The 70,416-nt window shown below is 53.8% G+C and overlaps 1 protein-coding gene across 2 annotated transcripts; it reads right to left on the bottom strand.

Annotated features, from left to right (window-relative positions):
- Nucleotides 1-35,778: 35,778 nt before the first annotated feature.
- On the bottom strand, nucleotides 35,779-67,138 carry SMAD7 (SMAD family member 7). Of its 2 annotated transcripts, none has more exons than XM_034995740.1 (4): nucleotides 64,920-67,138; nucleotides 63,522-63,575; nucleotides 57,578-57,652; nucleotides 35,779-37,814 (listed from the first exon to the last, which is right to left on the bottom strand). In XM_034995740.1, exons 1-4 carry the CDS (start codon nucleotides 65,530-65,532, stop codon nucleotides 37,276-37,278), a joined length of 1,281 nt encoding a protein of 426 aa, XP_034851631.1. In that variant the 5' UTR covers nucleotides 65,533-67,138; the 3' UTR covers nucleotides 35,779-37,275. The 2 variants fall into 2 exon arrangements, with proteins under 2 accessions (XP_034851631.1, XP_034851633.1); XM_034995742.1 differs by having other exon boundaries at nucleotides 57,578-57,649.
- Nucleotides 67,139-70,416: the final 3,278 nt, after the last annotated feature.

Genomic DNA, 70,416 nt, shown 5'->3' with positions numbered 1-70,416 from the left:
ACACCCCACCCCCAAACCCCCAGATGCCCTCAGCCCCATGACTTAAACTCCCTCGTGAAGCATCCCTTCCCAATCTAGTTTGTACCTAGGCTGACCCACCCAGGAGAGCTTTTAAATTTCAGATTAGTCAGCTAAGATTCTACAGGCCTTGGGGGAACGGCTTAGTAATAATGACACCCCCCTAGATGCAGAGGGTCTTGCCTCCCCGGGGAGAGGACCCCAAATCAACAATTCTTTAGCTACTTCTGTCTTCAGCGCCCTCCACCTGGGTCCTGGGCCAGTCCTTCGGCTTCAAGGCACTCTCCCTGTCTGACACAAAGCCTCCCAGTCGGCCCAGGATGGTCCCTGTGACTGGAAACCAAAGGGGGTCCTGCCACTCTCAGGTGAGTAGGTAGAAGGCATCACCCCTTGAGAGGGACCAGGAGGGAAGGCCAAGCGATGACCAGCTGAAGACACCGGGCAGCGTGCCCCCGGCACCCCACCCGCCAGCTGGACAGCTGGGCCCGGTGGTCTGCTCGCTGGAGACCCAGCGCGCCCTGGCCGCAGGGACAGCACGGGCCGCCCGGGCTTGGCGGCTTTCCTGGGCGGCTGCCTTATTGATCATCTCGGCTCTGTTTTTGCTGGGGATATCAATTTAGCGGGTTCCCGGGATGGCTGTGTTTTAACCTCTCACCCTGGTCTAGACTCCCCCGGCTCCCGCTGTCCCTGGGCCAGGAGGAGATGGAGGGCCCCAGGTCTCTCAGGCAGGCTCTGGAGCCAGCGGATTTCCAGGAACAGATGCTGGGATCGCCCGGCGGCTCCGCGGCCCCGCCAACCTGCCTCCCTCCAAACCGGCCCGGTGAATTATTAAAGATGCAATTTCCTTTCATCTTTCCAGTAAAATCGCTCCCTGTGCCGTGAGCCACTGTCTTCCTGTCACTGGCTGGGCAGGGGCCTTGGCAGGACCCTTGGCAGGACCCTTATTCACCCCACTCCCTCCTTATGCCTGGGCCCTCCTAGGAGGCTGGAGGGGGCTGACCCCTTCCTAAGAGGGTCCAGGAAGCCCAGGAATCTTGAGAAAATGGGTACAGCAGACTCCTCTGCTTGGAATCATAGAATACTGGAGCCTGCTGTTTTATAGCTGAAGGAAAAGGAACCCAGAGAGGTGTGGCGGGCAGCCCCAGGTGGCACAGCAAGCCGTTGGCAGGGGGGGGCTTGAACCCAAGCCCCAGGCTCCCCGCTGACGGACTCCCCTGCTCCAGCCCCAGAACAGCCTCGGGAGTCCCAGCCCTCTCCCCCAGGATGAGCCCCCCAGCACCTCCCGCGACAGGGAGTCGGGTCAAGCTCCTCATTGTATCCATCAGTCTCTGAGTGTGATTTACAGTCTTTGCTTGTTATTTACCACCCAGTCCCCACCCCTGCTGCATCGGGCTAGCTGAACGAAAAACCATAATAAAACCTCTTGTCAGTATTTATTGTTTCGGTTTTTACTGTTTACTCTTGGTGATCAACCCTGAGGGGCTGGCGGGCAGGCGGCTCCCATGATCCTGGCCCAAGCATGAGCCCAGCCCCAAAGCCTCCTCCTCAAAGCCCCTCCAAAAGCTGCCTCCCGAGTCACCCCAAAGACCCAAACGCTTCTGCCCCCTCCTGTGCTCCATGCAAGCTCTGCCCTGATAGGGTGCTTGGAAAGCACAGGTTTCCAGCTGGTGTCCTGGTGTCCAAAGAGAGGGGATGCCCTGTGCCCAGCCAGGAACCAACTGCTCTGGGGTTCCAAGTGACCAATGTCTCTTAGTCCCGGGGCCAAGTTCCCTCAGCCCAGGCAGAGGGATCCCAGAGGGGCCCTCGAGGCCACCACTTCCCCCCGCTGCTTGGCCTCAGCTGCACGGAGAGCAGGCCCCAAGGCTTTTCTCCATGACAGAACAGAAAGCCTCTTCAGACAAAAGGGGCCTCCAAGGACAAAAAGCCTGCCAGAGAGGCAAACCTGCACCCACCCCCTTCTTGTGGCACGAAAGGGTTCTGAGGCCCTTGTTAAGCTCTTGCTCAGACCCTGATGGGCCCGGGTTTGGGTGACTGGCCTTTGCCCACAGCTTGCACCAGCCTGGCTCGGGCACCCCACCTTCCCCTTACCAGACTCATAGTCCTAGGGTTCTTTAGCCCCTCTCCCAAGCCCTCCCTGCTTCCCTCCAGCCTCTGACAAAGAAGACTCTGAGCCCTTCTTCACCCACCTGTCTGGAGCACCCGCTGCCCGAGTTCAACACTCCCCCTCATCCTTAGTGTTGGAACCAGCTACACGGCCAGCTCACCTCTCCTGGGCACTTCCGTGTGCCCGGCACCGTGGCGGGCCCCTTCACGGTCTACCTTTTACTCCAATTCGTGAAATGGGACCCTTACAACCACCTGTGGTGGGGCCCACCCTCTCCACTTCACTTAACATACAACGGATCGTTTTATTTTTTTTAAGATTTTATTTAGGGCGCCTGGGTGGCTCAGTTGGTTGAGCGACTGCCTTCGGCTCAGGTCATGATCCTGGAGTCCCGGGATCGAGTCCCGCATCGGGCTCCCTGCTCCGCAGGGAGTCTGCTTCTCCCTCTGACCCTCCTCCCTCTCATGCTCTCTGTCTCTCATTCTCTCTCTCTCAAATAAATAAATAAAATCTTAAAAAAAAAAATTTAAGATTTTATTTATTTATTGGACAGAGAGAGCAGCAGAGGGAGAGGGAGAAGCAGACTCCCCGCTGAGCAGGGAGCCCCATGTGGGACTCGATCCCAGGACCCCGGGATCATGACCTGAGCCGAAGGCAGCTGCTTAACCAACTGAGCCACCCAGGCGCCCCCAGCGAATCATTTTAAAGTGAACAATTCAGTGGCACTTAGTACCTTCACAGTGTTGGACAACCACCACCTCTGTCTAGTTCCAAATCCTGTTCATCATCGGAAAAGGAAGCCTGGTACCTATTAAGCACTTTCTTCCCATTCCCTCCTCCCCAAGCCCTTGGCAACCAGTAATCAGCTTTCTGTCTCTATGGATTTACCTATTCTGGCTGTTTCATATAAATGGAATCACACAGTATGTGATCTTTTGTGTCTGGCTTCATCCACTCAGTATAGCTTTTGAAGTTCATCCACATTGAAACATATATCGGGAGGACTCCATTCCTTTTTATAGCTGAATATTCCATTGTATAATATATTGCTTATCCATCCATCCGTGGGTAAGCACTCCCATCTTACAGACGGGAAAACTGAGGCTCAGAGAGGTACGTGATGGAAGGTCCCCTTCACCCTCCGGTCTGCTCCTCACAGGCAGGGGCCCCACCTGTGCTTGCCCTATACCTAGGACAGGGCGAGGCCCTCAGAAAGAGCCTGATCGCCAACAGCGGAAGTGCCCGCGAGGGCAGGTGTGGTAAGGGAGCACCGCCTCTGAAGCCGGCTCCGGGTTTGAAGTCCGGCTCCGCCCCTCATCGCCGCCTGGCTCCGCCCCTCACCGCCTGGCTCCGCCCCTCACTCGCCAGGAGCTGTGCTTCGGGCAAGTCGTGCAACTTCTCTGTGCCTTTGCTCTCGTCTCTAAAAGGGAAATGATGACAATAATACTGCAGAGGGTGTTGCAAATATTACGTGAGCTACTCCTCTATACAATTCTAGAAAATGAACACTAACATATAGTGACACAAAGCAGCTCAGTCAGTGGCTGCTTGGGGACCGGAGCAGGGGTGAGGAGAGATTCCAAAGGAAGGGTTCTGAGGAAACTCTTGAGGCAATGGGTTCGTTCATTATATGAACTGTAGTGACGGTTTCAAGGGTATGTATGTGTGTCAAATTGATCAGATTGTACACTTTACGCATCATTCCCCGTATATCAACTGCCTCAGTAATGCTGAGTTTTAAAAATCTCACCTGAGCTAATCCGCCCAAATCACTTAGCACCATTCCAGGCACGGTGAGAACTGTGTGAATATTAAGTACTGGTGTTGTTCTTCTCTCCTGGCCCTGCCACCAAGCCCCCCCACCCTTACCAGGGCTCGCCCTGCTCTTTTTATCATGAGCACTTGAGGGTGCCCAAAAGCCCCCACAGGCTCTCGGCAGCCAACCCTGTCTGGCTAACCATGTGGGTACGTGCTATCAAACTCCTGAAATTCTTCAGGAACAATTGCTCAATAGCCACCCACCCCTCTTCCTGCACCCCTCCAATTCCCACGGTCACCCCAGCCGCCCACATCTACTAACACCCATTTATAGCAATGTGAAGTTGAGAATATGAGAAAAGGGGTTGATGGAATCCAAGTATCTCCAAGGAAGAGGAACAGCCCTTATTTTTTAAAAAAGCTTTTAGTTGGGACCCTTGAAAAGCACATCAGAAATAGATCAGCCTTCACAAAATTGAAACCTAACTTCAAATAAACAATTCCAGATTGGGTTAAATGAGCTGCCTGTACTCTCACTCTTTTCCAGAAACAAGAGTCAATCCACCATGGACCATCCAGAACCTCAGATTATCTCTGTAATTTTCTATACACATGGAATAAAGTCAATAAAGTTTACCAGGCATACCAGGAGACAAGATCATATGACTGAAACCAAGAGGGGAAGAAAAAAAAACAACAGATAATATCAACAGACCACAGGAGATCCAGATACTGGCATTTAAAATAACACTGTAGGGGGGCGCCTGGGTGGCTCAGATGGTTAAGCGTCTGCCTTCGGCTCAGGTCATGATCCCAGGGTCCTGGGATCGAGTCCCGCATCGGGCTCCCTGCTCCTTGGGAGCCTGCTTCTCCCTCTGCTTCTCTCTCTCTCTCTCTCTGTCTCTCATGAATAAATAAATAAAATCTTAAAAAAAATAAAATAAAATAAAATAACACTGTAGGGGCACCTGGGTGGCTGAGTCATTGGGCATCTGCCTTCGGTTCAGGTCATGATCCCGGGGTCCTGGGATTGAGCCCTTCATCGGGCTCCCTCCTCCGTGGGAAGCCTGCTTCTCCCCTTCCCACTCCCCCTGCTTGTGTTCCCTCTCTCGCTGTGTCTCTCTCTGTCAAATAAATAAATAAATACTCTTAAAAAAAATAATAACACTGTAAAATAATTGTGATTAATATATTCAAAAAGTAGATGAGATTTAAAAAATTAAGCAGAGAACTGTTAATTTTTTTAAGTTATGAAATGGAAATTCTGGAAATGAAAAGTATAACAGTCATAATTAACAATGTAATGGATGGGTTTAATAGCAGATTGATGCAGGTAATAGAGGATTAGTGAACTGGAAAACAAAGCATTATAAAATATTGAACACTGAAGTACAGTGAGAAAATTTGATCGATTATAAAATCAGGGCATAAGAGGAAAAGCACTCTTTAAAAAAAAATCCCTAGGGGCGCCTGGGTGGCTCGTTAAGCATCTGCCTTCAGCTCAGGTCATGATCCCAGGGGCCTGGGATCGAGTCCCGCATCAGGCTCCCTGCTCAGTGGGGATCCTGTTTCCCCCCCTGCCTCTGCCACTCTCCCTGCTTGTGCTCTCTCTCTAATAAATAAATAAAATTTAAAAAAAAATTTTAAAAATAAATCTCTAAATTTGCCCCCATGAAGAGTATATGTGGCATGTATGTTCAGGATTCCACAGTGCAGTGTCTGTGTGTGTGCATGATACGTGTGCTCACGGACAAGATGTATTAAGAGCGCATCTGTAAAATTTAATTACGGCATTTAATTGCATAAAAGATAAGAAACTGGAAGTCTCGTGCATTAAATATAAACTTGATGAGACTCCATGCTGTATCAGGCTGGGGGAGAGAATGGGCTTTGGAGCCTGCTGCCTGAATCCTGCTGTCTCCTACTATTGTGTGGACCTTAGCCACATCCCATAACCTCTCTGAGGCTGCTTCATCCTCTATAAAAATGGTGTAACGGGGGCACCTGGGTGGCTCAGTCGGTAAGCGTCTGCCTCTGGCTCAGGGTGTGATCCCAGGGTCCTGGGATCGAGTCCCGCGTCGGGCTCCCTGCTCTGTGGGAGGCCTGCTTCTCCCTCTCCCACTCCCCGTTTGTGTTCCTGCTCTCGCTCTCGCTCTCTCTCTCTCTCTAATAAATAAATAAAATCTTTTTTTAAAAAATGGTGTGACGTTGTCATGAGGACTAAAGGAGGTAGTGTGTGCACATGGTACCCAGTGGGGACTTCACAGGTGATAGAGAAACCACCGGCTTCTTTGGGTCTTCAGGAGCTGACTTCTCTTGGATCTCTCTAGCACTAGAGCTCTTACTCCATGGAAATGTCTTGATTCTGGGTCCCACACCCCAGGCGAGAGAAGCATGTGATATATTCATTTACACCTGGGAAGTCCATAACGAATGTTTGCTTCCAGAGGGAGCAATGCAGGAAAGGGGCAACACTTAACTATGAGGGAAGACTCTGGAATGGTGGGCCTTCGGGCACGGGCAGGCCCTTGAGGAGAGGGGCTTTGGGTAGGGGATTCTTCCTCAGGTTCCTTGACCCACAGCACGTGGGTGATCTCCCTAGGCTCTCACCCTGCTGATCACCCTGATCAAGTCACTGGCCTTCTTTCAATTTCATAACTTACTGACCTCTTTCCTACCTCAAGGACTTTTTCCATGCTGTTCCATGAACCTGGGAGGTGCTTTTCCCTGCCCTTCTCACGTCCCACTCCTGCTCACCCTTCAGGTGTCAGCTCAAATAGCACATCTCCCAGGGACCTTCCCCGACGGTCCCAGCTGAATTGCGTCCCCTCTCATGACCCTGACTACACTAAGAATTCACTTTGTGTTCTTATTTCTTATCTATAAATTCCCTCTATTGCTGAAGACAGCTTCTCTGGGGCCCTGAATGTATCTTCACTCTGAGTCTGAGACCAGAAGTGTCAACCCCCAAGCATTCATTCGCAAAATGTCTCTGGAGCGTTGACTCTGCGGGACATGGGCAAAGGCACTGGGGGCACAGGATGAACGAAACAGACAAAGTCCCGACTCTCAGGGATCTGGAAAGAGACAGGCATAAATAAACAAAACCCGTGGGAGGTGCTGAGTGCAGTTGAGGAAAATATATCTGTAAGAGGAGACGCAGAGGGCACCCGAGAGGAGAGATGCCATCGTACATGGGGAGAGGCACCAAGACCTCCCCGGTGAGGTGATATTCAAGTAAACCCTGAAGGAAAGGATGGGGCTGGCCATGATGAGAGGGGGGTCGAAACTTCCAGAGCTTCAGAAAAGGGTTTGTTATGCTTGGCAAAATAGGAGATTGTGTTTATGTTTCTTTGGTTTCCAAAGCAAATTGTCTCTTGTGATTTAATAACATAAATCAAAAGCCTGAAAATATGCATACCCTTTGACCCACAAGTCCATTTAGGAACCCAGCCACAGGAAAAATAACGTATATTTGTGTATAAAGATACTAAGTGAATTGGAAAAATTAAAAATACGGAGATAGTATCGAATGTTCAATGTGAGGGAAGGGGTTAAGTCAATGAAGGTCATCCACACAATGGAATGCAGCGCAATTATTAAAAATACATAGAAAGGGGCGCCTGGGTGGCTCAGTCATTAAGCATCTGCCTTCGGCTCAGGTCATGGTCCCAGGGTCCTGGGATCGAGCCCCATATCGGGCTCCCTGCTCGGCAGGAAGTCTGCTTCTCTCTCTCCCGCTCCCCCCTGCTTGTGTTCCCTCTCTCGCTGTGTGTCTCTCTGTCAAATAAATAAATAAAATCTTTAAAAAACAAAAACAAAATACGTAGAAAAATATTTCATGATTTAGAGAAATGTTCACAACCAATTGTTAAGTCATAATCTAGCCAAGTACCATTTTGTGAAGAAGAAACTCTATGTGTAGAAAACTTTTAAAGGTATAAACACCAAAGTGTTGACAGCAGTTAAATTAGTGAATGGTAGAATTATGGTTGACTTCTGCTTTTTCTTTTTTTTTACTATTCTATTGTGTCAAGCTTCTTGCATTGAGTGCATTCTGTATTAATTTTGCAATGTGAAAATGTTATTAAAGTAACCTAACTATCCCTGATACATATTCGTTTATGCACTGAACAGATTTGTATTGAGCACCTACCTTGTGCCAGTAGGTAGGTAGAGTTCTGGTGATAAAGAACAAGCAGGCAATGACACAACTAAGCTGTTCACCTACTGGGCCAAGTGTCAGGAGGGGCCCCACTGGAGCGGCTGAAAGGGGCCAGCAGGCTTCCACTCTGACTGTGGAATGACAGAAAGGACAGGGAGGTTTTGAGGAAGCTGTGGAGGCAGGAAGGACGTTCTGCTTGAAGCCTGAGGCAAAGTCAACAACTGAGCGTGCGCAGGGGTGGGAGGGGTGAGGGTGTGTGAGGCCTGAAGGACAGCACAGCTCCCAAAAAGCACAGCAGACCTTCCAGGCAATGATGAGGCCCTCTTGGAAGTCTGTGATGTGCCAAATCAGCCCAGCTATTGGATTTTCTCTGGCAAAGTTTGACTGTTTGGGAAAGGTCGGGATTCTCCAAAGAGATATAAGAAAGAGAGAAGCCAAAAATGGTGGGGTTAAAGCCCAAAAATGGGGAGGTTGAAAAATTGTGGCTGTTGAGGGTCCCGCTGAGGGCCAGTGGACAGAGCTGGAGGCCCGGAGGATGGGCAGGGTGGTCAGAGAGAGTGAGGCCTGAGACCAGGTCTCTGGTGGAGAACAAGGGTCACGCTATGCCCCAGGGCTGCCTGGGGAGGATGAGTGTGCTGGAGGTGAGGCAGTCAAGGAACTGAGACTTGGACTATGGGCAACCCCATGGAAAGTCCCAAGAGGCTGAGGACAGAGTCAGCATCCCAAGGAATGATGGGGTGCGACCAGGCACCAGCAGGAGGAGGCGGAGAGAGAGTGGGTGCCCAGGGCGTGAGCGTCAAAACAAGCTGGGGTTTCAGAAGGAGGAGAGAAGAGGGGGGTTGGAAGCTACCATGTGAGCAAAAATGGGGCCCACCCGCCCACTGGTCCTGAGATGGAAGCGGAGGAGAGAAACACTCCCTTGGCTGTGAGGGCTTGTGGAAAGCAGCGTCCTCGGGGACCTCGGGACATTCACTCAAGAGGCTGAAGCTCCGGGCACGTTTGTAATGGCAGATCTGGAGTTGCAGACACCAAGGAAGGCGGGAGGCTGTGTCAGATCAGGGATGTCCAGAAGGGGTAAGAGTCCGGAGGACAATGGATAGTTCTAGAAAGCTGGACTCCTTTCAGGATGAAGAAAGAGAAGGATGTGCATTAGCCTCTGTTAGTGTCCCCAAGTCCAATCTAAGTCTGAGGTCCAGAGCCGGGAAGGGGCTCATGAGGGCTGGCTATCCGTAGGGGTGGGAAGCCTGAGTCACCATGGTTGGCTCTTCCGGGGCTCAGCCTCCAAGCACCAGTGAGGGAAGCCACGAGTCCTCAGGGTCACATAGAGCAACAAAGAGCTTGCGTCCTACAGCCAACTTAAGGAGAATCACTCCAGGCCATGCAACTCCGGGCTCATGCCGCCCACTAGGGGCTCTGGGTGCCCCACCTCCCAGGAGGAGGGGACAGGGCGCATAGGGCGCATAGGGCCTCCTCCTCTCTCTCCGGGAGGCACCACTACTCCCCACCCCCTACATACACACAACCAGCAGGCTGTCCTGACTCACTGGCCCTGGATGATCCCTCCTTCCCAAGCATTCTTCTGTGTTTTAATGCAGGGCTGGACTTGTTAAAAGAGTAAATTTAGCTTTTACGGGAGAAGCAGCCGGGCTTGGTCAGGGAGGTGTGATCAGGGGTCCCCAGGCTGCCCCCAGCCCCTCAGGAGGAGCCTGGGAAGATGCCTCCCCTGCCACCACCTTCCCTTGCCCCTGCCCATTACCCCGATGAAGGGTGGCAGGGGAGGCGAGGGAGAGAGCAAAGAGGGGGAGGGCATTCCCACAGGTGGAGGCCGACCTGGACCTCATCTCTAAAACGGGACTGGACTATCTCCAGCGAGACTGGAGAGAAAGCCAGAGGGCCAAGCCCCTGTCGCCCCCACTCTGTGAGTCAGGGTCCTCGGATCCCGAGGCAGGATTATGCCTGAAAGGAAATGGGGGAGATGACGGGAAAGTGTGGGAGAGCCCTTAGACCAGCGTGCAAATCGGACTCCAAGTGAGAGATGGGAAGAAAACGGGGGGTGAAAGAGTCCTAGACCGCTGTGGAGTCTAAGGAAGGCTCAGCCAGGCCGTCGGGAGTCCTAGAGCCAAAGTCAGACACTGACAGTTGCATGTCTCCCAGCAACGGCCCTGCCTCGGTGTCCCTGCCAGGCTGGGAGGAGCCTGGGGGCCTCACGCCATGATTCCAGTAGGCAGCCCCGAGGGCCCTGGGTCAGTTCTGCTCCCGTAGTTGGAAGAGTAGGAGGCCCAAATCCAGCCCTGGCCTCCTGCTTCCTCCTGTGGGGCCAAAGGCGCATGGGTCAGCCTCTCTGTGCCTGTTTCCTCAGCAATCAAACACCCACCCCAGGGGGAAGTAGTGAGGAGTTCATTAGGACTAACAAAGCAACTAGCCAGGCCCTAGTATATCAGCACTGGGTACCCCTCTACCCCCTGAGGCTGACACAGCGGTTCTCAACTAAGGAAAGAAAGCAGTGCCCCCAGGGGGTACCCCTGCCATCAGGGAACCAACAGACCTCTCTCTCATTTTCTCCCATTTCTTCTCCTCCTTCCTTTCTACCCCTCCTCGTCATTTCCTCTCAGAGCATCCCTGAGACTGGTGGCCACCTCCTCTGGGAAGCCTTCCTGGCTTTCAGCCACACAGCCCTCTTCCTCCTCTTTGGAATCTCATTGTCTTTTAGAGTCCCACTGGCCAGGAAGACACTTGCAGGATTTAAACATCTTATCCCTGCTTGACATGGAGCTCCCAAGAGGCCTGTCTTGCCTCCTGCCTCCCCCAGCATGGGCTGAGCACACAGAAGTCTCTGGATTGATGGACAACTCTCCAGAATGCCAAGCCAGCCCTTGGCACAGCATGCTACCGTGGGGCAGGGAGAGACCATTTATGTGTCCTGATTCTATTAATTAAGCTTATCGCCTGTCTGCTCTGCCTCCTGAGCCTGCCTAAGTGTTCCAGTCTGCTCTTTGTACGCACGTTACCGCAGGGCAGGTGAGCAGGACTGGACGGCTATCGGAGGCCCGGGCACTTCACCAGGCAGGGGGCATCAGCCTCAAGGACTCAACCTGCCCCACCCCAAGAGCACAGAGTCTGGGGGAGATGGGCCCCACCTCTCTAAAAAGGTTGCCCCTGCCTGAATGGGAGGGAGGACCTGGGACCAGAGGAGCTGAGAACGCCCAGCCCTGCCTTCCCAATCCTGTGGGAATAAGACAAGGGTCCCTGCACAGAGCTCCTGGAGCAGAAGGGACCAGGGGAGCCCTCCACCCGCCACAACAAGGAGCAGCAGGCCTGGGCTGCAGGGATAGCCCATGCCACATGGGGCCTACGACACTCCTGAGAGCAAGACAGGGGCAATACAATTGTCCTCGTAGTACTGAGGGGGAAACTGAGCCCACAGGTGTTTTGCCCAAGTTGCAACCGTTACAAAGAGATGACCACCAAAAACTGCATCGCAGGGTCTGCCCGCCCCCGCCCCCTCCCCACCTACCCCCGCCTGCTGAGAGATGATGCCCTTCACAGAGGGGCAGCCCCCCCATCCCTGCGACCTGGTGTGTGTGACTTGTCTCGTGCGTGGCCTGCCTCCTCACCCGCAAAGAGCCAGAGGCCCTTCCCAACCCCCGCCGACCGGCCCCAGCGGGGGCCTCGCTCTGTGCTAAGCCCCAGGCTGCAGGGTGGGAAGTGTAACTGGCATTCTGGCAACTCCAAGGCTAGGAAGCCAGCTGAGCACCCAGAACTGGCTTCAGAGACATGGATGTGGCCCAGGATTTGCCATGTTCTGAGGAGAATCAGGCTCATGCACCAACCCTTGGCCTGCCATTCGTTCAAGGAGGGCCTCAGCGCCACTCCCAAGGACACCGGGAATCTCTGCTCAGGTGGGCCTCCTAACCAGTGAGGCTAAGCCAGCTATGGACTGGGAGATCTCCTCCTCCAAGGCCTCTGCGGGCAGCCACAGGCTTCTCTGCGAAAACAGAAGTCTGCTTCTGAGGGTGCCTGCCCCTGGAGCAAAGCTGAGTCTCTGCTCTGCCTTGCCCTGGCTGTGTGACCTTGGGTGGGTCATTTCCCTCTCTGGGCACAGGGTCCTGTCTCAAAGGTCCCCGCCTCTGTAAACAAGGGTAGGGGCCTTTGGTTTGGGAGGCCTGCTGGAGGCTGGGGGGAGTTCCTTTCCCCTGTAAAAAAAAGGCAGGTGTGAGCCTCCTCCATTCCCGTTCCCCCTGTGCACCAGAGGCCCAGCAGCTCTGCAGGATGGATGGGGAAGGGGGATGGAAGGAAAGCTAGGGCCACACCAGCCTAGGCCTGCACTGGCCTGAGAAAGGCCTGGCTCCCCCTGGCTCCCCCTGCGCAGGCCTGCGCTCCCCAGGGAGGGCCAGCCATCTGACCCCCTGGCTCCCTTCGGCTGCCTCAGACGCCAGATGCCTCCTTGCTCCTCCAGTGAGTCGGTTCCCAGGCCAGCCTGGGGAACTGAGCACCCCTGCTCACGCTCTCTGTCTACCCAGCAGGGGTGGTGCACCCCCATCCATCTGCCCTTCCCCCCCCCCCACACCCACCCGGCTCAGCACCCTCCCTCTTACCCAACAAATGTCTGGGCTTGCGACGCCCTCGGGCCTTAGTCTGTGTCTTGCTCCCAGACCACAAGGACCGTGCCCACCCCACCCCGCCCCGAGAGATTTGAGCCTCAAACAGCCACCGTGGTTGCACTCTGGGACCCACCTTGGCTCTCCGCCTTGTAAAAAATGCCCAAAGAGTACTGTTTGCTGCAAAACATCTCCCTAGGCTGGCGGGCTCCTCCTGCCCTGCTCACAGCCATTCCTGAAGCATCAACGTAGGATCAGTTAAACCAAACCAAGGCCTGTCAGCGCAGCCCCTCCCTCCTTCTTGCCCCTCTTCCCTGAACACTGCTTACCCTTGCACGATTCCAAGTACCCTTAGCTGCCTGGCCTCCCCTCTGCACCCCGCTATCAGCTCCTGCTCCCACACAGCCTGCCTGGGGCCCTACCTTGTCTCAGTTTCCCCAGTGTCTGCCCAGTCACTGCCCGTTGAACAAATGAATGAGTCAACAAATGAACGGGCACATTTCTATCGAAACCATTGTGGCAAGCGGCCTAGGTCCCGATAGAAAGGGGCTGCATTGAGCCTTAAGTCAAAGTAATGAAACAGCAGGGAACTGGGTGGGCCAGGCCGGGCAGGTGATCGAGATGTTTGTGAGGCATGAAGTGAGGAACAGTGGCCTTCTGGGGAAAGAGGAGTCACAGTGTGGAGGTACTCTGTTTCCAGACCGAAATCCACCTTGCAGTGGGCATCTGGCTCCTGCCACAGAAGTTCTGAGTCTGCATAGAATGTGGTTTATGGAGCAATCCCGGGAGTACATCTATCCTCACTGGGTACATAGGACCCATCCCATCCTAGGGGCATTTCATTTTATCCCATCAGAACCTGTGAGGCAAGTCTTACCATCCCCATCTGGCAGATGAAGAAACTGAGGCTCAGAAAATTTACTCTAAAAAAAAAAAAGAAAAAAGAAAATTTACTCTACCCAAGAGCACTTAGTTAGAATGTGGCTGAGGCAGAATTGGAACCCAGCAACCATCTTATGCCAAATCCCGTCTTTCCTCTATACCTCTCTGCCCTTTGCCTCAAATATAGCCCTCCTACCCATTGTTCCTTCTGTGACCCTGGAGGGCAGCAAGGGGCAGATGTAGGTGGCCACAGGGTCTGTGGTCAACCTCCAGATGGATCTCAAATGGCCAAGTCCTCTGACCAGCCCATCAGAGTTATCCCTACCATGACCGGCCACAGGGCCTGGGATCCTCCCTGTCTGATGCACAGAAGCTCTCTGGGTGGAAGTTAGGAACTTTGGATTCTCATCTCAGCACGGCTGCTAGCAAGCTCTGTGACCTTCCATCTCTGCTGTCTCTGGAAATCATACCCACGAGTTTGAGGATATGTCTCTCTCTCTCTCTCTCTCTCTCTCACACACACACACACACAAAGGCCTTGCCCTCTGGGCCAATTGGGGTCATTTCTTTAGTTGCTCAGAGCAGGGCCTGCTATGTGCCGAAGAAGTGGTCTTTGGCACCAAAGGACCCCTCCCAGACCCAGCAGTACCTGCAAGTAGAGTGTTTCAGGGAGGACCAAGACCTGAGTCCGTAGGTCACCAAGATTTTGGAAAGTTCCTGTCTCTCAGGCCAGTCCTGAACAGCCAATCCTGAACTTTTGACCTTCACCTCATTCTTTTATTCGTTGACAATCTCCTGAGCAGCTACGATACTCAAGGGTGCAGACAGCCAGGCAGAGGGTCGCAAGCCGGGGCACTCACCCCCAGGCCCGCCAGAGGGGTGTGAGCTGCGTCGGAGGACTGGGGCAGGGGTCTGGCAGTCAGAACATTTGGCCTTAAACCCCACCTCTGCAGGCCCCGGGCAGACCACCTAACTCCACTGAGCTACACTTGCCTCATCTATGAAGCTAATAATATTTACTTCGTTTTGAATTTATATAGTTTCAAAAAATTAAATGAGATAATGAACGCAAAGTGTTTCCACCAGACTTGGTGTGTAGTAAGTGGTCAATAAAAGGCCATCAGTAGGTGAACATAGCGTAGGAGCGGGACTTTGCCCAGCCACGCCTCAAGGCCCACCAGGGGCAGGAACAGGGCTGGAAGGGCAGGTGCTGGGTCTGCAGCGTGCTGAGGACAAGCCCCCCATGCTGAGAAAGGCAGAGCCTAGGGATCCAGCCTGTCAGCCCGAACGCTCGGAGGCACATTCTGATGTTTGAATCCCCCTCCTGGCACCATGGGCTGGGGCCCTGCTGCTCCTGGGGTCCCCTGCAGGCCGCGCTCATCTCAGGAGCACGCTGGGACCACACACCCCACCCACCCCAGACGCACGAGCAAGAGGCACAGACACACACACACAGTGCCGGGCACCCTGGGGGGACGTGGGCCCTGAGTCTGGCAGGTGTGTGCGTGGCCCCATCCACAGGATGGGAAAACGCCAGCATGATCGTGGCGGAGGGTAAGAACCCATTTCCAGACGGCGCTGCCAGGCCTCACCATGTTCCAGCTTGTTGACACAGTGATGGCATAATTATAGTTTCAATCACAGATTAATAAGAAGTCATTTTTGCAAACAAGGAGGCAGGTCTGCACTGGAAAGGGCCCCAAAGGGCCTGTCGCCTCTGCTATCTGAGGCTGCTGGCCGCTGTTGGATGTTTTTTGCCTAGTTGAGACTTTTCTAAGGTCGATCATAACAACAACAACAGCCACCCAGGTAATAATATCCCCGCCTGCCCCATGGGCCTCCAGATGGAAGGAGATGATGGAATTTGCTTTGAAGAAGGCCTGTAAGAGATGCGCGTGTCGATCAAGATCTGGGGATGAATGCCCACAGGTGCTGGTTTGTGTGCATGGGATGTGGCTGTGTGCGAATGTGTGTGTGTGTCTGGGAGTGTGTGGGTTCCCAGGTGACATTAGCAGTGCCCAGGGGGAACCCCACCCCAGAGAGGCCAAGGCCCCTCTCCGCTCCCTCCTCCACCCCCAGGGGGCTGTGCTGGAAGACTGGGAGCTACTGAGGAGGCTCTGGACCCCCAAGGCGCCCCCGAAGAGAGCTCTGGGGTCCGGCAGGGGTCCTGGCAGGGTGCAGGCCAGCCTGGCACCCCCTGAGGCTCCCAGCTAAGGCTGAGAACCTGCTCGGATGGCTGTGCTCAGAGTGGGGTTGGCGAGAAGCTAATGATCACAACGGGAACAAATAGCAACCACTTATATGTGTTATGAGCTTTCTTCTTTTCTATTCTCTATTATCGCCGTGATCTCACTTGATCACACAACCACCCCGAATGGGAAGAGCGCAAACCTCGCAACTCCCACTGGCCCCGGTGGAAACAGGGGTTCGAGGAGGCCGGGGACGTGCTCAAGGAGACCCCGCTGCTGGGATCCGAGCCCCGGACGTTCCCACAGACTGGAATCCTGGCCCTCTGCCGGGGCCACATATGGGCCTCTGTCGGACCATCCACCCTCTCCGGGACAGGCAGCCCCGGGCCACAGGGCAGGCAGCGCTCAGAAGCCCAGTTCCCGTTTCCCAAAAGCTCTCTGGCGCCATGGGGATGACTGCGTGAATCTGGAGCCTGAGGTCCCGAGAGCTGGACAAACTTGGCCGACCTCTCGGTGCCGGGCTCGACACCCCTGTTTCACGGCACACCGACCAAGCTTGTGCAGGTGAACCTGGCCCCTCAGACGGGAGTGACTTGGCGAGCTCACTCCCCACAGCCCAGCCTGGCCCAGGTGGTTTGAACAACCCCGCGGGTGAGGCCCTGCTCAGGCCCTGTCCTCCTGGTGCCCTAGGCAAGAGCCCAGAGCCCCAGCGGAGGCGAGTGGCCAAGATGGAGGTGAGGAAGAGGTGCCCACACAGGCGTGGCTTCCCGCTGACTGGCCCTGCTCCAGGCCCATGGGGTCCCCGGCTCTTCCTTAGGGCTCCCAATTCCCGTGCAGGCCTGAAGCCGGACCTTCTGGTGTTTGTTCCACTAGCAAAGGGGCCACCGTGCTGTTCCTCTTGCTCAGCTGTCTGACCGCCACGCAGTTCAAAGCAATCGGAGGCGAGTTCAATTACCCCCAAGTGGAGGGAGGGCTGTGGGAGGTGGGTGGATTGTCCCATTTCTCAGCTGGAGAGACTGAGGGGGAGCATCGCACAGAGGCAAGGGATGAGTCAGGCCAGGGCACTGCCTGGGCAGCCCCACGGAGCCTCATGGGCAGGACGGGGAGCCCACACACAGGTCCTGCCCGAAGGGCTCACCCCGGAGCCCCTGACTGGGCAGGCCTGTGGAGCCCCGACGGAACCAAGCCCCTTGGCTTCCAGGGGCCGACCTGGGGCTTTCCAGACCTCTGCTCAAACCTCTTCGAGACTGGGGAATAGTGGGCTACCGGGTCCCTAACCTGGTACTTGGAACCCCTGGCAACAGACCCCCAACCCACCGCTCTCTCCAGCACGTCCAGGAAATTACCTTGTCAGAGCCTTTGCCTGATCAGTACCCCCCACCCCCCATCCCTGCTCAGTGCCATTCCTCCCCCTCCTCTCTATCGGAAGCTCAGGGGTCAAACCATTGCGCCCGCTCCTGCCTCCTGTTGGCACCCAGCACCACGTCCGATGCGCTCTGGGAGCGCCCCCCGGACTACCACGTGTGCGGCGGGTGGCTCTGCCCTCGGAGCCCTTGGAGAGCAATGCATATGAGCTATTCTCTAAGTAAAGTTCAGGCCCCGGAAGCCAGGCAGGGCTGAGCATCCCCCTCCCTGTGTCACCAGGGACTCCAGCACCCCCGCCATACCCTCATGGGGGGGCTCCAGATCCACGCTTTGGTTAACAGACCCAATAATGGAAGAGTTTGTCTAGCCAATAATGAATTTTTTTTTAAATATGGTTTCTGCTCTTCTTCATCCCAGAGCCTACTCCCAGTCACTAAGAATATTGGACACATTCTTCTGTTTTGACCTCGATTTTTTGCTTTTTTATATTTTTGCCTCTGTCACTTGCTTGTAATGATAAGAGCAGATCCGAATTACTGAGTGCTGCTTTGGGGCTGGGCACTGTTCTAAGTGCATTGACTGTATTAGCCCTTCTAAGTCCTTTGAAATCCTCTAAGCCAGTACTTCTCAGTCGGGGTCAATTCTGTCATCAGGGGACATTTGGCGGTATCTGGAGACATTTTTGGTGGTCACAACTTGGGGCAGGGCGTGCTCCTGGGATCTATGAGTAGAGGCCAGGATGCTGCTAAACATTCTACGGTGTATAGGACAGCCCCTCACAACGAAGAATCATCCAGCCCCAAATGCCAAAGTGTCAAGCCTGAGAAACCCTGCTCTAAGACCTAGCATCTAAGATAAGGCCTATGATCCTCATCCCATTTTACCACTGAGTAAACTGAAACCCAGAGAAGTTAAGTAACTTTCTGAAGGTCACAAAGCTGGTCAGCAGGTGGCTTTGTCCCAAGCAGCCTGAGGCCACAGTCCACACATTTGGCCTCATTTTGGGGCATCTCACTTCATCCCTATGGCCGGGATCCCCTTCCTTGTGGGCAGCTCTGTCTGCCTACCCACAACACTGAAGCCATCTCCCAGTCAGAGGGTCCCAAAGTACTCAGCCATAGTCCACTAGCCTTGAGAACCTGGGATATCTTGCCCCAAGCCCCACCAGCCCTGCAGCCCACACTGACCCCTTTTCTCTGAATGGGGTCACAACCCCATGCATGACATCTGGTCATCTCACGTGCAGGGCCTTATAATGAAAAGCAGATAGGAGATATCTTCGTCCCCACCCCACTAGGCCCAGGGCCATTTACCCACAGTTGGGCCTCAATCAGCCTTCTGTGGTTTGGCCTATGACATGAGGGAGTGGGTATGAAGGCTCTGGTGTAGACGAAGGTGGGAATGCCTGGTGGACAGAGGCTAAGAGACATCAGTCTGCCTCCAGGCACCATGGGGCCTGAACTGGAGACGAAGCAGCTTGAAATAAGGAACCTGTTGGGGCCTTCCAGACTGCAGGCAGGAGGAAGAGGTCCTGTACAGAGGGAGAGAGATGCCGGACCAGCTCTGGCTGTCTCAGGATGCAGGCCCCTGCTGGGCCAGGCCTCCAGCCACTCTCCCACTTGGGAGGCAGTGGGCTAGGGGGAGGGGCCCAGCCTGAAACTAGATGCAGAAAAAGCCAGCTGGTGCCGTGAGACATCTCCCCACTGTTGGCCTGTTGCTTCTGGGGGAAGGCAGCAGGGAAGGAGGCGCCTTTCCTTCTCTCCATCCAATCTGATGGGACAGGGTCTGGCACAATCCAAGGGTCCCTGACAGATCCTGCGAGAGAGGCATGGTGGAGGAAGGAGGGAAATATGGCAGCAGGAGACATCAGCCAAAAACAAGAAGACACTCCAAGGGGATGTGAAATTGAAGAGAAGCCACAAGACGAAAGACGAAAACCCACGGAGGAAGAAGCCCAGCTCAGGGATAAGAGTAAGGCTACTTCCTGCAGGAACCCCTTGCAGGTAGCACAGGCCTCCCCTGGGTTCCTCAGCTTGGCCCCCTTCCCCCGGACTCCCAAGGATGCCCATTTCCCAGAAGGCGCTCCCTCCGCTTCCCTGGAATCTGGTTCCAGCCTCGCAGCCACCCAAAGTGGGCATGGTGGCCTCCCTTGTAAATGCTCAGTCCTCCCACGGCTTCAAGATACATCACCAACTCACAAGTCTTCTCTTCTTGTATTAAACAGCTCCCTCCTGCCTCTGCAGGAGGTCTTCATATGACCTGCTTTAGGGAGAGGCAGGAAAAGCAGTAATACAAAGTACCTTATTATGCTTTCATATATTATCTCATTCATCCTCATAACATGCTTGCTGCTCTGTCCCCAGCACTTCACTCAGTGCTGAACACAATAAGCATTTGTTTGCAAATCCCTGGGCAATCCAAAAATGAAATTAAGAAAATAATTCTATTTCCTTTTTTTTTTTACATTTTCTATTTATTTAAGTAATCTCTACACCCAACGTGGATCTCGAACTCATGACCCTGAGATCAAGAGTTGCACGCTGTTCCGACTGAGTCAGCCAGGTGCCCTACACAATTGTATTTCCAATAGCATCAAAAAGAATGATATACTTAGCAATCAATTTAACAAAAGAAGTGCAACATTTATACTCCAAAAACTACAAAACTTTGAAAGAAATTTTAAAAGATCTAGAGAATTGGAAGAATATCCCAAGTTTACGGGCCGGGAGACTTAACAATGTTAGGATGGAAATCGTCACCAAATGGATCTACAGATTCAGTGCAATCCCTATCAGAATCCCAGCCGAGCTCTTATAGAGATTGACAAGCTAATTCTCAAATTCAGATGGAATTGCAAGGGACCCAGAATAGCCAAAACAATCCTGAAAAAGAAGAACAAAGGAGGAGGACTCATACTTTCTGACTTCAAAACTTACTTCAAAACGAAAGTAATCGAGACAGTATGGTCCTGGCACAAGCCAAGACACATAAATCAATGGGACAGAATTGGGGGTCCAGACATAAACTCATCCATCTATAGTCAACTGATTGTTGACAAGGGTGCCAAGACCACCCAATGGGGAAAGAAGAACAGTTTTCTAACAAATGGTGCCAAGACAACTGGACATCCACACACAAAAGAATGAAGCTAGACCATTACCTCACACCATATATAAAAATTAACTCAAAGTGGATAAAAGACCTAAATGGAAGAGTTAAAGTTATAAGAATCTTAGAAGGAACATAAGGGTATACCTCCATGACCTTGAATTTGGCAAAGGATTATTAGATACGCCACCAAAAGTTCCATACACTGGACTTCATAGATACATTGAACTTCAGCAGAATATAGAACTTTTGTACTTCAAAAGACACCATCAAGAAAGTTAAAGAACAACCCACAGAATCAGAGAAGATATTTGCAAATCATGTATCTAATAAGGGACTTGCATCCAGGACATATAGAGAACTCTTACAACTCAATAATAAAAGGACAAGGCGCCTGGGTGGCTCAGTTGGTTAAACATCTGCCTTCAGTTCAGGTTATAATCTCCTAGTCCTGGGATTGAGTCCCACATCAGGCTCCCTGTTCAGTGGGGAGCCTGTTTCTCCCTTTGCCCCTCCTCCTGCTAATGCTCTCTCTTTCTCGCTCAAATAAATAAATAAAAATCTTTAAAAAAAAATAAATAAAAATAGGCCAAGGAGATGAATAGGTATTTTTCCAAGGAAAATGTACAAATGGCCAAAAACATGAAATGACACTTGACATCATTAGTCATCAGAGAAATGCAAATCAAAACCACAGTGAAATACCACTTCATACCTTCTTGGATGTCTAGATTCAAAAAGTTACATAATGTTGAGAATGTGGAGAAATCAGAACTCTCATCTATTGTTGGTGGGAATGTAAAATGGTGCAACCACTTTGGAAAATAACCTGGCAGCTCCTCAAAATATTAAACATAGAGTTACCAGATGACCCTGCAATTCTACTCCCAGGCAAATACCCAAGAGAAATGAAAACATATCGTCATCCAGAAACTCATACACGGATGTTTACGGCAGCATTATTCACAATAGGCAGAAGATAGAAACAATCGAAATGCCCATCAACTGATGAACAAATAAACAAAATGTGATATATCCCTACAATGAAATACTTTTCAGCCAAAATTACTGTACCTTAATATAAACTAGAGACTTCGGTTGATAATGATGTGTCAATACTGGTTTATTGATTATATCAATCTGGTGCCACACTGTTCTACACAGGTATGGGATGGGTGGGATGGTAGGGGAGTCTGTGGGTGGTGGGATAGGGGGTGTGACAACTCTGGACTTTCCCTTCAATTTTGCTGTGAAATTAAAATTGCTCTTAAAAATATAATAATTTTTTTAAAAAGTAAAAAAAAAAAGTAAGTGTTGATACATGCTATACCACATGGATGAACCTTGAAAACATTATGTTAAGTGAAAGAAGCCAGTTACAGAAGGCCACATATTATATGATTCCATTTATATGAAATATCCCAAACTGGGAAATCTATAGAGACAGAAAGATTAGTGGTTGCCTAGGGCTGGTGGTGGGGAAGGGGTTGGGGAAATTAAGTGCATGACAGCTAGGGAGTACAGGATTTCTTTGTAGGGCAATTGAAATGTTCTAAAATTGATGGTGCTGATGGATGCACATATGTGAATATACTAAAAACCATTTAATTATACACTTTAAATGGGTGAATTCTATGGTATATGAAGTATATCACCATAAAGCTGTTAAGAAAACGACATTATTGGGGCACCTCGGTGGCTCAAGTTGGTTAAGCATCCGACTCTTGGTTTTAGTTCAGGTCATGAACTCGGGGTCATCGGATCGAGCCCTGCAATGGGCTCTGCGATCAGCCGGGAATCAGCTTGGAGATTCTCCCTCTGCCCCTCCCCTCACTGTCTCTCAAATAAATAAATAAATAAATAAATAAAATCTTTTTTAAAAAAGTAGCTTTTTAAAAATAAAAGAGTTTGTGAAAATATCTAGTACAGATCCTGGCTCTTAGTGGGTACTCAATAGATATTTGTAGTTTGAATGGATGGATGGGTAGATGGATGGGTGGGTGGTGGATGGGTGGATGATTATCTGGAAGGGTAGAGAGGTGGGTTCTGGACAAAGGCTGACTGGGCCTGTCCAGGCCTCATCCTCCTCACCTAGCTGCTTTTCCTCTCCTACCCCTCCCTCCTTCCCCAGTCCCAGTCTCCAGGCCCATCACATCCTGAGACCCACCCCCACTGCACAGACCCTCCTCTCTTCCTCCATGAAGGCTATTCAAACTTTCCCCATCCTTCAAGGCCCTACCAGGGCCCACTTCCTGCAAAGTCGACCTAGCCTGTGTGGTCTGTCCCTTCCCTGCACTCCTTCTAATGTACAGTATTTGATGGACATCCCACATCACCAGTTACTTCCTATAGATGATCCTGTCCTGAGATTCAGATCTGGAGCTTGGGCAGGGCACGGGCCTTGGCTCCCTCCTCCTCTGCTATCCCAGGGGCTGGTCAGTGGCAGGCACTGGGTGAAGACATTGCATTGGCCCCATGGGTAGAAGTCATGGCTTCTCCCTTGGTGGAGGCAGGGAGAACCCAGGCACTGGTAGGAGAAAGGCCCTTCGCAGTGCCAGCTACACTGGGACTGCTAGGCCCAACCCCGGGGGAGGCTGGGCCAAAACCTGACCCCTCAGCCAGGCTGGGGCTGTGCTGGCAGGGGGACGCAGGCATGCTGGCCACAGCAGGGGCCAGGCGTGGGCGCCTCCCTCCCCTCCCAAGCTGGGGCCGACCAGCCCCAGGCAGGCTGGAGGCCTGTTTGCCTTGGCCATGGGCCAGGGCCGCCCCGCCAGTGAGTAATGCGTGAGGACCGTCTGGCTCCAGTTCAAGGGAAACGGGCTGGAGACGGGGCCTCCTCAGCCTGCACTGGGCTAGGTTCTGGGGGCGGCTTCCCAGAAAGTGCCTGCTGTGGTTGCCTCAGGGCCGTGCCCCCTTCTCCCTCTCCCTCTCCCCTTCACCTTCTCTTCCTCTGTAGAGATCAAGGAGAGATAGATCTTGAGTTCCCAGAAAAAGATCCTCAGTCATGGCCCAGTTCAGGGGCTAGGTAGGGGGAAGGGGAGGGGAGGCCCCAGAGGCTCTGGATGCTCATATTGGAAGAGTCCTCCCGTTTATCTGCCCACACCCCAGGGCTCCGGGTGAGGACACTGAGGCCCAGAGGAAAAGAGTGACTTGCCCAAGCCACACAGTGAGTTAACTGCAGCAAGATAAGAACCCAGGCCACCTGAGCATGGGGGTGGGGGCTGGTGGTGAGGGGGGCGGCCCCCTGCTGCTCGGAAGGATGGCCTTGGTTTTAACACTGCATGGCTCTCATGATGGACGGACACTGCCTAGGACATTTCTGTTTCAAAACTGGGTCCTCCTAAGAGCACTCCCAAGGGCTTTAGTAACTTTACAACTCTGCCCCTGCTGAGTGGCGTCTGCCTGCTTAGGAACCAAGTGACCCTCAGGTGGGAAGGATACCATGACCATCCCCCCCACTGGCGGGGGCAGAGACTCCCAGCGCTCCCGTCCCAGGGGGATGCCTGCGGCCAACCCCGCCCTATACCTCTCCCAGCTTCTATCCACGGTCCGTCTTCATGGCTGCAAACTGCAGGAGATGATCCTGGCTGAGTTAAACACGAAAGAAAAGTCATGACAGGATCCTGGGTAGGTCACAGAATCCACAGCAGGCCGGAGAACTTCTCCATAGCAGGGGTGGCTGCCAAAACCACACCATAAAGCTCGCCTCTTGAGAACCCACTGGCCCCGCCACGGAGCACCAGATGACTCTTCTCTCCCCACTGACATCAGCACTGGACACCAAACACTGGACCGCGCTGTTGGCCCTGCAGACACTGCTGTTCCCCAGAAACAGGATGTGGCTACTTCCCACCCCCTGAACGACTCTGCTGCATCCCTGCATCTCTGCTCCCAGATCCTGACGCCAAGACCGGAGCGGCGGCACCTGATTGGCCAACCCAGCTCACGTGCCTATACTTGGCCGCTAGGGAAGCCGGGAAAACAGGTGTCTTGGCCGGGAGGCTCCCGGAAGCCAGGTAGAGAGCCCAGGGGACGGACGGCCAGCCAACAGTGACAGACGTCCTCTTGCCTGCGTGCCCCCGCCTCCAAGTCCTTGTTTGTGCCGTTCGCCGCCCCGACTCTCAGAAGTGAACAGACGCCCAGAAGGCTGTTGCGGAAGGGCTTCGGGGCTCGGCGCGTAACTGTATTATGTAAGCGAAATTCTTAGCATGGGGCACGGCACACCGGTGTTGAACAAAGTCAGGTTCTTCTCCCTGAAGTGTGTGCGCGGATGGATGAGCAGAGGGAAGGGGACCTGTGGCCCGGCTAGTCGGCGACAGGATCCGGCCTGGGTTATGTGACTCCTCTTCCGGCTCTCCCACAGCAGACGAGGACGGAGGTCATAAGAAAGTGACGTATGAAATGGGGCAGAACATGTTTTTACACCGGCAGGAGAGACTGGAAGGCTTCTTGGAGGACCAGATACTTGGCTGAACTTTGAGAGAAGAAATGAATGTCATCAGGGCGCCTGGGTGGCTCAGTCGTTGAGCGTCTGCCTTCGGCTCAAGTCATGATCCCAGGGTCCTGGGATCGAGCCCTGCATCGGGCTCCCTGCTCCAAGGGAAGCCTGCTTCTCCCTCTCCCACTCCCCCTGCTTGTGTTACTGCTCTCGCTGTCTCTCTCTCTGTCAAATAAATAAATAAAATCTTTAAAAAAAAAAAAGAAAGAAAGAAATGAATGTCATCAGATGGGGCGGGGTGGGGTGGGGTGTGCATGTCAGGCCGAGGGGCCTGTGCAAAGGTGTGGAGGTGTGGGAGTGCATAGCTTTTACAAACAAAACAACTCGGGGCGCCCGGGGGGGGCTCAGTCGGTTATGCATCTGCCTTCCGCTCAGGTCAGGATCCCGGGGTCCTGGGATCGAGCCCCGCATCGGGCTCCAGCCCCGCATCGGGCTCCCCGCTCAGCAGGGAGTCTGCTTCTCCCTCTCCCTCTGCCTGACACTCCCCCTGCTTGTGTTCTCTGTCAAATAAATAAAATCTTTTTTTAAAAAAAGAAAAAATCAGAGTATACTGCAAGGCTCAGCACTGAAGAGTACGGGCAGAGTCCGACGTAAGTACTGAGTGTTGATGAGAAGAGACATAGTGTGAAGATTCAAGAGAGCTAACCCCCAGCCAAAGAGTGACTAGCAACTTAATAGATAATATCTAAAATTGGTGCATCGAGAAATACTAGAATACGAGTATTATTTTGGAATATGGTGATAGAGGGGCACCTGGCTGGCTTGGTTGGAGGAGCATGGGACTCTTGATCCCGGGGTCATGGGTTCAAGCCCCATGTTGGATGCAGAGATTACTAAAAAAAATAATAAATAATCTTTAAAATTTTTTATTAAAAAAAAACATTGTGATATAATCACAGTTGTAATGTAAATTACCTCTGAAAATGGCCCTGAAGACACCGAAAAGGGCTTTCACATTTTTCTTAACACACCTCTGCACCTGTGGATATTTGCTGATGAACAGATCTTTTTACAACATTTTAAACCAATAAGAAATTTTAAAATACTAATAAAAGAAAAGAAACACGGCGATAAATACCAAAAGAAACAGTTGGAAGAGTTGAAAGGGTTTTCTGATAAATTTAAGGGAGGAAAGAAAGGACAGTGAACTGCTGTTTTTCACTGTAAGGCTTTCAATAGTCTTTGACTTTTTAAATTTTGTGTGTGAATTACTTTGAAAAAAATTAATTGAAAAATGAATGACCATAAAGAGTAAGAAACCAAGAGGAAAAAATAGGCAAAAGATATAAATAAGAAATTCATACAAAAAATGCAAATGTCCCTCAAATACATGAAAATAATTCCCCCCTTGCCCCTTCAGTGATGAGAGAAGATGACAGAAGTGGTCGACCGTTCCTGGACCTGGAACGTGTCCTCAGGATATCACAGAAGGGCTGGGGTTGTGGCTTACAAAACCATATGATAATGTGATTTTATAACAACAAATTTTCTTTGAGCATCTCCTACATGGTGGGCCCATTAGAATGTACTTTTTAAAAATCAAAAAGGGGGGCGCCTGGGTGGCTCAGTTGTTAAGCATCTGCCTTCGGCTCAGGTCATGATCCCAGGGTCCTGGGATTGAGCCCCGCATCAGGCTCCCTGCTCCGCAGGGAGCCTGCTTCTCCCTCTCCCACTCCCCCTGCTAGTGTTCCCGCTCTGTGTCTCTCTCTCTGTCAAATAAATAAGTAAAATCTTAAAAAAAAAAAAAATCGAAAAGGGATGTGCCCAGATGTTAGCAGGTGCTCTGTGACTGTGGGGCCAGAAGAAATTTTTTTTTAAATTATTTTTCCTTCTTATTTAGTCTCTGATTTTTAAATAGTGAACATAGGTTGCTAAAGAGATCAAAATAGATAGCAAAACAAACGGAACTTTATTTATACTTTTACCTATTCTGAGCATCCCCAAAATAAGACCTAAAACAATGAATAGTGGTTTGGAGAAGCAGCCAGTCGTGAACCTTCTCAGACACCGTGGGGGTTGTATGACACACCAATTGTCCAACAGGGTCTAGTAGTACTTGGTAGGTCCTCAAATGAACAAACTGAACAATCAAAATTAAGCAGGGGCTGGTGGGAATACTGAACGTATGTGAGCCTCCGGTATGCACACGGGATACTAAAAATTACCCACAGAGGTATTAAAAGGGTTAAAATGAGTGCTGCGTATAAAGCCCTGAGCCCCGTGCCTGGCACTTTGTAAGTAAATGTTAGCTGCTATTAGTATTAATAATAGTAGAAGTCGTAGATATTGTTGCCATAATAGTACCCAGGATCCCAGAAATTCTACCACCCGTGCAGCGGTCCACCCACGAGGCTCTTTGTCAGTCCTCTCACAGTCGTGACAACAGCAAAAAGGGTTTCCTTGTCATCTGCTGGCTGCTCTCCTCCTCCTCTCCCTCCTCTCCCCCCTCCCCAGCGGCCCGCTGACCGCCCGAGTAAGGCTAGCAGGCCGGAGTCCTCACCTGACGCTGGCCACCAGGTCCCAGGGATGCCACCACCCAGAAGGTCCGACTCTCTAGCACAGCACACCTGCACATGCGCTGGGTCCCGAGAGAGAGAGGGAGAAAGGGACACACCCAGGGGACAGCAAGACTGACTCAGAAGGGACTGCGTGCCATGGATTCCCTCCTTAAAAAATAGACTCTAACAGCAGGACACGCGTACAGAAAGGGTACAAATCCTAGGAGTACAGCTCAGGGAATGGCACAAACCGAACATCTCACGTAAACAGCCCCTAGACTGAGCAGAACCTCATCAGCCCCCAGAAGTTCCTCTCCTGCTCCCTTCCTGATGTCCAACACCGGAGATGCATTTTGCCTGAAACTCAGCGCGATACACGTGAACTTCATCCGCAGTGTGTGTTCTTGTCGGTCATCTTTGGCTCAGCGTTCTATCTGTGAGAGTCACTCTGCTCGTGTCTGGTTGTGGTCCTTCGTTCCCACTGCTGCATGATGTCCCCTGTGTACATTAGCTGCACTTGTAAAAAATCCATTCTACCTTTGATGGACACTGTCTCCAGTTTGGGGCTATTTGAACAGCACTGCTATGCATATTCTTGGACACATCTTTTCGTGCACACGTGTATGCATTTCTGATACAGGTATGGTTATCTTTAGCTTTAGTGGATACTGCCTGTTCTCCAAAATTACTAAACCATTTCATACCCACGCCATCTTCAGAAGAAGGTTCCAGTCGTCCCCGACCTTCAGTCCCATTCAGTATCAAGTGGTATATCTTTTAAATGAATACTAGCCTCTTTTAAACTCAGCTCCAATACTAGACATGAAAATGAATGGTCTACAGAAATGTCTGGGATGTATTATTAAGTGACATAAGCAGGTTGCAAGCCAATATGTAAACCGTGGCTTCGTTTAAGAGAATTGTGTATGTGCATGTAGAAGAACTGTATATGCATGTAGAAGCAGAGGCCAAATTTAGAAAGGGGATGTATTAAAGCTTCCATAGCCTCTGGGAGTGGCTCTGGAAGGCATAATTTTAAATGATGACATTGAAGATGGTTTTTACCTTTGATTTGGGGGTTTTGGTTATTTTTAAAATTTGAAAACAAAAGTCTGTAAAAATAAAACTATCCATCTCCCATGCCCCATTACCAGTACACACCGTTCCATTACCTAAGGCTGGCAGCCTGACCCTGTCTTTCTTGTGATTCCCAGCATCCTCTCCTGCTCTGGAATTACCCTGGGCAGAGCCTCTGGGACAAGTCTCCCGGGCACTGTAATTTCCCTGGCTGCAGTGTGTCATTAAAAGATCTGGTGCTGATGACACGGAGCCCAGATGCAGCAAAGATTCCAGGCCCTGTTGGGAGAGGACCACCTGGCCAGGGAGCAAGCCTCCTGGCAGAGATACCCCCGGAGTCTCAACCTGCCTCGGTGGGATGTGGGCCTCCTTACGGAAAAAAACAGTGAAAACTGCACTTTCCAAGCGGCAGCCTCCCAAGGGTGGGGGGGCTCAGGGCTCAAATCAAGGGGTGTAGAAGGAGGCAGACCTGGCTTCTGCTCTGCCACTTGCTAACTGTGAGGCCCTCCCCAGGCCTCCATCTCCTCACCTGTAAAATGGGATAATGACAGCCCTTGGAGACACCACCAGGTGTTGGCACAGAGAGCCTAGCACAAATATAGCCTTCAGTAGATGCAGTCCGCCGTGACTGCTAGGAGGGTAGTGGTGCTCTTGTTGTCACGGTCACTCCAAGAGGCAGAGTTTTGCATTCACCTTTTGGCGGAAAAAGACAAGAACGCACTCTTTTCTTTTCGCAAATATAAAGCAAGCAGACTCACTGTTCTTGGGGAAAACTGAATTCCCCTGAAACTCGAATGCATCTCTTTTAGCTGAAAGGTAAGTAGTGGTTCAACACGGATTCGTCCAAGGAATATTGGTCGAGTGCTAGGCCCTGTTCTAGATACTGGGGACATGGCAGCCCCTGTTCTAGATACTGGGGACATGGCAGCGACCAGAGCGAAGCCCCTGCCGTCTCAGAGCTTTGTCTGTGCTGGGAGACTCAGCCACTAGCCAAACCTACAAACAGATATATCCTTAAGTGTTAAACGTGTATGGTTAATACAAGACCTATGATGTCAAATAGTGCTGTGAAGACAAATAAGGCAGGATAAGAGTGATAAACTGGGAATGCTACCTGATGATTCCAGTCAATGTGTTCACTTGAGCTGGGCCTCTGCTCCGGAACTTTCTCTCTCCTTGGCTGAGTGAGGAAGCCCAGGAGGGCACTGGCCTTGGCGGAGTCTAAGTTGGCCCTGGGCTGGGCTCGAAGGGTGTAGGCAGTTTGCTCCTGAGGAGATGGGTGGTTGAGGGGGAGAGGGGCCGCGAGGGCTTGTAGGAGGTGAGGAGCAGGCCAGGGGGAGACTGTGCCCTCAGAGGGCACCCCAGCAATCCCTCAAGGGGCACCCGTGGAGGCGACACTGAGGCTCACGTCCATTAGAGTGGGTATTTGCTGTGCCCCTGTGAGCCCAGAGCAGGCTTTGTGCGCTGAAACCTTCGAGTAAGGATGAGTGCTGGTGCTCCCCTGCAGGAGCCCCAGCCACGCGGCAGATCTAAGACCAATCTTCCTAAGAAGCAGACAGCAGCGCGGATTAGGTGGGGCACCCGAGTGTGTGCATCTGGTCACGGGTGCATCTGGACAGGCAACCTGCCCAGTCTCAGCCAGGTAACACGCAAAAGGTGCGCCTTCACACGAGGTCCGCTGTGGGCCCTGTGGCTTCCGGGGACGGGGACCCAGGGATCTGGGCTCTTTCCACTGCCTGGCCTCTGCAGGCCCAGACGCACCTTCCAGGGCCCTGGGCCAGAGGGACTGGCTGACCAGTCTTGAGATGCTTCAGCCCAGAAGGGGCCTCGGCGCACCAGCCAGAGCCAGAGTCACATGGCCCCCAAACTGCAGGGGCGGCTGGGAAGGCAGGGAGCAGCACATGGTTACTCCCCGAGTGGCTCTTCATTCCCGCCAGGATGCGGCAGGCTGAGTGGAGGGAGAGGTCACAAAGTGGCATCCTCGGACAGAGCAGATGAGTGTCGTGCTTTGGGAAGAAGAGCCCCGGGATAGACTCAAGGAGAGCTGCCTGGCATTGCTCTGCCATCCCCTGGCTGTGTGACCCCGCTAAGCCACTGATGTCCTTGGTCCTCAGTTTCTGCTTCTAACACAGGAATAATCAGAGCCTCCCTGCGGCACCATGAGCAGAACGTGTGCGAAGGGGCTCTCGGCACTGCCGAGAACCAAGGTGATATCATTATCTCCGAATTAGCCATATTTTCTTGCAGGTTCAATGCAGCCCTAAGAGATACGTTCTCTTTCCACCTCCAGGGCCTCTGTGTCCTGCCCGAGGCCCAGACTCCGTCTCATACTCTTCCACCACACTGGGCCTGGGACCACACTGAAAGCAACACCAGGAGCAAAGCGTCTTGTTTCTTTTCAACAACTCATGTCAAGTTTGCACTCTACGACATAATATGCATGGGCTTGTCTCGGACAAACACAGTTATGGTCTTTCTTCCATGAAGATCCTACTAAAATGGCAGCACCAGGAAGGTGCCCCAGGTTTAGGTATCAGCTTAGCCTGGCCCAGGGCACACAGGTCTGTGGGACAAGCTCAGGGCTGGGGTCTGAGATCCTGGGGAAGGCTCATCACGTAGGCTCCCAGCTCTCCTAGTCTCTGTGGCTCCAGTGGGCACCGAACAGCGAGTCCAACGTGGCCCGCCCCCCAGCCCTCACCCAGCCTTCATCCCCAACCCCCCACCTCCCCAGCCAGTAAATCATCCCTGAATTAATCAAAGTGCTTGCACTGGTCCGAACTCACTAGCGGCCTCCTCCAGCGGCCACTCTGTGTTCAGTAGATTAATTGCAGCTGGGGGAGGGGAAGGACTCCATTTTTAGAAAATCATTACTTTCAGAAAGAGAGGGGTCTCTCTGGTTGGGGAAAACTGCTGAGCTGGCAGCTCCGAGCTGCTATCAAAGCGCCAGGAAACCCGGGACTCTGCTGGCTGCTTGTGGCTCAGTGGGCACTGCTTGGGGGCTCCCCTGCTCCCCAAGGCCAGGGCACCCCAGCCCCCCCCCACGCCTGACTCCAGCCAGCGTGTACCACCTGCTCTGGCCTGGGCTCAGCAGTTTGCTGGTATTCGGAGCAGGAAGGCGTCACCCCGACACTCACCACCCCCCAGCTGATTGGCTTCATCGGATGGCCGGGCCAGCTTGCACTACACCACGTAGAGGTCACTGTCAGCCCCTGCCTGCTCCTTCGGGGCGAAAAGAAGGCTGGGGACCCCTAATCGCCCCTGCCTTGACTTGAGCATCTGGCAGATTAAACGATATGAAATTGCCCTCTTTGTAGGTCACAATGGTCCGATATTCGTTGTCCCACGTGGTTCAGCCTAATTACCATAGGGCCAGCTCTTCAGATCTATCTTCTCACTAATCCCCCCTCTCGGCCCCACGAGGCAGGTAAAATGTCCACTTTGTTTCAGAAATTGAGGTTCAGAGAGGTTAAGTGACTTGCCCGAGGAAGTACTCAGACCCTGGTCTGTCTGACTGCAACACCCAGGGCCGTGAGTCACATCCTATTTCAAGGCGGACCCCGTCCCACCTGTCCCCACGCTCACTCATTCATGAGCCGTGCTTCTAGCTGTTGCCCTGCCAACGAGCTCCGCGACAGAAAGCTCCTCGGCAGGCTGAGTGTGGGGCCCGACCGAACCGCCGGGGAGGCTGCGTGTGCAGGGCTCGCGCCATACCAGCCTTCCTCGGCCGCTGCAGGCCTGGCTCCCCCCGCCGCGGCTCCCCCCACCCTGGGCCTGCCTGCATTGCTGCCATGCAGGGGCCACACACCGGCAAGGCCTTGGTGCACAAACATCGCTTCCACCGTTTGGCAATCAGATCAGCTCGGTCCTTCCAAACCAGAACTTGTTTTAGAAAAAAACGTGCCCGGGCGCCTGGGTGGCTCAGTCGGTTAAGCGACTGCCTTCGGCTCAGGTCATGATCCTGGAGTCCCGGGATCGAGTCCCGCGTTGGGCTCCCTGCTCGGCGGGAAGCCTGCTTCTCCTTCTCCCACTCCCGCTGCTTGTGTTCCTGCTCTCGCTATCTCTGTCTCTGTCAAATAAATAAATAAAATCTTGGGCGCCTGGGTGGCTCAGTTGGTTGAGCGACTGCCTTCGGCTCAGGTCATGATCCTGGAGTCCCGGGATCGAGTCCCGCATCGGGCTCCCTGCTCGGCAGGGAGTCTGCTTCTCTCTCTGAACCTCCCTCCTCTCATGCTCTCTATCTCATTCTCTCTCTTAAATAAATAAATAATCCTTAAAAAAAAAAAAAGAAAGAAAGAAAAAAACATGCCCAACGCAGTCACCCCATGACCCAGGCCTGCCCCTGGAGATTAGGTAGCAGAGAGACGGTAAAGTCTGACACTGCCACTTACCGGCTGGGGGACTTGGGTGACACTTTGAACCTCAGTTTCTTCATCCGTAAAATGGCATCCCTTTTTAGGGCGGTAGTAAGGATTAGATGGGATCATTCCAATGTGCTTGGCCTTGGAATGCTTGGAACACTGCCTAGCACACACACAGTCAGGGCACAATCAATGCTGATTGGCATTCTTACTATTCCCAGCCCAAGCTAAGTCCGCAATTTTGCCTCCCCCTGCCTCATTCGTGGGGCAAGCCCTGTCTAGCATTGTGCCAGGAATTGTTAGGATAGCAGGTCCTAAGTGGGGCCCCAACTGAGGCTTCAGAGTGCCAAGAGCTCATGGGTTCAGTAGGGGAGAGCGAATCCTACGCCGGCAATGGCTCTTTAGGGCAGACATCTTTAAAAGGGGGAAGGCTTCCTGGAGGAGGTGTGGCCTGAGTTACATCCTGACGGAGCCGGAGGAGACAGCCAATGAAGAGGCTGGAAAGCACTTGCTTGGAAGCACAGGAGCGAGGTGTGTTGGAGTCTCCTGGGGCAAAGGGTCTGGGGCGAGGTTAAAAGGTGAGGTCTGCAGGGGTGGATGCTAAAAAGCCAGCCACTGGGACTGGAGGAAAGCAGACCACGGAGGCACCACAAGGCCCTGAACTGAGTCATACGAGTGGAGTCCGAGAAGTGAACGTGGGTGAGAGGGATTTGCATTTTCTAATTACAGATTGAATAAGGCAGGGAGGATGGGATTTGGTTATTTCACGATGGCAGCCGGGGAGATGAGAGAACCCAGGTTTCTGGTTGCGGCTGAGGTAGCCACAGGTGAGGGGAGATAAGGCTGCCAGAGTGATGGGGCTGCTCAGGGAGAGGGCAGAACCCTGTAAGACACCCCAAAATGTGAGGGGTGAGCTGAGAGACAAAGGAGAAGAACCGGCAGCCGGAAAGCTTTCTTCCAATGGGGGCACCTTTACTGCCCTCCACTAATCCAATCCCCAGCTGTTCTGGAAGCCCGGCCTCCTCTGCGAGGCCCAGGTGGTCCAGAGTACTGGCCGCACTCCCCTGTCGTGCGTGTTGTCCTCCAGCGTCCCCCGAGGGCAGGTGCCCCCCACAGCAGTCCTGGCACGTGGATGGTATTCACGGGGAGGACTGCAGGGGATGACCACCGTGGCCAGGAGAGGAGTGTCGGCTACCAGCAAACCCTCGGCTTCCCCTAAACATTCCTCTCTCCCTGCCCACCCACAGCCAGCCATGCCACCGGGAGCCACTCGCCCCCACCCCAATTCCTGCCTGCCGGGGCTGCAAGTCAAGTCCAGACAACACAGGAGGGCAGCTTTCTGCCTCCCGAATCAGACGCCCTGCTGTTCGGGCGGGTGGCATCGTGGTGGCCCACCTTCTCCTGATCTTGAGTTTCGGAGCTGTCACCACACAGGATTCCATCAAATAAACATCTCCACAGGGACCAAGAACGAAGATCACCCAACCCTGGAGTCAGATCCTCAGCTCTGGAAGTGCAGCCTCCCTAAGTGACCTTGGGAAAGTCTTTTAACTTCCCCCACATTTTTGCAGAGGGGTCCTAGTGAGGATTAAGTAATTCCCTTAAATGCTTAGCTTAGCATCATGCCTGGCACCTGGTTTCGCATCCAGTAAGTGGCAATTACTATTATTAAAGTGCTTCCTGCAGGCCGATGCAAGTCAAAGCAAACGAAAATGGCTTTGCGGGCTCCCTAACACCTCCCACCCCCACCCCTCCTCCACCACTACCACCCTGGAGTTAATTAAAACCCTCCTTGGGTGTTTTCCAGACAATGGAATTTTACACTTATTCTGGGTTGCAGAATAGAATGGAGGAGGGTTTCACTTCAACTGATCAAAAAGCAACAAGCTGCTTGGAGAGATAGTGAGCTCCCCATCACCTCATGTGAACAAGCTGGCCCAGACCATTTGGCACTCATGCTCAAGCATAAATGAACATGCATTAGTATTTCTCACTACACAACTGTAATTCTCTTAAATGAGCCGGCGATGCCAGTAGGCTGTAGGGCTTTGTGTCATCATTTGGCAAAATAAAGTATTGATAATCCTACTTTGGCCCTCCATAAAGGTTTTTTAAAATTGTATCATGTATCAGTTTGTGATATCCAAAATGTTTTGGTTTTTTTTTTTTTTTTTTTTAATATTTACTTGACAGAGACAGACAGCGAGGGAGGGAACACAAGCAGGGGGAGTGGAAGAGGGAGAAGCAGGCTTCCCGCTGAGCAGGGAGCCCGATGCGGGCCCGATCCCAGGACCCTGGGATCATGACCTGAGCTAAAGGCACTTAACAACTGAGCCACCCAGGCGCCTCTGGGGTTGTTTTTTTTTTTTTAAGATTTTATTTAAGAGAGACCCAGAGACTACGAGCAGGGGGGAGGGGCAGAGGAAGAAGCAGACTTGTGCTGAGTGGGGAGCCCAATGCGGGACTCGATCCCAGGACCCTGAGATCATGACCTGAGCCGAAGGCAGATGCTTAACCGAGTCACCCAGGCGCTCCTGTGATATCCCAAAACCATAACCCCCACTTCAAAGAGACCCCCTCCCTGGATCTTAGGTTCAAAACATAGACACCTACACAACCTTGTTTGGAGTCCAGTTTGGACCCACTGCTTGTGCCAGAGTCTTTGAATCCTAAACCTGGTTTAGATCCAACAGCAGAAATCCCAGGGGCAGGACCAGGTGATTCAGCAGCAAGTGCCACTGGGATGGTCGCAGGACGAATAGGGGAGAGATCGCAGAATAAGACCTGGACTGGGTTGCCAGCAGTCAACTCCACCTCCCGGAGTGCCCAGTACAGAGCTTGGGAGGGACCTACAAGGTGGCATGATCCCTCTGCCCACCATTAACACTCAACTCCCATCAACCTTCCCTCCATGGCTTCAGCCCCCAGGGTAGGGGTCTTGAAATCCAGTGTGACGGTGACCTTCCTCTGGGAAAGGTGCAGTGGGGCTCAGGATGTGATGTCAAGTACAGAGTAACAAGCAGAAACTGGAGGGGCCCAGGTTCCTGGGACCATACCTCCGCATCCCATCCTCCTTCCCAAACAGCTGAGATGAAACGCTCCCCCCTACTCCCCTCCCACCACAAGAAAAAAGGAGCTGGAGGACATGGAATCAAGTATACATTTTAAAAATTGTTTAATGGAACATAAACTCCTTTAGAAAAACATTCAGCCAGGTGATAACACCCATAGAAAAAAACACCAATCTCGTGTTTATCTTTTTTAATTTGGCATTTGTTATTTGCATTTATATTAAAGCAAAGTGCATCTTTTCTTTATTTTTCTTGTTTATACACATTGCACAATACATAAATAATGATGCTTATAAAACGTCTTTATATTTACAAGTAATAATATATTTATATATAACATAAAATACATTTTTTCTTTAATAAATCTCAGGGTTTTTTTTTTTTTTCCAGGAGTCCTTTCTCTCTCAAAGCACTACAATGCTAAATTTCCAATGAGAATGCTTCTCTTGTTCATTTAAACCTTTGTAGTTAGAAAAATAGCTTATGTTAAAGTCTAAACATGCTCATTGAGCTAAGAGCAGTGTCAACGTATCATACGAGTGTATGAGTTGTAGAAGAAATGAAAGAGTTAGGTGTCAGCCCAGGGCGGTACCTTGGGTTATGATGGACCGAATCCTTCTTGGTGGGAAGGGGGGCTGCCGAGGAGTCTCCCTCCCAGGGCTGCTCCCCTCGCTGGTCTAACAGCAGAGCTCAACACATAGGCGGCAGAGGGGAGGAAAGTGCTGAGCTGGTTTTCTGAGTCCGGGGCAGGGGTGGGGGGGGGGAGGGGAGGGGAACCTGATGTGACCAGGGGAGGGGAGAGGCTGAGGGGCTTGGGAGGGGCCCTGGGTGGGCAATACTGCCCCGGGGAGGCCGGGCAGCCCTCGGGAAGCCCATCTCAGAGATATCCAGGAGCAGATGGCCAAAAAAGAAAGACGCGACAAGGACAGCAGGGTGGCTGGACGGGGAGGAAGACAAGCATGGAACAGCTGGTTCTGGTTCAGCCTCTTTGCAGCGCTGCTTCTAAGAAGCCTGCAGACAGGCCCCTGTCCTAGAAGGGGAGGGGAGAAGCGGGGTGGGGGGAGCGGGACAGAGCCTGGCTTCTGGCAGCTGTTGGAACCCCAGCTACCGGCTTGCCAGCTTGCCCAGGTACTGCCTCTGCCCGCTGAGCATGTCCAAAGGGCAGGAGAGACAGCGCCTGGAGCACAGACCTCCCCGCAGAGACAGCCCCGTAAGAAACACACGCGCACTCGCCCTCACAAGGGAATCGGGGACCCCAAGGTGAGGGCCTGCTCCCCACCCTTGTATGTTTGGTGGTACGGATTCTTGCTTCCGCTTTTCCTACTGGGGTCTTCTGCCAGCCATACCCCGCCACCACCACCCCCCCAAAAAAAAACCCCCGACAATTCTTTTCATAAGCTATTTCTCAAAGAACAAAACAGAACATAAACAAGAACAACAAGAAGGGGGGCGGGGAGAAAAACAACAACAACGCACGACGACCAAGGAGTCTGCATGAAAAGCAAGCACTCGGGAGGAAACGTAGTAGCAGCAAAGTAGTTTGGGCTGGGCCACCTCGGCTCCCGCCCCATCGTCCCCCCGCGGGGCTACCGGCTGTTGAAGATGACCTCCAGCCAGCACGGGCAGCTGCTGATGAACTGGCGGGTGTAGCACTGACCCCAGCCCTTCACGAAGCTGATCTGCACGGTGAAGCCCGTCCACGGCTGCTGCATGAACTCGTGGTCGTTGGGCCGCCGCAGGCTGTACGCTTTCTCGTAGTCAAACGCCTTGATGGAGAAGCCGGGGAACACTTTGTGCACCAGCAGCGTCCTGGAGTCCGGGTTGTCCAGTGTGGCCGACTTGATGAAGATGGGGTACGTGCTGCGGTTGTATACCCACACGCCGTCCACCTCCCGCGTGAGCTGGATGCCGCAGCCGATTTTGCTCCGCACCTTCTGCACCAGCTGACTCTTGTTGTCCGAATTGAGCTGTCCGAGGCAAAAGCCGTTCCCCTGAGGTAGATCATAGAAGATATCCAGGGAGGGCTCCTGGACACAGTAGAGCCTCCCCACTCTCGTCTTCTCCTCCCAGTATGCCACCACGCACCAGTGTGACCGATCCCCAGGCTCTAGAAGAAGTTGGGAATCTACAAAACAAGATGGCAGACACGGTTGGGGGTGATGGGCGCTGGCGTTCTCCTCCTCCTCCACCAATCAAGGCACCCCTATACCCACGCAGACCCAAGACCACCTCGGCTCTCATTAGACAGAGGAGGTGATGGTGGTGCTGGATAAGCGGCCGGCTCGGCAGTCCCAGTGCTGGAGCCCCGTGATGCAAGAGCCCGCCTTCAGACACGGGGCTCATGGGGTGCCTCCTCCCTCCACTGCCCCCAACTGGTCAGGGACCCAGGACGCCAGCATGTTTGCCTGTGGGGCCAAAGGAAGCCCCATCCCTGCAGAGCTCAGAAGCCAGGGAACCCTTAGCAACTTCACTGGTCCCGGTTTTGGGGGCAAAAAGGCCTCCCAGATGGCCCTTTAAATTCAATGGAACCTGAAAAGCTCGCTGCTCTAAGAGCCCCTGGTCCTCCTCAGGAAGAAAACCAGGCCCCAGAAAGCCTGCTGTTCGGGGGCGCCTGGGTGGCTCAGTTGGTTAGGCGACTGCCTTCGGCTCAGGTCATGATCCTGGAGTCCCGGGATCGAGTCCCGCATCGGGCTTCCTGCTCGGCAGGGAGTCTGCTTCTCCCTCTGACCCTCCCCCCTCTCATGCTCTCTGTCTCTCATTCTCTCTCTCGCAAATAAATAAATAAAATCTTTAAAAAAGCTTGCTGCTCGGGCCCCACAGATGACACAGCCAGACCCAGAACCCAAGCCTCCAGACTCCAGGGTCCCCTACGAGGCGGTGTCTCTGTCACCGACCTCTCCGAGCAGCGCCTCGGTTATAAAGGAGCGCTATTGGATAAAAATGGGAGGTGCAGGTGGTTTGGGGTAAAAACATCTACCTTCCTAACAGAACTCAGCTCAGTGTGTGTCAGCAGCAGATCTGTACACAAAGGGCGAATTCAGTCCAAATGCCAAATGCCAGCACGCAGATTGGTGTCAACCCAGGCTACCTTAACGGAGCTTCCCCCAGCCCAGACAGAAGATTGTGTCTGCAATGGGTTCACCTTCCCTGAGTGCCCTTTTCTGCCTGTTGTATCCCCCTCTCTCCCCTCCCTCCCCAGAAGCATGTAGACACTTTGCCTTGTCCCCTCCAGGTCCCCCCTACCCCTACCCTCACCCCCAGCTCCCCTAGACTTGGTTCTTCCCAGGTAGCCAGGAGGCTGGGGGGATTCTGGGAAGGTGACTTTCCTAACAGGCGCTCAGAGCTCTTTAAAGGGGGGCTGGGGGGGATCATATGGAGGGAAAGGGAGCCCCAGCGGCTGGCATTCCAACTCCTTCTTAAGCTGGAGCCAGCAGGGCAGGCCTCAGACTGGGAACCATAAATCTCCCCGGCCGGGCCAGGCTGCAGGAACGCAGGAACGCTGTGGTTTGTGGCGGCAGGGCGGAGACCGGAAGTCTTGTATTTGTTAACAAAAATGGGGAAAGGCAGGCGGCAGAGGCCTCCTGCCTTCCCCTGCAGCCCTCGCTTCTCACTCACTGGGGGTTCAGGGCCTGAAGGTGGGGGCTGGCTGTGAGATGGGTTTTCTGTGCTGGTCTGTCTGGCCTTTTTGGTTTGGGAACGACTGAGGGTCGACGCGGATACAGCCTGGCAGCCGGGGGTGGAGGAGAGCTCGGGGGCTCGGGGGCTCGGGGGCTCGGGGACCCGCGTCCTGCCGCCCCAGCAGGCTGGGTACACCCAGGGCAGCTCCGCACACAGCTGCTTCCAACCTTTACCGGCATGTCGGGACCTGGGCACCAGTCAGCTTCGTTAACTTTTTTTTTTTTTAAGCAACAGTTGTCTCGCATGGAGGTGTTCTAACTCTGCACAAATGTGCACTGTGAGCCACGGAGGCAGCCACCGTCTCCTACAGACCCCCCCCCACACACACAACTGCCTTCTCAAACGCCTCCCCAGCTACACGAAATGGGGAAGCCGAGGGCTCCCTGCTCGCTCTCAATCGCCCCCCGAAAATCAACCCCAGAAAACTGGCCTGCCACCCCCGACCCATGGTTCTATAAAGCACAAGTGTGAGAGAGGCTGCATGTCCGTGAGTGTGAGCACACGTGTGAGTGTGTTATGTGAGCATGTGTGTGTTTGCGTGCGTACACTCTGGAACATATGGAAAAACAAGAGAGGGACAAGGGCTCCAAGCAGAGGTGACTCATCAGGCATTAACTTGTTTCTGCAAAGTATCCATCAACTGCTAATAAACTTGTGAGTGCTGGCAATCTTTGAACTTTCTCGTCCAGGGAGTTTGGCTCTGAAGGCTACACCGAAGACCCATAACATCCATGTAAATAAGAATCCTCTGGCGTGCAAGTTTGCTGGGAAGGAGGAAGCCCTCTTCTGGAAGGCACGACCGCCCTGCTGTTTTGGGGAGGAGGGTGTTTTGAAACGTAAGAAGTTCTCGCTCATTATCCCCACTCGGGACAACAAACCTGGTCTGGAGAGAAGACTGGGGGAGTTGCTGGGAGGAAGGCTCAGGAGACCCTCGGTGGGGCCTCACGATACTTTGTTTCACGGAGCTCGGCCCCCCTGAAACCTGGCACCCGCTAGCCGGGAAGAGGAGGAGGATGGGGAGGAGGGCCAGGGTGGGGGCCCGGGATCAAGTCTCCTGTACCAGGCCCACCAGAAAGGGGTGGGGGCCCTGTCTGCCCAGCAGCCTCTGGGGGCAGGGGAAGCCGGGCGGGGACTGGGGCCTGAGGTCGGCTGGACTGGCCGGGAGCCCTGGGGGCGGGGTGGGGGGGGGCGAGGGGGAAGAGTTCTGGCGGATTTCTCTTTCATCTGTGGAGCCCGCCAGTCCACCCAGCAATTTGCTGCCAGACATCCCTGGAAAAAGCCTTTTTCTGTGGAGATTAATGGCCCTGCCCAGATCAGCGGCGTATGCGTGTCCCTGTGCGTGAACAAGACCCCTGGAAGTCCACTAGGTGCCCTAAGCCGCCACAGCAGGACCCTCGCCGGCTCCTCCCCAGTCCTGCCCCTCCAAGCCTGCCCCACGGTCACCCCCAGCCTCCCAGCACCTGGATACCCCCTCTCCTCACTGCTCCCGGGCCAGCTCTGCACACAGGAACATGCCTTCCAGCAGAACCATCCCACCAGTGAAGGCCTCTTCACCACATTACCATTTCTGGGGGCCCGGGACAACATCCCACGTTGCCAACTCAGAGCTTTGCCCCAAATTCCCCACCATTTGGGCTATTTCTGGGAAACACTCAGCATCATCTTTCTTCAGAGAAGCACAGTTCCCTGAACTGGGCCACAGCCCACAAGCGTCTCCCCACAAAGGTCTGTGGGGACGTTTAGCTCCTAGAGGGGCTTCCCTGGCCTCAGGGGGAACAGCGGGGAGGCTCTCACACAGAAAAGGCTCCCTCATTCCCAGGACTAAGGAAGAGCCTCAGAAGCCTGACTTGGGCTTCCATGAGGAGAAGCCAAAGGCAAGACTCACAGGCCCTTGTTAACTTCCCTCAGCTTTACAACCTTTTCCGGTATTTTCAGCAACTTCTCTCCCTCCTCTGAAAACTATACAGGGGCTTGTTTTAAACCCGTATTTGTGCATTTTAAAGCATCCAAAAGAAAAGCTGTGTTGTAAAAAGCCAACTAATCAGATGCCTGCTCACAATTTTTTCTTTTTATTACAGTTTAGGGAATTTCTGGAGCAACCCCAGAAAAATGCTGAATCCGCCTAAAATTCCTTTAAGGTTGTTTTCCCCCTCCCCTTCTTCATTTCCCTTAAAGCATAAAAATCTACCCTTTAAAAGGAAGGGGGGTGGCTGTTGAGAAGGGAAAGGATTTTACTTGTGTTTGCACTTGCATTAGGGAAGACCACTTAACAAGGAGCTCCCTGCCTCTTACAAAGAGTTATTTAATTACCCTGGTCATGAATGAACAGCCCTGACCCTTCTAGAAGAGCAGAGGCTCATGAATGACTCTCACGCCTGGGGTTCTCAATGGCAGCAGGTGACCAGACCCCAGGATTTTCCATTGTTATTTGAAGGTGTGGGGACATGAAGCGACATGGAGGGAGGGAGGACAGAGCAAGCTCAGTGACTCAATGGTACCATTTCTGGTCTCTCGCTTACGAAGTCGACCGTGAGGGCCAAAGAGGCAGGACCATTCCAAAAACACCCAGTGGGGCCCTGAGAACAGGGCACGCACAGGAGTGCTGCTGGGGAAAGGGGTCCCCGAGATTCTGGCCTTTCGGGACAGGAACACAGTGGGGAACCAGGCCAGTATAGACAGCCCCATCTGTGGGGCCCACTGCGCTACACGTGCCCAACTGCTGGGGCACAGGGGGCGGGAGTAAAAGGTGGGCAAGGAGGGGTCTCACCCACTCTCATCTCTGCGAGGCACTTGGATTATAAAGGGAGATGTCTCGGGGCACCTGGGTGGCTCAGTCTGTGAAGCGTCTGCCTTCGGCTCAAGTCATGATCCTGGGGTCCTGGGATCGAGTCCTGCATCGGGCTCAGCGGGGAGTCCGCTTCTCCCTCCCCCTCTCCCCCTGCTCTTGCGCGCTCTCTCTCAAATACATAAAATCTTAAAAAAATAAAAAGGAAGATGTCTCTGCTAAAAATCCCACAGTGGGACAAGGCCTGCACGCCCCCTCCCCGGCAGCCCAGCAGAGGGAGACTGGGCAGACACGGCTGCCTTCACGCAGCTGGGTGAGGGCAAGCAAAGGGCACATAGGGAGACACAGAAGTTAAACCTGGCAACCCTGGAACGCAAACACGGCCACGCCTCGCCTGCCACAGGTCCAGGGTCCTCCCTCCTCGGTACTCAGGCGCCACCAAGGGTTGCCTCATCCTGTCCTCCCCCCACCTCAGACATCTCAAAGGTTAACAGCACCCAGTCAGCCCTGTTCCCCACCCTGGTCGGGAAACTGGCTGTTCGGAGAGCAACCAGCCCACTTCGGGACAAGGACCGAGATAACAGGGGACCCAAGTGCCGATCCGTCCCATCTCCTCTCAACCCAAACACTCGCAATGAACCAGGAACCCTGCCGGGTCTCTTGTCCAAGACGCAAATGAACTCAGAGACACGTAAACACTTGCTGAGGTGTCTGGGCTCAATTCAGGTTCTGGAGCCAGTTCTCATCTGCCTTGGTTACGGACCTCATCCAGAACACCGAAGATTCCGCCAGGGCTCCCTCGGATTCCTACGGACAACCCTGGGGTTTGGAACAAGTTACCCACAGGGGATGAAACACACTTGAAACACTTCTGGTTAGCCCTGAAAACGCTCAGACTCAACCCATCACCACTACCCCAAGCTCCTCCACTAAAGAGATCAGGAAACGGATTCTAGCTGGTAGAAGGCAGGGCTGAGAAAGCTGGGCTGTTTTCAGAGCTCTGCAACAAGATCTCTCCACTGAGGGGCGAGGGGCGGGGCAGGGGGTAGCATAGGGTCTGCTTCAGAGGCCGGGGTACTCGCGCCCTGGTCCCTGTGGCCCAACCAGCTGAGCTCCCCAAAACCCGCCCCCCCAGGGAACTCTGGGGTTGTGTTAATACCCCCCACCCCCAGCTGTGGGGTCAGACACCCCGTTCAGACCGACCTCCCATGGTACCTTGGCAGTGACTTAAGTTCTTCCCTAAAACGGAGCTCCCAGGGCCAGCCTCATAGGGCTGTTGTGACAATATGATACAAAGTGGCCAGGGGCCAGGACCTGGCTTGTGCCTACACATGCTGGTCTCATCTCTCAGACATCTTGTCTTGGGTTCTCCAACTGCTTAGAAAACGCTACCCACCCCCTCTCCCCGCCAGGGAAGTGAACAGTCTGGGCCATGCCCGCACCTAATAAGCATTTACTACGTACAGGCCCAGGTGGACAGGATCATGACAACCCTATGAGGTTGCATCCCATTACTGTCTTTATGCTGAAGAAGGGGGAAAAGAGGCACAGATCACTTGCCAGAGTTCTGGAACTCAAGGCCGTAATATTGGCCGGGGGAGCCGCAGTGGGTAGCCACCTCCGACCTCTGAGGCTCCTGGCCCTTTCCAAATACTAGAGGAAAAAAATTAAGTGTCCTTCGGAACACGCTTTGGAAATCTGACGCCTTCTTTAGGGCTGAGCGTGGGGTCCAGCTCCCCCGCACCAAGTGGGGAATGAACCAGGTTTCTTTGCCAGCAAAGCCGCTCTATGATCTTGGCCAAGTGGCCTGCCTTCCCAGAGGCTCAGTCTGACCCATCCCTAACTAATATGTAGGAGGCTAGGGCACAACGGGCCCCCTTCAGGCTCTCCAGTCTCTGGCTACACTCTGTGATTCACAGAAGTGCCCGATCAGTATTAACGCTGGTTCCATTATTTTTACTACCTTCCAGAAAATAAGAAAATCACTTTGGAGAGCCTGGCACATTTTTGCATTTAATCTGCAACAATTAAGACAAAACAAAATCAAAAGGCAAAGGAGATTGGAGTCAGATTTTGCTGTGTCCATCTGTAAACTGGTTTTCTTTTTAAACTTGGGAGTTCCGAACTGCGCTCTCTCCGTCGTTCCTCACCCTCAGGAAAAGGTGGATCCCCAGGGGAGGGTCTGCCGAATCACCACTACGCTTCCAATGTCCACCCAGGCCTGGCACCCTCAAGTTTCTCGCCCATCACCACCCTCCTCCTGCGAGCTCTCTTGAGCTCACCGATTTGGCAGATCCTGCTGGTCTAGGAGACTGATTCGTGACTGCGCCTTACAAATTATGATGAGTAATCAGTTACTAAAGCTAAAATGGACTCCCCCCCTTCCCGCTCCCCAAACGGGCCCCACCCGTCTCCCAAGTCCCTCAAATGTCCAAGGCAACAGCCCCCGACCCGGGGGACCCTTCTAAGAGCAGTATTTGGCCAGCAGAGAATATAATCGAGGGCAGTGCCGGGCAGGGGAGGGAAGCCACACAAATCAAGAGCTCCCGTCTGTCTCGCCAGCCGGGCTGACACGGCTTCCTGTGCCCCAGCCCTCAGCCATGCAAATTATAGCGTGTACCCGGCTGCCTGCCTTCTGAGGAGGCCAGCTCTGCCGGGCTCTGAGAGGACTCAGAGGAAGGGTGGGGACTCCCAGCCCGGCCAACTCCATTCATAATATTTACAGTAAATGGGCCTCTCTGGCTGTTGTTAGTGTGCACCCAGCCTCATCATTTCAAGTTTGAAGCTCAAGACTCTTCCCCTCCAACGTGCACCATAAAGTTCCCACCGTTACCCGCCCCCAAATAACTCAGCAGCTCTCTTCAGAAAGGGCATTCACATACCTGCACACAGACAGCCCCCCAGACCTGCATGACATGTATCTGCGCACCTGCCTGCCCACTGGTAGGACCCTGGCCACTCCCAGGAAGACACAACAAGAGGTGGGGCCATCACCCAACAGGAAGATGTCCAAGTCAAATCTCCAGGCTTACCCCCCCCCACCTCCCTCCTGGAAAGACCACAGACACCTCCCCTCAACTTCCACATGTGGATTCCCAAGTAGGAATGCACCCATGAATCCAACCAAAGAATCATCTCTTAAACCACCAAAAGGTCCCTCATTTTCTTCTCTGTGCTGACCCCTTGTAAGTATGTGGACTAAATGTTCAAACTCAGTAAGAATCTTAATGAAAATGGATGCATACGTCAATTGTTTTATAGGACACGACCCCCAGAGGTACAGAACAGTTCTCGCCTGGTTCTGCAGGTCTGGGGGCTCTGCAGTGAGCTGCTTTTGCAGGGGGGCCTCCTTTTAATAAAGCCTCGTGCACACTGACCTCCAGTGCCCCGAAAGGCAGTCCAGTATTAAAGGACCCAGACACGGGCCCTGCCCTGCCCCTCCCATCCCCCCACACAGCTCCAGCTTTTCTAGAGGGTAGGAAAACCGTCGAAGACGTGGAAAAACACAGGGAGAAACAAAAGTCCTTTTCATCCCTCCCCTCCCCCAGCTCCCCTTGTTCCATAACAATTATGAAAACTGTTGGATGGGATGGCATTTTGAACATTTACTGCATTCCGGCCAATAAATTCCAATGCAGGATCTGATGGAAAAGCCTCCCTCTCTGGCCAGCTCCTGGCTCCCCGCCCCCCTGCTCGCTCCCAGAGCCGTCATTCCTCCTGTTTCTTTACAACCCAACACCAGGGCCTGGCCAGGCCAGGCCCGCACTGTACTCACAGGGAAAAACAACAGTACGACAGACTGGAGACAGTGTGCAGACTGGAAAAGTTAATCATTACTTCTGTCTACCTCTGTAATCTAATCTCTCTGGCTTTGACACACTCACTGTTCAGCCACCCCAGGCCTTTCACCCCCAAAGCACCCAGGGCCTCCCAGGCCCGGGGGCCCGCCCCGTGAAAAGAGGAATGAAGCCTCCCCCACCCTGGACTGCCATCGGAAGGCCCCCGGAGACCACCGTAAATCACCAGCTGCTCAGTGCTATGTGCCCCCACCTTTTAGAGGGCTGCAGGCATCACATAAATTGGGGTTCCAATCTGGCTTAGAGTAGGGAGGGCCAGGCCACCCCCCACCGCCTCCCCCCGCCCCCGGTCAGACTCGGCACCCCCACCCCCTGAGCCAGGGCTCCCCCTCAAACCCACCCAGTTGCATCCAGGAGCATGATGGCCAGTCTAACTCCCCCACCCCACACCATGGGTCCAGGGACACACACGCCAAGATGGCGCTGCCCGAGGATGCTGCTGCAGAAACTAAACCTAAGGTTGCCACATGACCCAGAAATGTATCCAGTAGAGTCTTGAGATTATTTGCAAGCATGTTCACATTTTTCACAACAGCCATAAAGTGGAAGCAACCCAAGTGTGTCCACTGAAGGATGAATGAATAAAGATGTAGAGACACACACACTAAAAAAGGAAGGACATTCTGGCGCGGGCTAGGAGGAGGACGAACCTTGAGGACATTCTGTGGAGTGAAATCAGCCAGCCACAGAAGGTCACATGCGGGATGACTGCACTCCATTGCGGTACCTAACACAGTCAAATGCAGAGACAGAAGGAGAATGGTGGCTGCCCAGGGTGGGGGGTCGGCTGGGGGGTTAGGGTTTCGAGGGGACAAGAGTTTCAGTTTAGGAAAGAGAAGAGGTCCTGGAGGACGGTGGGGGTGGCTGCCTGGCGAGCTGATGGACTCATGCCCCTGAGCTGTGCACTTCAAAACAGTCATGATGGGAAATGTGGGCTATATTTTGGCCAAAAAGAAAGGAGGGAAAGGGAGAAAGGAAAAAGAAAAAGACCTGAAAACAGAAGAGAAGGCCCCACCTCTCCTAATGCTTTCCGATGCTCCCCATTAACCTGGACGCCTTAAGTACAGGAGATTCACCGGTGGGCTTCCCCCCATCACAAGCATAAAGGCCCCCTGGAAATGTATGCAAACTTTGGTATGCATAATGCATTTTTATGGGGACAGATTCCTCAACTTTCATTCTTGGGAGGGTTTGCAAGCCAAGAAATGCGGAAGAACTATAATCTTTTTATTCGAGAATGCAGGAGGCCATTAACTACCCACCACCTCAGCAACAGGGGGTCTCATTCCCACCCGCCCTCAAATCCAAGAACCAAAGACCACACGGATCACAGGATGCCTTGCAAGATTCTGCAAGACAACTTGGGAGAGACCAGGTCCAACCGCTTATTTTGCAGATGAGGAAACTGAGGCCCAGGACAGGTGAGGCCCTGCGGACTGGAAGGCCAAAAGCCCCACCTTCAGCCCCTAGGGACAGACACCTGGGGGGCGCTCTCCCTCCCACTGTCATTCTCCAGGCCCCCTCCCGGGACTCGGGAGACCAGGAGTTGGGGGTTGGGAAGACTCACTTCTAAATCTTTGCATGCCCCCCACCCCTGACCTCTTCCCCCAGGAAACATCCCCCAGCAGGGTCTTCATTGTGACCCCACTGAGCTGGAGACCGGGCCCATCTATTTTTAAGAGCTGTACTGTGCACCCAGTTCACAGGAAGACTCAACTAGTTCTTTTCGCTCTGGGTTACTGATTAATGAGGGGGAAGGGCCGTGCTGGCTAAGAGGGTGCCCTGGGGCAGGCAAGGTCCCCGAGCACCTTTTCTAGAAGCTTTTCTAGACCCTTCCCCGCCTCCGCAGTTCACTTCGCCTACTGGGGAAAGAGACACTTCCAACTTCATTAGGGGCCTGGAAGAGTGGAAGCTGGAGGGACAGGGTGGCGGGGGCAGCTATGTGACCTCTGAGTGGCAAACACGGAAAGGTGCGTCCACAGAGAGCACCGTCCTAGCTTGGCGTCATATTGTTTCTGTTCCTGTTGAGCAGCCATCCCAAGTTCAAAGTAAAAAGGCGATTCTGAAATGAACAACCCCGAGAGGCACTCACAGTCCCTGGCCAGTAAACTAAGCTGTCTGCTGACAGAAACTCCCAGCCTGACAAGATGAAACTGGAGTGGAGATCAGTTCTTTCCTTTTCTGCCCTGGATCAAACCCCACGCCAAGCCAGCTCTCGGATTGTTCTGGCCGGTGGGGTTCCACAGCAGAGCGAGAAGATCAATGAAATGAGTGGCCTCCACGAGCGGAGCCCTCCGTCGGGCGGGGTGAGCGTGGAAATGAACAGGCTTTGGTCACTGCCTGTTAGATCACCTCGCACAAAACCACCGCGGTGGGCCGGGACCTCCCGCACGGCACCGGCACCTCAGAAAAACGGGCCTGACCGGCAGATTTAAAATTAAAAAGCCAAGTTGCATCCCCAAATGGTCTTCGTGAGAATCAAGCCCACCAGAGTTCTAAAAGGAAAGTCAAGCTCCAGGGCTTTAAAGATTGCCCCCCTGCGCTGTGGCTGTCAAAACGTTGTAACTATCTTTCCAGACATCTGTGTCTGTGCTGACCTCCCCCGCCCCCACCTGGGGCTGTGGTCCCACAAAGGAGCCAGTGCATGGCTGGTCACCTTCCCTCCACACTGCGCACCCAGGTACTACCGGGGTCTGGATTATAACTGTACCTCCTAACGTTACTGCTGTTATCGTAACAATCAAGGGGAGGATGGAGGGGTGGGGCTGGAGCCGGAGGAGACAGACCTCTGTTTATCCACAAGCTTTGTTTTATCTCAACTCTCAACAGACCACACAACCAAGGCAAAAGCCGATGACAGAAAGGCTCTGCCTACCCTGCGTGCTCAGACAATCACCCCAGGGGCCCATCCCTGCACCTCTGCCATGTCTTACAACACCTCACCCCATGGCCCGGCTCCGAGCCCCAGGGCCCTGGCTCCTTCTGTCCTGTAGAAACTGCCCGAGAAGCCGCCCTCCGTCTGTACTCCAGACAGAGCCAAATCCCGTTCAAGAGCCCTCTACCTCACTGACCCAAAAACACCTCCAGACAAACCACTACCTTTCTACCAGGGGCCCCAAAACGGCATCGTCCACACCTTGCAGAGCCTGGCACATAGTAGGTGCTCAATAAATCATCACTAAATGAATGAACCAGAGACATGCTGGCTTCTCCCAAAGCAGTTGGCCCACCCAGCTTTACACCTGCCAGAGGGAGGTACGAGTGAACCTAGCTGGGAGGGCAGCATGCCTTCCAGCCAGGGGTCAGCCAGAAAGGCCCAGGCCCCCTCCCAGCGCTGGGGGAGGGGGAGAAGGGGGGGAGGGGGCGGGAAGAGAGAAGCCCCTGTCCTCACCTACTTTCCAGCCAGCTGCGGCAGATCCAGAGAGGTGTTTCCAAGCCAGGCGCCGGCCCGGCAACCTCTGTGGGCACACCACCTGCCCACAGCATTCTGCCTTGGCGTCCTGCTCTGTTTGGACAAGTTACGCTCACCGAGTGTTCAACAATGCTCTTACACACCCCAGGGCTCTTGTTGTGTTATGAAAACAAAACAATGTACGCTAAGGAAAAAAAGCTGGGGTGGGGGGGCAGGAGTGGGTGGGGAGCAAGCAAGCCACATACAAATCTCTTTCTGGTCTCCATCCTAAAGGGGGCTCCTTAGCAGCACGGGTTGGGGCACTGGCCCATGTCATCAGAACAATGACATCATCGGGGGGGGGGGGGGGGGCTCAGAAACCCAGAGATGAGTAAATGGAAACAGTGTTTTTACACCCAGGACAATATACCACCTACTTCTGACACCGCATGGGCCTGTGGGAGCGTGGGCAAGCCCTCTTTCTGGGGGAAGCTTCTGGGTGACCGGTGGGCCCCATCACCCCCGTCCCCCAGGGCAGAGCACAGCTGTACCAGGGGAGCTCTGAAGCCTGTTTCCCCTCCACTCCTCACTAGTGCCCCAGAAACATAGTCTCAGAAAGTAAGGAATTCCTGGGGGTTGTGGGGGTGGACACGGGACTGGGCTCTGTGGCCGGAAAAATCAAGGCAGCCTCAACTCCCCACCTGCGCCATGCCAGGCACCCACGTTAGGGGAAGGCAAGGTTGGGGTGGAAAGCTACGGGCATGAGCAAATTCTTACCTACTACCCCCGACCAAAAAAATAAAGAGTTTTTTTTTCTTTTGCAAGTTAAAACTGAGCTAATGACACTGGGTGGGGCTCAGTGTCGAGGACCTCGAGCAGCCAAACCAAAATCCACTTCCAGCCAAGAGCTGCTTGGCCTCACCATTTGGGGAAGGAAGCTGAAAAAGTCATGAAAGATTCTTTAGTGAACCAGGAAATAAGGCTGCAGTTAACATTTCAACTGAAGGTGACCCTTCTGGTCAAATATTTTTTTAAATAATAAAAATAACAAAGTTCTCAAACAGCCCCTTTCTTAAAGAAAAGGGCCTAAAAGTTCTCGTGGGAGTGGAAGGGAAGAAGGAGGGAGAAAACCCAAAGAAACAACAACAAAAAAACCCCCAGGGCTGGCCTCCTCTGTGCCACTACCTTTCGCGAACAACTTTTTTCTGGAGTTCTTATAAGAGGAATGATGCAATTTCCTGTCTTATCCCAATATTTCCTGTTCGCTTACAAGGTGAAAGTTATCATTCTGTTTTAAACAACTGTCCTCAACTCCACAGAAAGTTTCTTTTTCCATCCAGTGCCCCACTCCCAGCACAAAATCTCCCCAGAATATAAACATTATCGGGCGCCTGGGTGGCTCAGTTGGTTAAGCGACTGCCTTCGGCTCAGGTCATGATCCCAGGGTCCTGGGATCGAGTCCCACATCGGGCTCCCGGCTCAGCAGGAAGCCTGCTTCTCCCTCTCCCACTCCCCCTGCTTGTGTTCCTGCTCTCGCTGTCTCTGTCTCTGTCAAATAAATAAATAAAATCTTTAAAAAAAAAAAAAAGAATATAAACATTATCATGTTCTACACCTTTAAAGAACTGGCTTCATTAAAAAGGTTCTCATCTCTGTGTGGCAGACAGAATTCCAGATCGCAGCTTCCCCATCCCAGATGCCCAAGGACACCCCATGGGGAGACATGAAGGGGCCGGGGGGAGCCCAGTGTGTTTGGGTAGAACCGTCACTGACAAAGTCAATGCTGCTTTCTTGGTGTGTTATAGCCACTAAATTGAGAACTGTGTCTCAGCAGTTAATAATATCTTCCCGCTGAAAATAGCCCAGAGAGGAAGCCTCTCTGTGACAGTAGGCACCCGGCCAGACTCTGGGCTAGCCATTCAATCCCGAGCGAGGAAGATGGTAGGACCAGTGGTGACCTCCCAGTGGCCGCGTCGTACAGTAACCTTCCACGAGGCTCCAGCAAAGGGAGGGCTCCCAGGCAAGTCACCCGCCTCCCTCTGCAGCCCTATAACCTCAAGCAGGGATGTCACCCAGACCAGGGACCCTGGCATGAGAGCCAGGGGAGGGGTCTGGATCACCAAGAAGGGGCAGGGGGCGGGGGGGGCCCCAGGCTTTGGGGGACAGCCCCTGCATCATGCTTGGTTTCCAATCCCCAGCTGGCCATGACCTGGGGGGAAAGAAGTATCTGGGGCAGACAGTGAACAAGTGCACTCACTTCCCCTGCAGAAAGGTCAGGCTTGGAAAGAACCACAGGGAACTTTCCTGCCTCTCATTTCTGCAACCCACATGGAAAAGGGAAGGTCAAAACAAAAAAAAAAAATCAACACGGAGAAGTGCCTGCTTCTCCCCACTTCTTCAGGGAGTGAAGCATCAGAGAAGACCGGCTCCCGGCCCATCAAAGGGAGCCCCCCAACCCAGGAGACCTCAGAGGTGCTTTGGGAACGAGTGTCTGTCAAACCGTAGCTCCCAGGCACCTAACACAAGTCTCTCCATTTTTATTCTCTGGAATCACTGTCCTTGATTATCCGAATTTCTGCACACATTTAAAAGCTACCACAGGTCACGACCTTTTAAAAATTGTGGTAAAATACCCAGAACATAAAATTTACCATTGGTGACATTGAGTGCACTCACACAGCTATGTAACCATCACCAGTTCGTACGTGGTTCCAGAACACTGTTATCACCCCAAAAGGAAACTCTGTCTTGCAGGTCATTTTTACGGTGTCATTAACAACAGCAAAATTAACTGGAAGAAGGCGCAAAGTCAATCAAGCAAAAATCTCATTTGACAAGAGGTTGTTCATTCAGCGAGATCCTCAAATTCTTCCCTAGAGAGAATACACAGAATCACAGGACACCTGCCACAGAATCACAGGACATGTTCGCGGCCACCAAGAGAAGCCACCGGATGACAGTCCCCGCAGGAACACAGACCCCTCTGCCCCTCCCACCAGGGGTTCCTCAACTTGTCAGCACACTTGCGATCACCTGGGGAGCTTCACAAAATACTGATGCCGGGCCCCCACCCACACACTCTGATTCACAAGATCCCAGGGTCTCTAACGTGCAGGCAAGTCTGGGACCACCACCCTAGGCCTCGCCTCCCCCCACCTGCTCTGAAGTTGCCACCACGGGTTCCAAGCCCAGTGGACAGCATCAGCACGGCGGATCAGGACGCACTGGCCAAGAGCAGGATTTGGGGACAGTAACAGCAACAATAAAGATGCAAAGGAAGCCGAACTTGATGGCACTTCTTCCCTTTCCACTGTCCTATTGGCTCGGAGCTTGCCAGAGAGGCCCCACAGGTCTAAAGTCCACCCATCTACAGCCAGGCTCTGCTAAGGAAAGGTCCAAGGGGGGCAGTGAGATTTAATGTGCTAGACTGTAGCCAGAAGCGACCCTCGAAACGGGCCCTCACCTGGCCCCCTACCCCTTGGCTAGGAGGCCCTGTTCTGCCTCAGTGACAGGATGCAGGAGACAGAAGCCCATCTAGTCTGGCCAGGAGAGCAGCCCAGATTTGCTCCAGAGAGCTTTAAGTGCTGTCTCCCTGCACTTAACCCCTGCCTGACTACCTCATTCTTTCCAGGACAAAGGGGATTTCATGAGTGAGCCCTCATCCAGGGCTGAGAGCATGGCCTCGAGCATTGCATAAGCCTGAGCGGCCGTACAGGACTGGTCTTCACGGGGGAGTGGGTGTGCACCAGGTGAGCTGGCCCAGGCCCCGAGTCATTACACTGGCATTTAGGGAGCTGTGGGCTGGGTCCCCAGAGATCCAGACTGTCTGCATCTGGGGGGTAAGGGAGTGGGTAGGTAAGGAGCTCACTCATGGTCACATGCGCTGCTGCATCTGACTCCCCCCAAAGCCCGTGCTCTTGGCCGCTCGGGTGAGCTCAATCCTCTTCCTCCTCCTCCTCCTCCTCCTCCTCCACCACCACCACCACCACCACCACCCCTGGCATCAGAGACCTCAGTGAAACCACAAGCTGTTTGTTCCCAGGCACAGGAAGGAGATCTGAAAAACACAGCAACAGGCACCCAGGTCCAGTTATTCCCAGTGTGCCATCACCATTCCAAGCCAGACAGTAAGTAATTGTTCACATGGAGCTGATGAACTTTGCTTAAAAACAAGATGGAGCAAGCTTTCCTAAGCTACTTGGTTTGAGCCTAAGTTGACCATGGACTGAACCAGAGCACATTTCCAGATTATAGAGGTAATTTTGAGGACTTCTTTCTCCGTAGCTATCATAGATGCCAGCAAGGACCAAAGAGAAGGAAGAGACAAGTCCCAGGAGTGCACGCTGACCTAAGGACACTGCCCATCACCCAGAAGTGGGAACCGGAAGGTATACATGGTTCTTAAGACCCTCCCTTGGACTGATGAAACAGTGTCTCTCCAGCAAGCATGACTGCACAGCCAAGAGTTGGGGCTCCCTCAACTGCCCTCCCAACCCCTCAAGACACATCGGTATCTACGTCACCCCTGCCCCCCACTCCTTCCTTGAATTCCATGGTGGCATCTCTCTTGAAGTTTATAAATAAACTACAAACTGCTGGCCTCCAATCCCTGCCCCAACCCAGGGAGGGACGTACGGGCAGCTCCAGACATTAATATGTACAGGGAGGAGGACCCAGAACTCGCAGGCGAGAGAAGACGGTGTTCCTCCAACCCACCCAAACCAGGCCAGCAGATGAACTAAATGAAAGCCCCACCAGGAACTCCAGATGGAGGCTGCAAAGATGGCAGCTTCTAGCCCGTGCTTTTGATTACCAGCGATAAGGTGAAAGCTCTGCGAGCGAGACGCTCCCGCTTCCACCACCCAGGCGAACCTGGAAGCTTCCCCTCCGCATCAGACCTCTCCAGGGTGGGTCTTCCCGGGCCAGGACATGCTCGAGGAGCAAGGGCCTACTCTGGAGGTGCATGCCTTTCAAAAGGCACTGCACACACACAGCTGAACTCGGAGCTGCCAAACCAGAGTCCGGAACCCATCCACAAACACGCCCCCACCCCCCGAAGCGCATATCCTCGTGGGAAAGCTGCCCCACCGTCCACCTAGCCCAGGTGGGCATCGAGGAACCCAGGCCTATCCCACACCTTGCCTGGGGGCCCCTGCCTGCTCATGCGTCTGGGCACGGGACCGTCTATCTGTACGTCTGCAGCGCACACGCGCGCACGCACACAAAACCATGCCCACCAAGCCATCCATCTGTCTCAGAGAGCCGGCTGTCAGAAATGAAAGTACAATCTCCTGGAAGCAAGTCCCAGCCTTCTAAAAATGTGCCGTTTTCCCAGACTGAGGAAACTTGCAGGGGTGGGGTATGTTTCTCTGCAAGTCCCGAAGGCCCGGGCCCACCGCCTCCCCGGCCAGACCCAAGCTGCAAGGCTGGATTTCAAATGCAGCCAGCGGGCCTACTCCCAGGGCTCCCACCCACCCGCTCCCCTTCCCTGCAGGAGAGGGAAGGGCCAGCCTCGGAGTCACCCCGGCAGTTCAGGAGGGGAATGCCTTTGAGCACACCCCCACCCCCACCTCCGAGGCACCACATTTTCACATTTGGCTGTTTTCTCTTTCCCTTCTTCCCTTGCCAAGAGAATCAAGCCCTGGCTCCCGCTCCCGACCTCCCTCCCACCCTAAACTGAGCCCCATTCATTAAGCCCGCTCTCAGCCAGGGCAGGACAGGAAGGAAAACAGCACACAGGGCCTGTGAAAGAGACACTGAGAGAGGTTATTCCAAGGGGGGGGCAGATCCTTGTGGGCGCTTTCACCGCTCCCCACCTTGATGCCCACTTGCCCCCCCTTCCTGAAGCAGGCTCCCACCCTCTGGCCTCTGCTAACCCTTTCCCCTGGGCAGCCTCGTCCCACTCGGCCACAGGCCCTGCCCCATTCAGCCAGGCTGCCACCACAGCCCCCACCAGCCTCATCCTCCAAGACAGACACACCCAGGCCACCTCCCCTCCCCCCATGGAAAGATCAACTTGGGAAGGAGGAGGTTTGGGCTCGCTCCATTTGCAAAACCCTCGTCCTGGACCGGGGCCATTAAATTGTCTTTTTAGGGGGCACTCTCGCTCCAAAGGGTGTAGCCCCGGGCTTTCTCCGTGCCCATCACCTCCCCTCTCCGGACACCCCCAAACCACTGGGCACCAACCCAGAAATCAAGTTTCTTCAATTTCCCCCCACAGCACATTATTAATAAACTGCTCCAACTCTGAACAGAAAGAAGAAAGAGCTCAAACTTTGAAGCCTTGGGAATTAGTAAATTAAGAGCTAAAATTCAAAACAAATGCTCTTTCATGTGGAGGCCCCTGGTCTTTTTCCTTTTGCAGTTTTGTTAAACCATTCGATCCCTTCAGACACAACCACTCCTCCCTGGCAGCTCCGTAGTAATCTAAATGGTTACAATTACCTTAGAGGGTAGGGATGGCGGGGGAGCGGTTAATCATTGTTTTATACAGACACACCCCCCTCCCCGTTTCTTTCTAGGACTGGGGGAGCTTCGGGAAAGCAAAGTCAAGCGCCCACCCATCTCCCATGGGGCTGCCTGGGGCATGCTGCCGTTTGGCTCTCAGGCCAAGGGAGGAGATGCTCGGCCTGGTGTTGTCACTTCCCCCAGCAGAGGAGACAGACAAGATGTTATCAGTAAGACAACCCTTCCGAAAAGCCCCCCCCTTTCAAAAGCTACCACTTCCCTTGCTTATTTCATGTGGTTCGAAGGGGCTGGGGCTCCTCCCTACACATTCAGGATTTAAAAAATAAACCCATCTAACAACATCCTGAGTGTGTTCTTTTGCCCAGACCCTCTCCTCTTCTTGGCCTTCTTTCTTTCAGGAACTTTCTCAGCCTTAGAAAGCAGAAAAGACGCAGTTCACAAGTTCTCCACCGCTGTGGTCCAGCCCCGTCCTCACACCCGAAGCCCCCGCCCCTCTCTGGGCCCCCTCCGCTTCCTGCTCACTCCTCATTAGGAGCTTTGTGTAAACAATACCCTCCCGTCGCAGACAACAGTAGGAGTATATATTGTACTGAAATAAAAACAAACAAGGGTCTTCCTAAAGGCGTCCTCGGCAAGCTCAGTTCCTGGAGGAGAGCCTGGGAGGGGCTGACCGGGATGAGCTGAGCATGACCGTGGCTTGGAGGCATCAGAGGTCACCTCACAGAAGAGGGTACCTCGCAGTCCCCGCTGGAGACAAATTTTACTGCTTCCAGCCGAGCTGCCATGATCCTATGCCAATGTCCCCAAGCAAGAAACAACAAATGCACACAACTCTGTGGAATTTCTCCCCCACCACCCTCCTCCAGTCTACTTTGCCTCCTGCTTTAGCCAGCTCTCAGAAAATCTAGTGACAGCCATACCGGGGTGGGAAAATCAGGTGGAAATCGATGTCTTCTAAGAAAGAGGAAAATGTTTCCCACTTATATTGCTAATGAGTTTCTCCAAGTTTATGACTCTCTTCTCCTGCCCCTCAGGGACAGTGATGCTCGGGCTCCCCAACGCCCCTCCCTTAATCCCATAACCCTCCAGCACTGGTATTCCAGGCCCTCAAGCACACACATCGGCCCTGAGGAAGAAAACCTTCCCTCCGGGGTAGCCCTACGAAGTGTCTAGGGTCTGCAGTGCCTCCATTCTGTGGCTCCCGTGCCCCAACAATGCACTAAGCTAGCCTGGGAAGGAAAACTTGCAAAGAAGCATCAAGGACGTCTATGCAGAATTCCCACCCTACACTTGGGATCTGCTTTCAAGTTCCCAAAAGGTGGATCCATCCCCTTCAAGGCACTCGATGCACTAAGGACAAGTGCAAAAAAGTGTTTAAACCCATCAACTAATGGACACCCAAGTCTGCAACTGCAAGCCCCTCGAGCCAGTAGCTACTTTCACAATAACCAGGAAACAGCACCCCGCCAGTCCGCAGCTGGCCCCCACTTCCTCATCCACGGAGCAGGCCCAGCGTCCTGATGTGTAGGGGACCGCAGAATGACCAGCTCAGGGGCCTGAGTCGCCACGGATGCATCCAGTTTAAGCACATAAAAGTGAGAATTAATCCCAGACCAGCTGGGGCGGCAGAAGGCCACCCCCATTCCTCCAGTGTCCAGTCATTTCAAGAGGTCTTGAAATTGCCAGGAAAAGAAGAGAAAATGTCTCACCTGAAAGCCCCCCAGGGGCCAGATAATTCGTTCCCCCTGTTTCAGCGGAGGAAGGCACAGCATCTGGACAGTCTGCTGTGGATTTGAAAAGGAGAGAGAAATAAATAAATACACAAATAAATAAAAACACCAAGAGTAATTTTTAAGCACATTCTAAACAGCATTAAAGAGAAACCACACATTCCAAACAGCTGACTCCCGCCGCGATGCTCATTATTAATGGTCTGCTCAGGCTTTGCTGCCCATCATAAGACAGACCACAGCACCTTGTCACCCGTCTGGGCTCTGGGCAGCCAGTTAATCATTAGTCAAGTCAGGCTTGATCACAGACTGGCTGGAATTTCTTTTATTGCAAATCCCCCATTGAGGAAACCAGGTAGTTCCCAAGGTCAAAGGACGCCTGGGTTCTTTTCTCAACCCCGTTACTGTCTGCCTACCAACCATCCCAGAGAAGATCAAGGGTGAAGCCTCCTTGCTCAGATCCCGTGGCCTCTCTGCCACTCCCATAGACCAGTCTCTCCCTCATCTTGTGAAAGACAGACTTCCCAGTTCCTTTAGGACTTCTCAAGACTTCCCTTGGGCTGAATGAAGGGCCTTCTTTTTCCTTTTTTTTTTTTTTTTAGATCTTATCTGAGAGAGAGTGGGAACACGAGTGTGGGGAGGGGCAGATGGAGAAGCAGGCTTCCCCCCGCCCCCACCGCTGAGCAGGGAGCCCAAAGTGGGGCTCCATCCCAGGACCCCGGGATCATGACCTGAGCCCAAGGCAGACACTTAACCGACTGAGCCACCCAGGCACCCCTGCTTTTTCCTTTTTAATTGACGTACAAGAAGTATGGCAAAGCGTACAAATCTCAAGAACAACCCGGTGAATCCTACTCGTGTACCACACCTGCGTAAAGCCACCACCAGATCAGGACAGAGAGAACATTCTCATGAAGGCTCCCAGCCGGAGGGGAAATGTTCTCCCTCCTTCCAGGCCTGGTCCAAACTCCTCATCTCTGGAAACCTTCCCGGGCAGCCCCAGACCTGCAAGGCTCCCTGCCCTCGGTTCCCATAAAATCTTTCTGGCACCCAGCACTTGGAGTTCCCTTCTGCGGTCTTCGCTGATGTCGTACCTTCAGATCCCGTCTGCCCTAGCTAGACTAGAAGCTTCTCTTCAACATCTCTGTCACCCTCAGGTGCTCAGAATGGTGACCTAAATGTTAACGAGGATAATGACCATTCGGGCTGAAAAATAGACTCGACAACCTCCCTCCAAGCAACCAAACCAAAAAATAATGCCTCCGAACCACAACTAATTAGTCCCATGAAACAAAAACACACAAGACCCTTAAGCTCCGTCATGCACTGTCGCCAATGCCAAACTTCCAGAGCCATAGAGAAAGGCCGGGCTTGGGAAAGGGGCTTCCCGGCTCCGCCCCAGCACACTAGGTCAGATGGTGCAATTCCAGCCCCCCAAGCACCCCAGGTCACCAGCAGGACGTCCCTGGGGTCCTACCAGTTTCCCACTCGATCCACTTGGCCACACTGGCAGATAGGAACTCAAATGCACGGGCAGCCCAGAGGCAAGTCTCCATCTACCCCCCCCCCCCCGCCAAAAGAGGTGGGGGGCTGAGCATGGCCTACACGGGACCCCAAAACCGCCTCTGGGTTTCTGCCACCGGTTCCTCCAGCTACTAATCCCAGGGACCGCCCCCCTTCCCCACATTCCCTGGCATTCTCTCTCAGGCTGGAAGAACAACTTTTCAAGAATTCTCACCGGGGGAGGGGGGAGCGCAGGGGCGGCAGCGGTGGCCGGGGAGAGAGAAAAGACTGTGTGTAATCTCATTTTATCAGGGTAAAGTGTAATTCCTAACAGGAATATACAGTTTTACAGGATACACTTAATCAAATGCAAAACAATAGGGGGAGCAGGAAATGGAGTCGCTTGTTAACTGGTGTAGACCCTGCACTTTCTAAACTACTTTGATGGCCTTCACCATGTTCTAGAGATAGGCTTTACCTACCCACAAGCGGAAGACACCCCCACGTTAAACATGATGACTGATCCACGGCCACGGCCCCCCGCCTTCCTCCAGCTTCAGCTGGCTGAATCCCAGGGGCGAAGTGTGTGTGTGTGTCAAAGGAAGGACCCAGCATCTCGGGGCAGAGCTGGGACCACATTCAGCCCGGCTCAGATCAAAGGTAAGCCAGCTCCTCATCGGCAACCACAAGCGTTTTTATGAAATGGTGCTCTGCCCTTCTGCAGAGCCTTTGATCTCAGGAGGGATTTACAAACATTAATTAGGCCTCCCTACCACCCCTGTGAAGTAGCAAAATATACCTGTTCGACCCGCACCTGGGCAAACTGAGGCGTCACTGACAGCCCAAGGGGCCGCCCAGTGAGCTGGGCCATGCCCAAGAGTTCGGTGCTCATCTCGCCCATCCCACAGCTCTCCCTCCCCAGGCATCCCCAGTCCATAGTCAGGCCCAGACAGTCCCAGCATCCAGACTGGCCTCCAGCTACCACCAGGCTCGTAAAGGTCAAAGAGGCCACACCTCCATCCCTCATGCACTAAAAAGCTCCAGCGAGCTAGACCTCCAAAGTTAGCATCTCAGCCTCCGCCTTGTGTCATTGGCTCTCCAGAGCCCAGGCTGCACACACACAGAAGTTCTAGGCCATTCCTGGCTCTCATCCATCGTTAAACATTACCAAGCGCCCAGTAAGTGCTGGGTTCTCTGGAAGGAAAACAGTCCTTCAAAGACACAAACCTGGGGACCAGCCAAGGAATGAGCTGTTCAGAGGGGGTACAAGGTGAGGGAGCTGGGGATCCCACTTCTCTTACCAAGAAAGAAATGGTTCCAGGAGAGCCTGGATGTTCTGACAACTTAGTTCTGAGCTTCTTAAGTGGCACCAGGGCCAGAGGAACCCCATCCCCGCTCCCCCAACCACAGCCTTACCCTCAATGTCCCAGCTCTGGCCCCAACCACAACTCAGACGAACCCTGGGTACAGCACAATCCACCGCATTGGAATCATTCACATTTTTAGGCAGGCACATCATCAGGCCCGTAGAATGAATGAACGAACCAATTAATGAGCAAATGAATGAATCATCTAACTCTTTTAACTCTTTGATCATCTGGACTTAAAGAGGTTCAGAAAAGTTAAGAGGCGTGAGTTAAGAGGTAAAAACAGGGCTAGATCTCAGACTTCTCAACTACGCTTCGGAGGCTTGATCCACCAAATGGGTACTGATCACCTGGGTCCCCAGCCTACTCAAGTAGTGTCTCCAGCAACACCCCTCCCACCGCCAGCCATTCAAGCCGTCTACACCATCAGATACAGAGGACGCAGGGAGCAGAGCCCACAGAGCAGTCCCCTCAGTATCCATACACCGACTTCTACTTTGAAATAGCATGTCCTTATCCCTTGTGGGAGGGAAGGGAGTCTTCTTGACTTCCAATAGCCCCAAGTCCCAGCTGCCACCCTGCCCCTAGGTTCAGTTATGTCTAACTCTTTCCTGGAAGTTCCTGCTGGTTTGGGACCAGCCAGCACCCAGGTCTACAAAGCTCAGGCCCTACCAGAGGCTACCGCGAGATGGCTTGAACCACAGCAAAATGAGAGCTCCCAGCTTTAAGCCCCGGAGTTCCTCCAAAGGCTGCAGAGGTACCAGGCCCCAGGTCCCTTCCCACCACCTCTTCCAGAGCTGGAGACTTCCCAGAAGGGATTCCCTGAGTTGTGCGACTGGTTAAGATTTTAACAGTTGTCCACTGTAAAACCTTGCGACTGGTTCTCACCTAGTTACCCAAGACCAAAAATCCAGCCTAGGGCTCAGACGCTTAAGAACACAAGCAGCTGATCTCAATTCCCCAGCCCAGTACTCCCCTTCCATATGGAAGGTGAAGACGAAAACCTGGGGCAGCATCCCACCTGTGTGTGTAACCTCAAAGCCCCAGCCCCTGCCCTGTCCCCAGCCCCACCATACCCAGACCTGGCTAGCCGCCAGGGTGTGAGGACAGTTCTTCCATGGGGGGACTCCGCCTGTTACCACCTCCTGTCCCTACACAACAGGGCCTTTTTACATTCCTCTTCTTTCTTTTGTTTTGTTTTAAACAAAACGTTTTGGGTGAGTAACCAGCTGTTTGAGTTTCCGATTGGCAGGTTAATCACTTCCTATTGGCTGATCTGGAAAACTTTTCTCCCCCCGTGGAAATGGCACATTCCTGTCTTTGTGGCTTCTCTGTTTACACACATTTTGCTACCTAATGTCAACACTTGCTAATGAATAAATCTATCACACCACTCACTGAAAATGAGGTCCTGGCCCAGCAGAAGGACTGCGGGCATCCCGTGAACGGATTTATCCTGGTGTCTCGGCAGGAGACCCAAGACAGCGTGGCCCTCCCTTTTTTTAAGAGGTTTCTGGGAGCATTTATTGACCCCCCCCCCCAGCAATCTTGACTCCTGGGGCCAAGGTAGTCGACTGGTCTTTCTCTCGGTTAAGGAACCCCTCCAGATGGGAAGGATACAGAAGTTAAAACCAGAACAGGGCAGAGATGGCCCCTTGTAGGACGAACCTCATGAAAGAACCCTGGGTCTTGATGTCAAAGCCCAGTCAAGCTACATTCTTTGAGAAAACAGCGTTGTGACTTCAGTTAACGTTTGTTAACAAATACAGAGAGCCGGTTATCTCCTCATTAATGACCATTTATCTGGTGTTTTGTAAATCGAAAGCAAAATATCACATGCTTTGCAGGCACTTATTAGACAGGCACCAGGCAGACAGCAACGCCTCCCGACTTCAGGGAGCGGTGGAGTCCCGGGAGGGCTGGCTGCCCAGCGCGGGCTTCGGTTACACCGTTCATTAAAGTATTTAATTTATGACAACGCCCCAGCAAAACTTTTAATTAGTGGGGGGAAAGGCCCAACAGCCAAAACTCATGAGGCGGAAGGACTTGTGGAATTCCGAGAGAGAAATGGGGCCCAACCCTTCACGTCTCCTGCGCCCAGAACCTTGGCAAAACAAAAATGTCACAAGGGTTTGCATTCTTCAGGTACCAGTAGGTGGGCCTGAAGGCCGGAAGTTACAATCGGTACTTTTCAGCTGGTGAATCCTCCCCCCTGCCCCCACTGTGGAAGAAGGGGCTCTCTAGGGCACCGGGGCCCATCGGGGTTGGCACTCCCAAGCCCCAGTTTCGCTGCCCTGCTGCCCCCTGGCCCTGCGTGCTCCATTGGGTGAGCCCCTGCCCTGCCAGCCAGCAGGTGAAAGCAGAGGACCGCAACGGGGCTGGTACCAGTCTCAAATGGGCTTTTACTCTGGCTCCACGCCACCCAGTGACAAAGCAACAGGCAGGCAGAGCTATGCTAAAAACTTGTGTAGTCCCTACCAAGAATTCTGAGAAAACCCAGGGCCGAAGTGACTTGCAGGTGTCCTCTGCTTCCATCGCCTTGACTTCTTAAATTTTCTAACCTCTTACTTCCAACCAAAGCCTTCTCTGCACCTTTGAAACTGTCTTCCCTCTCATCGAATTATCCATTCGTCTCACTGACTCGCTGGCACAAAGTCTCTGCATTTTCCCATCAACCTGTCCTATTTGGCGCTCGAGACACTCTGCGTGGATCAAATTCCACGTGTTAAAGCTGAGCCAACTCTGGTGAGAGTGAAAATACATTAATAAAAAAAAAAGGAACAAAACGTAAAGATCATCTAGGAACACCTCTGCAAAAAAGAAAATCTGGAGAGAGCGAGCCGCACGCACGCACGCACGCACACACACACCTCCCTCTCCAGCCACAACAAAAACAGAAAAATCCACCAAACTTCCAACAGAGGAAGCCCAGAATCACCTCGGGGCAAGCCCAGCGCCTCCCCAAAGCCGCTGCCTCGACCTAAAAATCCGCGTTCTAGAGGCTCCGTTTCTAACTTAAGATAGGAAGGATATTTTTAAAACCATCTACTCACCAGTTGGTTTGAGAAAATCCATCGGGTATCTGGAGTAAGGAGGAGGGGGAGACTCTGGAATTAAAAAAGTAAGAGAAAATAAAGGCCGAGCCATGAGAAAGAGAGATAGAAACTTATGATAACAGAGGCATTCTTTTAGCCCAACTGTTTGTCTTAGCTGTGGGGGTTGGAGGCAGGGCCGCGAGGCGGTGATTGCCTTGATATTTAGCTGTCAGATAAACAAAAGAGGCCGCCTGGCGCCAGCCTCGCCGCTCCGCTCCTCCACGTCTGCAGCCGCCGCCGCCGCCGCCGCCGCGCTCCGCCGGCCCCGCTGGAAAGCACCGGCTCGGCCCGGGCCGCGCACTTCCCAGTTCACGGGGCGGGGAGTGACAAAGCCCCCTCCCTGTCCCCCGACCCTTCAGAGCCCGCTCCCACCGCCCCCGCCCGCCGGGGGCGCAATTCACCCGCACGCCCCGCCCCCCCCGCCGCCGCGCACCCGCGCAGAAACTCGGGGATCCCCTTTACCAGCCCACCGGGGAGACGCGCCCCAAGTGCGCTGGTGAACTTGGATCTGCGGGAGCCCGAGACACATCCCCCGCCGCGCACGGAGACGTGGAGGAACGGGAAGCGGGGGAGGAGGCTGAGACAAGATCGAGCGAGAGAGGCTGGGGTCTCAGAAGCGAAGCCCAGGCCCCGGCGCGGTAAGGGGCGACCAAGGCTCGGAGGAACTGGGGACAGACCATCCTGGAGTCAAGTCTGTGCTTTACTGTACTGGAAGAAAGGAAGAAGCTGGGGACACCCGACTTCTGACCACTGGCTCTTTTCCATCCTGGCTGGCGGACTTGAGAGGAGATACCCAGTTGGGCCTCCCATCCTACCCCTCTTTGCCCCAAGACCCCAGGGCTGCGCGGCCAGGGAGTATCCCGACGTGACTCTCCTTATTTACTGAAGGCACAGACACTTCCAGCCTCTACGACTCGCTTCTCCCAACCTTCCTTGGCGAGCTTGGACCGAATCCAACTCGGCCACACACCTCAACGCTTTTCCGGGTGCACGGGTAGGCGTGACCCCACTTCTCTCCGCACCCCCTAGCTGCTATGGAAATGAAGGCAACTCATTTTGAACTGCGTGTCTGTGGAGCGTGTGCCTGTGGAGTGTGTGCCCACCTAGGGGCAGCAAAGGAGAAAGACCTGGAAGGGAACCCCCAGGGAATGCCCTTGCAGTTTCCCCGCGTCCTTTCTCTACTTTTGTCCCCAAAGTCTCTTCCCAGGAGGGGATGTACACCCCTCCCCGAGGTGGCTGCGCGCGCCCGCGCGCACGCACGCACACACACACAGGCCGGAGGGGAAGGGGGTTCTTCCACCACCGGAGCGCCAGGGGAAGGGAAAGGAACGGGGTGAGCGCGGAACAACTTCTTACCTAGTTCGCAGAGTCGGCTAAGGTGATGGGGGTTGCAGCACACCAGCTCGGGGTTGATCTTCCCGTAAGATTCACAGCAACACAGCCTCTTGACTTCCGAGGAATGCCTGAGATCCGGCCACCTGAACACTTTGCACAGCAGGAGGGGGAGCGAGTAGGACGAGGGCGGCTGCGCGGGCTGCGAGCCGGCGGGCGCCCCCAGGCCCAGCCTGCAGTCCAGGCGGCCGGGCAGCAGGAGGCACGCGGTGCGCGTACCGCCGCGGGACTCCACGGCCTGGAGCAGCAGCTCCAACTGCCGTTCCTTCAGTTTCTTAAGCACTGAGTGCGTGAGCGCCTTCAGATCCGCCTCGGCGCCCCCGGCCGCGCCGGCGCCCGTGGCTGGGGGGTGGGGATGGTGGTGACCTTTGGCACCTCGGACCGCCTTGCCCAGGCAGCAGCCAGCCCTGCCCGAGCCGCCGCCACCGGCCCCATGCGCCCGGCCGTCCGTCGCCCCCTCTCCCCGCAGCTCGCCGCCTCCTCCGCCTCCCCCCGCGCCCTCCTCCTCGTCCTCGCCGCCGGGCGCACGGCTCCTCCAGAGACGCCGGACGAGCGCAGATCGTTTGGTCCTGAACATGCGGGGCGAGGAGGCGAGGAGAAAAGTCGTTTGCCGGCTAAGGAGCGAACATGACCTCCGCACACCATGAAGAAGTCGGGCGCCGAGTTGGGGCAGCAGGCGCAGGCGACAGCAGCAGCAGCAGGGGCCCGGGCAGGAGCGGCGGCGGCCCGAGGGGCGCTCCGTGGCATGCGCCAGTCTCCCAGAGGCCGGGGCGCGCGCGGGGGCCCGGGGGCGCCCGCCGGGGCTCGGGGGCCTGCGCTCTGGCTGCCCCACCCCGCGCGGCCCGCGCCGTGCGCGGCTCTCGGGCCCCGGCGCACCCCGGAGGAACGCGGCCGCCGCTTCCCTGGGGGCGGCGAAGCCTGCCCCGGTCGGCGCCTCCCAAAAATGAGGCCCCCCCGCAGCGGCTCCCGAGTGTCGGGCTCGCCAGCCTCGGCTTCCTACATGGAAGATCCGCGGGGGCAAAAAACGAAAGGCGTTCGGCTGGGCTGCTGGAGGGAGGAAAAAGCCTCTTTCCCCCTTGCTAAGCAACTTAATTTGGGGGTGGGGAGAACAGGCAATTAAAAAAAAAAAAAGCAGGCACGCGATTTATTTTTTTCCTCTATATCCTTAGTAACCGGATCTCCTCGAATTCCGTGCACACGAAGACTCGGGGGAGGGGGCCGAGTGGACTTCACCCCGCATGAGATGTTAAGACAGCTCTTAAAAATCTAAGAGCCAAATATGCAAAGCCCAAAATTAAAACCACCACCTCCTCGCACCCCCGGAGGTCTGGGGGTGTCCGGCTGGAGCTGGGGTTTAAAAAAAGAAAATGTTTACAAAGTAGAACAAGACGTTCGGGGGGTGGAAAAAAACGTATCCACGAGTTACATCCCCCTTTTTTCCTTGCAGAGCCCCGCTGGTCTTCCTCTCCTTTTCTTCTGCCAAGGAAAAAAAAAATCGTATATTTTTTTAATCCACAGAAAGCTCTGGCTAGGCTGCTTCAATCCTCGGCATCTGGGTGTTTTAGGGGAGTCTGGTCTTTCCTCCTGCGCTCCCGGGGGCCCCGGTCCTCGGCGCGGACTTCCTCGGGGCTGGCGGGGGCGCAGGGGCAGAAGATGCTGCGGCGGCGGCTGCGCCCGGCGGGGCTGACAGCGCGGGGGAGGGCGGCGCGGCGGCGGCGGCGGCAGCGGCGGGCCCCTGGCGGGTCGCGCGCTCTCGCCCTCCTGGGCGCAAGCTGCTCACTAATGCGGGGGCCGCCGGCGCCCCCTCCCCTGGCCGCGGCTGGCCGCCGGGACGCCCCGCAGGAGCTGCTCGCCGCGACCCGGCTGCGGCGGCAAAGGAGGCCCGGGTGTCCTCACGCCGCCTCCTCCACCGAGACTCTCCTCGTCGCGCCCGGGAGCCTCCTTGTCCCCCGTCCGCCCTCTCCTGGCGCTCGGGTCCTTCTGCCGCCGCCGGGGGCTCGCCGCGCCGCACTCAGGGTCTCCCGGGCCGGACGCTCGGCAGTTCGGCGCCGGCGGGCTGGCTCTGTCTCGGGCAGCTCTCTCCCGCGCGGCGAGCGGACCGAGCACGGCGCCCGGCTGGCTCGGCTGGCGCGGCTCGGGGACAGGGTGCTCCGTGCGCCGAGCGAGTGAGCGAGTGTGCCCGCGGCTCGCCGCCTCCCGCAAGGCCTCCCGCCCCCGCCCCCTTCCCTCCCCCTTCCACCCCCTTCGCTCCCCCGCCCCCAGCCGCCGCCGCCACCGCCTCCTCCTCCTCCCCGCCCCCCGCTCCCCCCCCCTCGGGCCCTCTGCTCTGCTGGTTCCACTGCGCAGTGGCGCGCCCGGCTCCGGCCTCGTCACGTGGCCGTCTAGACACCCTGTCGCTTTAAAAAAAAAAAAGGCGATTGTGTTTCGCAAACAACAGATCGGGTTTCTAAAAGCTATTTCTCCCCCCGCCCCCCCGCCACCGCCACCCCCTCCCCGATCTGCAGAGGGGGGACCACTCGGAGGGGGAGGCGGGTAAAGGTGGGGAGCTGAGCAGCTCCCAGAATCGACTGAGACCTGGCAGATCGGAGGAGAAACGGGAAGACCCAAAAGCGCCGAGCGGGCTTTGCCGGCGGGTTTTGGAGCGGAACGAACCGGTCGGTGGCCCGATTTAGACCCAGCCCCGGGAGCTTCGCAGTGGCTGTCCCGCGGGCGCTCGCCGCAGCGCTTCATTCATTCGTTTTGTTTTAAAGGCCCTGGCGGCGGATCCCCTGGCCGCGCGGGAGGAAAGGGGGAGGAGAGCGCTGTCTCCGTTTAAAAGACATTTACACCGGACTGGACCGAGGCCCTGGGAAGTGTGCGCTGGAGGGAACAGCCGGGCCGCCGAGGGCGGGGAGGCGGCGCGAATGTGACCTCAGCGGCGGCCGCGCGCTCCCTCCCGCCCTCTCCCGCTCCGGGCTCGGGTTTCTAGGACTGCCTGGAGAAGTGTGTCTTATGCACAGCTCTGGAATGCATTTGGCCGGCTGACGAGCTGCGAGGGGCAGCATCCTGGCGGGAGAAGGGGCGGGGGCGGGGGGGGGGTGGCGCTCGGGCCCGCCGCCGGCAGGTTTCCTCCCGAGCCCGGAAGACCTCCGGCACCCCGCCTCCCGGCGCGCGAAGGTTACCTTTCCGAGCAGACCTGCCTAGGGCATGCATATGCATGCACGGCCTGTTTCTGCGCCCTTCTCGGCCCCGTAGCCTTCAAGGTGCTTAGGGTCATAGAGTTTATCCCCCTGACCCCGGGTTCGGGAGAAGGCCAGACCCAGCTGGCAGGTTACTTCAAGGAAGTGGGTAAGGCCCTCGGTAGGGCACAGGACCCAAATGCGTTTATTTCGTGAAAGCTGATGGTCCGGAGAGACGAAATGATTTAAATATATACACATCACTATTGACGAGGCCACTCGTTGGCATGGTGATCCAACCTCACAAATTATTCAGTGAAATAAAAAAATTTTAAAGTCATTTACAATTGTGGTATCAGGACAATAATGAAACTCATGGAGATGAGATGAACGATGAATCTTTATAAAAGGTGAAATGTACTATTTTCATTATCCCGGCTAAGTTATATGTTCTTAGAAGGAAAAGGGGCGGATGAATCTTAGCTTTACAGCCCCCTCCCCTCCAGCAACTTCAGAGGCCTATGACTTAACAGTACATGCTTAATAAACAGTTAGGAATCAAGGGAGGACGTCGCAAAGGGGCATTTGGATCACTCCCCCCAAATCTAACAAAAGCACCTTGGAGGTAAAAATGTGAAAGAAAATCAGCAATATTGATTACACGATCATCTCCAGGCGAGGGAGCCCTGAAGCTTATCGACAGTAAGACACGGGGTGCCCAACAGAGCAGAAATGTGTGTAGGGCCCGGCAGAAGCGGGCATTCTAAACATTGACTTTGTAAGACCACATAGCTGCAATTGTATAAGGTCATAATTTTATTGTAAATAAAAATATTGCCTATTGAAAATGGCATTGAGACTGTGTGTGTGTGTTGGGAGTGGGGAGGCTTTGTAAAGAGGCACCTTGCAAAGACAGCAGCCAAGAAAGCCCAGGAGGAAATGGTCGAAGGGGAGGTTTGGCTCTGGGTGATCCCATCATCACAGGTGGGAAAGACAAAAGAGACAGAAATAAGATTTCTGGGAAATGTATAATATACTCACCTTAGAAAGGCTTATTAAGAATCCCAGACCGGAAGTCAGAAAACCTGATTCCAGGCTGGGGCTCTGCCCTCACTGGTGAAATAACTTGCACCAGTGGGGATCCTCAACTGGCAGGGATTAAAAAGTTTTCTGGGCCAGTTTCCTGCCCTCTCAGGGTCCCATTCCCTCTCACTGCTCTGGGCCTCGCTAGAAGATCTTTGCTTTTCAAGAGAGGCTAGGCGAGGCTGCAAAGTGACAAGAAGACATAAATAAACAGAGAAATCAAATGTCATCATTCTAATTAAGCATCTTGGCTAAATGGAGAATGTGAGGACTCTTTTAGAAATCTGGCCAATGGTGCTAATACTCTGTGATGAGAGGCCAGAGCACACACACAAGGCAGGTAGGCTTAGTGGGTGTTTCAGGAGCTGAATCTGACGTCACGGCTTGTCTGAGTAGAACATGCATATACTTGCAGAGCTATGTTCCCATATAGTGTAATTGTGGGTGTTTTAATTCAGGCGTCACCTCTATCTTACCCTCTGTACATGGCTTTCCTCCATTTTACTACCCTAGGTAGATGATGGGTGGGATGCTGGGCAAGTCGCTACAATGATTGGTGCTACTTTATGTCTCCCTGGCATCCCCTGAATCAGTTAACATCCCGAGCCTTCCTGAGAGCCAGCCCCACCCCGCTGCATTCTTGTTCCTTTCCTTTCCAAGAAAGAAGCCGGGCCATGGAGGAACTCCTGGCTGGCTGGTGTGCCTAGAAAGGGAGTTCCTTTCCTTTCCACGGGCGCAAATGAGACTGACAAGCACCCCGTTTCAAACTATTCTGATACTTAAAAAAAAAAAAAAAAAGTTTAGGAGTTCACCAAACTATTGTGAATGAGTTTGATTCTAATCACTTGCTGGCAGGGAATATGGAATAAAATCTCTCATTTGCAGTTGTTTATTTCCTGTTGTGGCTTCTATTTTCATCTTTTAGTCACTTTGGTGATAGTAATCAAACCCTAATCATGGTGCAGCCACAAGTCACAGAGACCAAAATAACTTGCAGCAGAGTTCTGACAAACAAGGATGGAGTCAGCTAAAGACCTGGCTACTTAATCACTGGCCACCGTGAGCAGTCAGGGCCCCAGAGTGCATGAGGAGAAGCAGGTGGACCCTCCACAGCTGTCAGAGAGGAAAAGAGGGAGCGAGAGATCATCTGCAAACTCCACACCTACAACCAACCCTCAGCTAAAGCCAAAAGACTGCTGCCTGAGGAAGCCAGGCTTCTT

Source organism: Mirounga leonina, unplaced genomic scaffold (genome assembly GCF_011800145.1).
Source record: "Mirounga leonina isolate KUSES-001 unplaced genomic scaffold, KU_Mleo_1.0 Mir_93, whole genome shotgun sequence".
Classification (NCBI taxonomy): Eukaryota; Metazoa; Chordata; class Mammalia; order Carnivora; family Phocidae; genus Mirounga; species Mirounga leonina.
This window is presented reverse-complemented; position numbering and strand designations above follow the sequence as displayed.

What these genes read in the sequence shown, in the direction of transcription:
- SMAD7 (XM_034995740.1), bottom strand. Translation starts at nt 65,532, where the DNA reads ATGTTCAGGACCAAACGATCTGCGCTCGTCCGGCGTCTCTGGAGGAGC. An exon ending in GGATTTTCTCAAACCAACTG is followed by an intron (nt 57,653 to 63,521) that starts GTGAGTAGATGG and finishes TCAAATCCACAG; the next exon opens with CAGACTGTCCAGATGCTGTG. An exon ending in GGCCCCTGGGGGGCTTTCAG is followed by an intron (nt 37,815 to 57,577) that starts GTGAGACATTTT and finishes CTTGTTTTGTAG; the next exon opens with ATTCCCAACTTCTTCTAGAG.